The sequence below is a fragment of the Vitis vinifera genome, chromosome 17 (genome assembly GCF_030704535.1).
Source record: "Vitis vinifera cultivar Pinot Noir 40024 chromosome 17, ASM3070453v1".
Lineage (NCBI taxonomy): Eukaryota > Viridiplantae > Streptophyta > Magnoliopsida > Vitales > Vitaceae > Vitis > Vitis vinifera.
In genome coordinates, this window is record NC_081821.1 from 17,357,941 (window position 1) to 17,430,029 (window position 72,089).

Sequence of the window (72,089 nt, forward strand, 5' to 3'; positions counted from 1 at the left end):
TGCTTATGTTGAAGAATGACATAATATGCCCATACTCCAACATGAAGAAAAGCATGTTCGGTAATGCAATTGCATGTATCAACAAGCCATAATCACAAATAAATTTTTTCCAACATATTTTTCCATGAAACAAATGAACCCTATATAGAAATGAAATACCAAATTTTGGGATCAAAACATGAGTTACAAAATTGAGCAACCAAAGAAGAAAAGAGCAATGAGAATGAGTAGGAAATAGACAAGACACTACCCTCACTTCATCACATCTACCACTCAATTCAATAAACAATCTTGGGTCCTCACCACAACTCAATCATTTAGAAACTAGTTGGAAGAATTTGGATTCAGTAAGAAACACATATCAGTTGACAAAAAATTTGAAGGTAGAAAATACTAAATTGTGAATTTTCAAGTTCAACAAGAAACCTAAAGATTTTAACTTAAAATTTTTATAAAGTCAGTTGTTTTAACATATTTTATAAATTTGATTAGAAATTATAACTACCCAACTAGTTGAAATCGAGAGAAATCCCCAAAATACCAAAGGTGAACCACTTGACCACACAAAATAATCACATAATGGCATGCTCTAAGGCTTACGAATGAAGTTTCGAGGCTTTGGATAGGTAGTACCCAACTTTAACTAAGGTAGTACCTAAGGTCGGTTAAGGTAGTACCTAAGGTTGATTAAGGTGGTACCTAAGGGCTATTAAGGTAGTACCTAAGGTACAGTCCCCAAAATACCAAAGGTGAACCAATTGAACACACTAAATAATCACATAATGGCATGCTCTAAGGGTTACAAATGAAGTTTCGAGGCTTCGGATAGGTAGTACCCAACCTTAACTAAGGTAGTACCTAAGGTCGATTGAGGTAGTACCTAAGGTTGATTAAGGTGGTACCTAAGGGCTATTAAGGTAGTACCTAAGGTACAGTCCCCAAAATACTAAAGGTGAACCAATTGAACACACTAAATAATCACATAATGGCATACTCTAAAGGTCACAAATGAAGTTCTGAGGCTTTGATAGGTAGTACCCAACTTTAACTAAGGTAGTACCTAAGGTTAGTTAAGGTAGTAGCTAAGGTTGATTAAGGTGGTACCTAAGGCCTATTAAGGTAGTAGCTAAGATGCAATCCCCAAAATACCAAAGGTGAACCAATTGAACACACTAAATAATTACATAATGGCATGCTCTAAGGGTCACAAATGAAGTTCTGAGGCTTCGAATAGGTAGCACCTAACTTTAACTAAGGTAGTACCTAAGGTCGGTTAAGGTAGTACCTAAGGTCGGTTAAGGTAGTACCAAAGGTTGATTAAGGTGATGCTTAAGGGCTATTAAGGTAGTACCTAAGGTACAGTCCCCAAAATACCAAAGGTGAATCAATTGAACACACTAAATAATCACATAATGGCATGCTCTAAGGGTTACAAATGAAGTTCCGAGGCTTTGGACAAGTAGTACCCAAGTTTAACTAAGGTAGTACCTAAGCTCCGTTAAGGTAGTACCTAATGTACGTTAAGGTGGTACCTAAGGGCAATTAAGGTAGTACTTAAGGTATAGTCCCCAAAATAACAATGCAACTTGCAACTAGATATGGTGTAAGTTCCATCTAGATTCAATGCGACTTGTAGGTCATATGGTTATTTGGGAATAATATGGTTTCTACAACCTAACACAAAAGTTCAAGTCCACCAACGATTCCAAAATCGTTGATGTGCTATATTTCAAATAAAAAAACTAAAGAACAATAAATAAAAATTATGTACCTTCAGATTTTGGTTTGGGGTTAGGGAAAAAAGCGACTCAAGTCAGCAGTTGAGAAGAAGAGGGGAATGTAATGCTTTTGGTGATGAGATGATGAGTTTCGAGCATGCCTAAGTACCAATCCAGAAATTCAATCTTGGAGGACCGTGATGACGATGATCAAAACGAATAGGCACAAAGTAGATTAATTGGGTGAGATTTCTAAGTCCCCAATATTTTCAAATTGGTAAATCAATGAAAATGGAGATGAAGGTAAAGTTTTAATCTTAACGTTTCTTTAGGTTTCAAGAGGGACAAGGAGAAGAACAAATAAGATCTTAAGTTTTCTTTGGTGCTTGGTGGAGAAAAGGAAGAGAGAGAGTTTAATTTTTTATTTATTTTTAACATGTAGACGCTTGCCTGGTAGAAAGGGAGGGTAAATTTAGCATTAAAAACCACATAAGCTCAAAGTGCATGAAATCCAAAATATTTTTAATATTAATATGGTTAATTTTAGAATGGGAAAGTTGGGTTTCTATTTTACCAATATTTCCATATCGACCTTTGGAAACCAAAAAAACCCCTAAATAACACATAATGGGATGCTCTAAGGGTCACAAATGAAGTAAGTAATGCCCACAATTGAAGTTTTAAGGCTTCGGACAGGTAGTACCCAAGTTTAACTAAGGTAGTACCTAAGCTCCATTAAAGTAGTACCTAAGGTAGATTAAGGTGGTAACTAAGGACTATTAAAGTAGTACCTAAGGTACAACCCCCAAAATAAGAAAGGTGAATCAATTGACCACACTAAATAATCACATAATGGCATGCTTTAAGGGTCACAAATGAAGTAATGTCCACAATTGAAGTTTCGAGGATTCGGATAGTTAGTACCCAAGTTTAATTAAGGTAGTACCTAAGCTCCATTAAGGTAGTACCTAAGGTAGATTAAGGTGGTACCTAAGGGCTATTAAGGTAGTACCTAAGGTACAATCCCCAAAATAGGAAAGGTAAACCAATTAAGCACACTAAATAATCACATAATGGCATACTCTAAGGGTCACAAATGAAGTAAGTAATGTCCACAATTGAAGTTTTGAGGCTTCGGACAGGTAGTACCCAAGTTTAACTAAGGTAGTACCTAATCTCCATTAAGGTAGTACTTAAGGTACATTAAGGTGGTATCTAAGGGCTATTAAGGTAGTACCTAAGGTATAGTCCCCAAAATAACAATGCGACTTACAATTGGATATGTTGTAAGTTCCATCTAGATACAATGCGACTTGTAGGTCATATGGTTATTTGGGAATAATATGGTTTCCATAACCCAACACAAAAATTCAAGTCCACCAACGACTCCAAAATCGTTGATGTGCTCCATTTCAAACAAATGAACTAAAGAACAATAAATAAAAATTATATGCCTTCAAATTTCAATTTGGGATTAAGGCAAAATGTGACTCAATGACAGGAAGAGATATCTTATTAACGAAGCTAATATTTTGGATTCCAGCTTTCCGTTCGGGTATGCACTGCTATAGTAAATTCTCAATCACAGATGCACCTCTTGAAGTCGTCTTTTAACCAAACATTCTTAGAATGGAATGCTCCATTTCGTTGCACTTTTATGTGGACGAGAGAGAAACATGCAAGTTGGAGTTCTAGATTAATGGTTTTTTCTCTCAAATGAGACAATTTTTAGGAAATTTTAGATGGGTTTCGGGATTGTGTGGGTGATGAAGCCAAGAGAGAGAGAGAAATGTTCCCAAATCAGAGAGAAGAAAGGTTTCAGATTAGGGAAATAATAGCCAATTGTCAAGTCAGGTGATTTTTCATAGGTTTCAAATTCACATTTTTCTATTTTTAAAATTTTCAATCTCTCTTGTGACATGAAGGGCTTGTTGGTGATATGGAGATAGGGTTGTAGCTAACATGGAGGCATAGAGGGGCAATCTAGGAACATAAAATAGAGTCAGCAAAGAGTGCACGAGAAAGATAATATTTTCCCCTTTGATAGACAAATCTCATATTCTAGCTAATTGGAGTTTGATTATCATATTACTTTCAAATAGCTAGCTGCAAACACAACTTTCCCATATTCTTATCTTTTTGTTTTATTTGTTTGTGTATAATTGATTCTTTGGATACTACACCATTTACTTCACATGTTGCATCTTTTTGACTTGTTTCACCACTTATTTCACCTTCAATTATTTCACTTGATGTTTGTACTTTATTTTTTGTATTTTTCCAATCTCTCCGGGTAGAAGAAAACAAAATTTGATGAAATTTTGTTTCATTTTTTTGCTATAGTTTTGTAATTACAAATAAATTAAAAAATGAATAGTTTTTAGTAAAACATGAATAGTAACATTATAATAAAATCATAAATTATATTTTTATATAAAAAAATACTATTTTAGTATATGTTAGAAACATAAGAATATTAACATCTTAAGCTTTTTGTTAAAAATGAAAATAATTTAAAAGTAATAATTATTAATAATATTTTATTTAAAATAAATTACGAAAAATAACTTTTAAAACTTGTAAATGATTCAAGTTTTTCATTATATACAAATATTTAGTATTCAATTATGAATAGAATATTTTAGAATGTTTTTATTTTATCAGTAATTAATTGGATCAATTTTTTGAATTTCAATATATTTTGAAAAGTAAAAGATTCGCTAAAGAATTTAAATTTTTAATTGTCTTGTTAATTTATGATCTATTTACCAAGTGAAAAACTTTTAAAAATATAGTTATGGGTATAGGAAAAATAGTAAAGTCATAACTCATGATATTTTTTTAGTGATTAGATTTCTTTTTTAAGTATTAAATTATTTTTTTAAATTTTGAAATCCATTAATAGATGTAACAAAAAGTGTCACTTCATCTAAAGTTGATTTTTCTAGTGAGAAAATTTATAAAAATATAATTATATGCAAAATAAATAAATAATAAAGTCATTATGAACCAATTTTTGGGATAAATGGACTTATTGATTGAGTTTTAAATTATTTTTAAAAAATTATTAAACTCGTTAATAAATTCTACTTATTAAGTATTGTTTATTTTAAAGTTCCTTTGCTTAGTGAAAAAAAATTATAAAATAATCATTCTATGTAAAATAAATAAATAATAGTGTCCTTCCACATCAATTTTTGTCCATAAATTTCTTATATTAATTAAATCATTATTTCAGTTTTTAAATTATTTTAAAAATTATTAGACTCATTAATAAATCCAATGCATTAATTCTTGCCTAATTGGGAGTTCATTTGCCTAATGAAAGTAATAATTCTATGTAAAGAGAAACAATATATTTGTTCTACACCAATTTTTGTTCATAAGAAACTAACCACATCATTAAAAATAAATTTTGGTTTATAACTTTATAATGTTATTGAATTTTATGACTATTTGATACTAATTAAAATCAATTTTTTTGGGTTTCAAATTATTTTTTTTAAATGAATAAATTTTATATATCAAGTATAATTTGATTTGAAATTTATTTACATGATAAAAAATTTTAGAAAAATTAAAGAAAATTAAAATAAATAAAAAAACTTATATAATAAATATCATATTTGAAGATTTTCATTATTGGTACATTGTGGAAAGAGAGAAAAAAAAATTGATTTTTTAAAATTTCCCTATTTTTTATTTTTAAAATCCAGTCAAAACAACTTTTACTTTTAAAAAAAAAAATTGTTATTTATTTTGTTTTATTTTAAAAAACTGAAAATAGAGAAGAACGTTATGAATATTTTAAAACAATATTTCATTTTTTTAAATAGAAAATTATTTTTTAATTAATCACATGGTCAATGAAACCCTAAATATTTTTAAAAATAAAATTTTAATTTATTAAATATTAGCTTGAGAAGTTAATTGTCAATCCAGATTTTATATAATCAATCATAGGATCAAACCTTGAGTCAAGGCCCATATTTGGAATTCGAGTCCTCGGCATCCACATTTCTGTTTTTCATAAAATTGGAAATTTTAGCCCCCACCCCTGAAAAAAACACTAGTTTGATAAAATTCGATTTGGTTCGTTCTTTCTAAAAATGCTCTTTAATTACAAGTTTATAACACAAAACATCAGAAGTCAAAAAGACTAAAAAACTAAAACATGAAGATGGCAGCAAGGATTATAGAGCAACTCCACCACCCATCTCTCTCCCAAGCCCTCACTGCTCTCACCGCCACCTCCCACCTCCACCAAGCCCATGCTCACCTCATCGTCTCCGGCCTCGCCTCCCACCCTTTCACCGTCACCCGCCTCCTCGCCTGCGCCGCCCTCTCCCCCTCCGCCTCCGACCTCCCCCACGCCAAAACCATTTTCCTCCACACCCACAATCCGTCCCCCTTCATGTTCAACACCATCATCATGGCCTCCTCCAGAACTCTCGACTCCGTCACTTTCTACGTCTGCATGTTGCATGCAGGCCACTTTCCTGATAATTTCACTTTCCCTTTCCTCATCAAATCTTCTTCCGCCTCACCCACGAGCCTCCTTGGTCACCAACTCCACGCCCATGTCGTGAAGTTCGGGCTAGACCGCGACGTCTTCGTTGTGAACAACATGATCGCCTTGTATTCAAGTTTTCGAGAACTGCGATCTGCTCGGAAGGTGTTTGATGAAAGTTATAGCTTGGTTGATGTTGTTTCGTGGACTACATTGATCACTGGGTTCTCTAATTCGGGCCAGATTGATGAGGCCCGGAAAATTTTTGATCTAATGCCGCTGAAGAATACTGTTTCATGGAATGCAATGATCTCAGGGTATGCTGGGTCCAGTAGAATCAACGAAGCGCGAAAGCTGTTTGATGAAATGCCTGACCGAGACGCAGCATCATGGAGCGCAATGGTTTCGGGGTATTCGCAATTGGGGATGTGCAATGAGGCCTTGGATCTGTTCATGGAGATGGTGACTGGGGATAAGATGATTCCGAATGAAGCAGCATTGGTCAGTGCAGTTTCCGCATGCGCTCAACTGAGGGCGTTGGAGGAAGGGCGGTGGCTGCATAGCTACATCAAAGAGAAGAAGCTGAGGATTAATGTGACATTAGGTACAGTGCTGTTGGACATGTATGGAAAATGTGGGAGCATCCTTGATGCTGCAGGAGTCTTCAATTTGATGTCCGAAAGGAATGTGAATTCATGGAACTCAATGATAGCAGGGTTGGCCTTAAATGGATGTGGGAAGGAAGCATTGGCGTTGTTTTGGAAAATGCAGTTTGTGGGTCCTTCTCCTAACGCCATAACCTTCATTGCGTTGCTGACCGGGTGCAGCCACTCAGGGTTAATCACGGAGGGTCGATGGCTTTTCAGCATGATGACTCAAGTTTATGGCATAAAACCTCAGCTGAAGCACTACGGTTGCATGGTTGATCTGCTCGGCCGTGCGGGACTCGTTAAGGAAGCGCTAGATTTTGTGGAGAAAATGCCAATGAAGCCCCATTCTGAGTTATGGGGCGCCCTTGTTGGGGCGTGTAGAATTCATGGCCAAGTTGAGCTAGGTGAAGAGCTTGGCAAACGTCTCATTGATTTGGAGCCACACCATGGTGGGAGGTATGCTCTTTTGTGTAATATATTTGCAGCTGCTCAGAGATGGGATGATGTTGCCATGGTGAGAGATTTGGAGAAAGGCAGAAAGGTTTTAAAGAATCCAGGAAATAGTATAGTGGAAACATAGAAGTATTAATAGTCATCATAGCAGATCTGAAGATTCTGATGCGCCATAGGTGATTCCCAGGCACGGGTCCATCATGACTTGTGAGGATTGATTTTGCAGCTTCCCATTTGAGGGCTGATAAAAAACAGATGGTCTGGGAGCTGAGGAAGGATCAATAATGGTTATGAATTTTGGTGCAACTGATGAAGATGGTGAACTCAAGGGACTCCAGTGCCTGGTTACTGCAAAGTTTTCCTGATTGATGAGGTAATTTAATGGCGTAAAACTATTTATGTTATTCATTAACCAACTGTAAATTGAAATAGCTTTGATTTTTGGGGTGGTTTTTGTTGTGATTCAGGGTCTTATAGGATAATGGATCTCCAAGCAGCAAGATGTATGACACCTATGAAAGAAGGAGAAGGAAAAAAAAGTTTGACACCAAACATGGTGTGTATGAGCAGTCTGATTTTCGGATCATTTTGGTGAAATTGTGCATGGATCCCCTTATGGATGATAATCACCCAAATCCCATTGGATGGCCTTGGGGCTAAGAGACTTAGAAAGTGGAGTCTAATATAAAACATTAACTATTTTCATTCTTTTCCAAGGTAGAGAAGTGATAACTTTTTTATATACATGTATTCTCTTTTCGTAGATATCGAATTGATAATTTTTTTACACACATATATTCTCTTTTCGTAAGTGGAGATTTGAAATGCCAATGTTCTGATTTATTGATATCAATGGAACTTGAGTAAGTTCATTTTGTTTCTCATCTTATTCCGATGTTGGGTTGCTGGGAGGATTGAGAAAATCTGTAACTTATGAATGCAACCTGGGGTCGGGTTCAAAAGGCATGGGCAACACCACTTTGCTACATATATTATTCATATAAAGAGACACAACAATGAATTATATAATAAAATTCTTCTCAAAATTTTTATCATAATAAAAATGTAAATAATACAAATAAAACAATGTAATATATAAGGAGGAAATTAAATAAATTTCATTAAATATTATATATTATTTAATAAAATGTTAAAATATTAATACATCTTATATGTTAATTTGATAATATTAAATATGAAAATGTGAGAATGTGTATGAGAAAATTTTGGGTGTCTACGTATATCTAGTTTTAAATTAAAACCATCCAATTCTTTTCAATTAACTTCTCTTCACCTAACTTTCCACTAAATTAACTCAACTTCCTATCAATGTACTTATATTTGTGGATTCCAGAAAAAAAAAAAAAAAACAAAACAAAACAAAACTCCTTTCAAATAAAATTATTAATTGAAATATTTTTTCTAATTTTATTAAAACATTTTTATATCACGTTTAAATGCCCAAAAAAATTATTAAAATTTTTAAATACCATTTTCAAACCAGATATTTCTTATTTGAAATTTTTGTTAAAAAATTTTTTGACAATTTTTTACTAGTTTTTTAAAATTAGATGATTGAAAACTTTATTTATAATTTTCATTATCAAACTAATTTTTATTAAATATTTTATTGAAAAATATAAATATTTTGGTTATTTGAAATTTCATCCTTGAATTTGACAATTTTATATATTTTTTCCAAAAAAAAAATAATAAAATTATTTAAATAGCCATCTAATATTTAAAGTGATAAATATTCAGTATATAAAGTAACAAATATGAATTCAATGTTAATGAATTTTCCTTCACTAGATTTGAATAAATCTCTTTACAAGCAAAAGATGCTGTGGTGTAGTGGTTATCACGTTAGTCTTACACACTAAAGGTCCCCAGTTCGATCCTGGGCAGCATCATTTGTTTTTAACTACACAATAGTATTTTTGTACATTTAGTCTTACGTACTGACATTTTAGTATATTTACATACTCTACCGTATACCAAAATATCTGGTATTTCACAAGGATTTTATTTCATGATCCTTATTTAGTATTTGAAGCATAAAATTTTCATCCATTATCACACTATTTGGAATATCAAATTTGAATTCTTCCTTCTTTGAATTTTATTATTTGATATCATTCTCTATATTTTAATTTTTTTTTCTCATATTATTTATATCATGTTTGATTTCATGAAAACATTGCCAAAATAAGTTTGGGAACGTTTTCAAATGTTTTTTTTTCTCAAAAATTATTTTTTAAAATAATTTTTAAAAACAATTCTTCGATGCTTTTAGGATTAAAATCTATTTGAAAACTTAGAATGCTTTGTTTTTTATGTTTTCAAATATTTTTTAAAAATAAATTTTATATGTAATGTCTAATTTTCAATTATTTTTATATTCTTTCTCTTAATTTTTAATATAGTTTTTTTTTTAAATGAAAATAATTCAAATATGTTATCCAACTATGCTCTGTTGTGTTTTTAAAAAACTAAAAACTATTTTCTATTTTTTTTTATTAAATGAAACTAATTAAAAGAAACATGTGAAATAATTTATTAGTTTTAAATTAATTTTTTATTTTCCTTTCACTCTTTAGTGTCTTATATTTTTCCTTTGTTTTTTTTTTTTTTAAATAATTTGTGTATGGTAGTGAATTCATTAATCTCAAGGGTTCAACTCTTCATAATTGCATATCAACTCACTCGAAATAATCCACAAACCGAAAAATTAGCCCTAAGTTTCCATTATATTTAGTGTTTGAAGCTTAAGTTTTGGTATGACAATGAAATTAATAATCTTAAAGGTTAAACTATCAATAATTTTCACATTCAACTCACCTAAAATAGCCCACAAATTGAAATATAAGGTTGCATTTGGTTTGAAAATTATTTTTTAATTTTTATTTTCTATTTTCACTAAAATAGTTTTTATTTTTTTTCTTTTTGAAATTAATGAAAAAAAAAAATTTAAAGGAATTTATAAAATCTTGTTTTGTTTTAAGTTTGCATTAACATAAAAAGTGGTAAAAAGAAATATAATGAAAGTTTTATCTAATACAAATGCTTATAGTATGAAATATTTATTAAAATATGATATTATTATTACTTTTTCATAATGTATATACTATGATACATGCATGCATATATCTCGGTCAAAAATAGTTTTTAATAAAAGGTAGTGTAGTATAACAGCTTTAGGTGCCATCTACTAGGATAACATATTTTTTGTAATTAAGGCTTGAATGAAATGAAAATAAATAAGTATGATTAAGTGAAAATGGATTGACAATTCATTATAAAATGATATTGATGATGAGTTTGAATTATGAAGAACAATTCAATTTAAAACAATCAATTTTTGAAGGAAGATTAATATGAAAAAACTCTTAGAGCTAAAAAAATCTATCTCTACGGTGAATAAGTATTGAGATCTATTTTTCATCAAATTAGATTGAAAATATAATTATTATTTTTTTATCTAAACAAGTTTTTATTTAGCTTTAAATTTAAATATGATTTTTCTTCAAATTAGGGGATTTAATCCAAAAGATCAATTCAAATCATATATTCAATTAATCTAAAATTATCTTCCAATGATTTAAACAATACGACAATTTAATCTAATTTTAAGAATTTAATGAATCTACTTAGTTTACATTGTAGTAGTCATTCAAGACAATTTGAAGAGAAAATTTTTCAAATTTCAATCAAACAATTAATTAATTGGATTAAAATACCTTGTCAAACCAAACTTCATTTTCCTAAATCATTATAAATTTTGCCTCTAGATCTCTCTTCTTTCGAGAAAAAAGAGATATAGCTACTCACATTTGGAGATTTAGTCTTACGAGACATGTTTGGCTAGTAAGAAAATGAAAGAAAATAGAAATTTCTATTAAGAAAGAAAAAAAGTCTCTAAAAATATTCAAAATCTAAAAGTTCTTTTTACAATATTTCAATTACTAACTATAGTTCAAACAAATTAAAGACACTTTGCATCATCTTATTGGGCTTTCAAAATCTTCCAATTTAAAAAATCTTAGATTTGGCACCAAAAATAATAATTTTGTGAGAAAATAAAGACGATTCTTAAATAAGAAAAACACCTAAGAGTGGGGGTGAATTGAGTTTTTAAAAATTCTTTTTAAACACAACAAATTTAAGCACAATATAAGCAAATAAATAGAGATAGAGTTAGAAAAATCAAACTCGGATTTTATAGTGGTTCGACACTTCCTTGCCTACGTCCACTCTCCTCAAGCTCCTAACCGAGTAAGGGTTCCACTAGTTTGAAGCTTCAACCAAGCTTCTAATCTCCTTTACACTCGGATTCCGGCTCCAATGGGCTCTTATACAATCTCTTCAAGATTCAAACTCACTTGAAGGCTTTAACACTCAATTTACAAGAATGAACTTCTCTCAACCTAGCTCAATAATAGCTCAAATACAAATCAAAGCTAGTATGAATCACAAAGGTGCACCAAAGGATATGCAAGTGAAGATTTAATGCACCAAGAAAGAAATGAGAGCTTTTAAGGCAAGAACAAGTGGGTAGACAAATAAATGCAAGTGTTCTCTTACTCATAAATGAAATGGAGCTCTCTATTTATAGGTTTCTAACCCTAGGAGCCAAGAAAAACAAAAGGCAACCTCAACCGATCGAGTTGGGGGTCGATTAGATAGTCATTGGAGCATTTAATGCTTTGATAGGTTACCATTACGTCGACCGAACCTCTACCGGAGGTCAACCAGGAAAGAAAATACCTCAACCGGGAAGGAAAGGATATTGGAAGAGAGAAAGTGTTTTTTGCACTCCCCGATCGGACCTCAACCTGGCAAAGGGAATCGGTCGACCAGTACCTTGGCCAGTTGAGCTGGTTGGCCCAGTGCCTCGACCGGTTCAACATTTTTTGCCTGAAAACCTATCTTTTTCTAGTCTTTTCTCTTCTAACACTTAGACAAGGTCTTTAAGTAAATTAATATGCCAATTTTGAAGTAATTTGTCTATGGTTCATTTGATAAAACTCCGGTTTTAATGGAAAAAAACTTCAAAAAATAAACCAAGTTTTTGAAATATGCATGAAATGATATGTAAAACCTAAGTGCACCCATGCATTCATCTTACATTTGTTTCCTATGATTAAAGGTCTTCCAAACGTCTTGATATTGCATACATTAGGTCCTTTGATGAATTTCCAAATTAATACCTAAGATTCTTAATAATTCAAACTAATTAGTAACTTAACCATGGTTTATTATCATCAAAACCTGATTAGGAGAACCCTTGGACTAACATTTTGCATGAGAACTAGCATTTTCGCATGAACATGCAAAAACTGAAGTTGGCTAGCTGCAACATTTGAACTACTCGTTGGACCAATTGGCATGCCAGTGCAAAATTTTGCACATTCATGTGAAATCACTTTTTTGTTTGCATGCAACTTCTTTCTCTTTTATCCCAATTTGCATAATCATTCCAAATTTCGCATGATGATACAGAATTGCCATATCTTGATTTTTAAGTTCTTTTCACACTCCTCCAAACTCTTTTCTTCCATACCAATTTGACTATCTCTATTCAATTCTAGAATAGGATACAAACCAATTTTTATTGTTGAAAACATGAATCAAATACCTCAAATCTCATGCTCCATGATTTCTAAATTCCCACAAATACAACCACCTATTTTTCATTATAAATTTAGCTAATCATCGTTATTTACCTTCTTTCAATTAGATTTATCTCTCATCACTCAATTTATCAACAATCACACCTTGAAATCAATATAAAGCTTATAAAATTGTTAGTAATTTTTACAAGGCTTTATGTTTTGGTATCTTAGTTTTTCTTTGGTAAATACCTGATGCATTGATCTTTCCTTGAGTTTGATACATAAGAATCATGTTTGCTTTCTTTACTAAATCCACCTATTCCTAACTCTTTGACGATCCATGAAAAAGAGCTAAGTTCATACTCTATTTTTCATGTTTTTTTTATTCTTCTCTGTTTCCTGTTGATGGTGGGATGATATCATCAATGGTCGGGTTATGGTTGGAGAAAATGAGATTTTTTTTTTATTTGCTGAAAACAGAGTTTGATTCTTCCATTTGTGCTTGCTGAAGCTAACCTAAACTTGTTGAATTTTTATTGTTGTTGGTGGATTCTTGGAGAATGAATTTTCGGTGGAGTTCAAGTGGTATTATGGGCTACATATGGAGGTTTTTATGGTGAGAATCTAGTGAGGGAATGTAGCCGAATTTTAGTGCATGTTTCAATAGAGAATGTGGCTGAATTTTCAATGTTAAAAAGATGAATTTAGGTGGCTGCATAAGGTGTATTGGTGGCTGGATTTTCAATAGAGTTAAGGTGATATTGTGGGCCACATATGACGGTTTTTATGGTGAGAATCTGGTGAGGGAATGTAGTCAAACTTCAATGTGTGTTTCAATAGAGAATGTGGCTAACTTTTCAATGTTAAAAAGATGAATTTAAGTGGCTGCATAAGGTGTATTGTCAGCTGAATTTTCAGTAGAGTTAAGAGGAAATTGTGGCTACATAATGAAGATTCTTATGGCTGAACATTAAGGAAGTTGTGGTTTCATAATGGAGAATTCTTGTAATTGTTTAAAGTGGATACAATATGGGAAGTTTAATGATTGAAAGTGGCAGCCATCAAATGGTTTTCTGGTGGCTGAAATAATGTAGAATATATGGTTGCATGAGTGCATGTTTTAGTGGATAATGCTCTTGATTTTTTTTTTTATGCCATTTTGAGTCGTGATGAAAACTTGATTTTAATGGAGATTTTCATCACCTTTTAGCTTTAATGAAAGCTTGGATTTATGAAGAGATTGCAACTACTTGATACTTTGATCTAATGCAGTTTCAGCAGCACACCAGAGTTCTACCCATCCCTACCAGTATCTCTCTACCCCGAGACTCATTCCCAGATGGCTATGCATGGCCACCCTTTAGTGCACTACCCCAAAGGCCAAGTTTCATCCTCTTAATTTTTCATCTTTTGGTGTCAAATAATTTTCAAATTTAATTTTTAAAACTCCAATTTTCAAATTTAATTGTCAAAACTTCCATTTTCAAATAGTTTTCCAAAATTCTAATTTTCAAATTTAATTCTTAAGAAACTTTCATTTTCAAATAATTTTCCAAAATTCCAATTTTCCAATTTAATTTTCAAAACTTCTATTTTCAAGTATTTTTTTCAAAATTCCAATCTTCAAATATAATTTTCAAAACTCTCATTTTCAAATATTTTTTTGAAATTCAAATTTTCAAATTTAATTTTCAAAAACTTACATTTTCAAATGATCTTTCAAAATTCCAATCTTCAAATTTATTTTTCAAAAATTCAATTTTCAAATAATTTTGAAAACTTCATTTTTCAAATAATTTTCAAAACTCCAATTTTCTTCAAATAATTTTAAATTCACTTCAGCTTTCAATAATTTTAATTCATCAATTTTTTATCTTTCCTTAAGGTTTAGGGTCACCAAGAATCCCGTTTTTAATAAACTTGTTACCTTTTTCTTTCAAGCAAGCACCTTTACAAATTTTCTTTGATTTTAAAATAATTTTCATGTTTTTCACTATTTTTAATAAGCATGAATATGATATTCATAATTTCAAAATAATGGAATTTGTGGGATTAATTCATGCAAAATCAATTGGGCTTTAGTGAGGGCCTTACATATGAGTTTCCTCTTTTGATTATCAACTGTCATACTTAATGAATATTATCCGATCTTTGTCTTGCTCTTTGATATGCATGTGATACATTTTGTATTCATTATTGTGCACTAAATCTGTTTCATGATAGCGTTTTATTACCTACTGCCAAGGTACACTCTCACTCTCACTTTGTTTATTTATTCATTATCATGACTTGCTTTTGATCTATGATCATTTTAGTATCCATTGATCTCTTAGTTAATTGTCACACTTGCTTCACCTTACTTAGTAGAGACCCGTTTTTAGGTACTTAGAGGGGTGCTACGGTTTTTTTTTTTTTTTACTCTACCTTCTCAATAAGTAATCTGACCCCCAAACTTGACTTTGGTTTTCCAGAGATTGTCTTTTCCAAATAAGGAGTCACACTTAGGGTTTTCTTTCTTATTTTGTTTTCCCTTAAAAATAAAACAAAAAAATAAGTGGCGACTCTAAGTCTTTTCTAAAAATCATATTTTCATCGAATAAATTAAAATCAAGTTCACCATTGAATGCGAATGCATCGTGCGAAAATGCGGGGTCCACACCAACAAGAGGGTATATAAACTATGAGGAAACCTTCTCTCCGATAATTAGGTTTGCCTCAATTTGCCTCATTCTAGCTATAATAGCTCATATGGATTTAAAGCTACACCAAATGGATGTTAAGACAACTTGCCTTAATGGAGAGTTGAATGAAGAAATTTATATGGAAGAACCAGTAGGTTTCATTATCCAAGGCCAAGAGCGCAAAGTGTGCAGGTTAAATCGATCGATTTATGGCCTTAAGCGATCATTCAGGCAATGATACTTAAGATTCCATTGTGCAATAACTTCATACGATTTCATAATGATTGATGAGGACCATTGTGTTTACATTAAGCAATATAAAGATAAATATGTGTTATTGTCTTTATATGTGGATGATATTGACCGATATTTCTCTATTGTACCAAAATACTTAGCCTTTTTACGTAGTAACTTTGGTCAAGAAAAACTAGAGAAAGAGTCACTACGACTTTTGTAGTATTCCGGGTATTGTTCTCAAGGACTGGCTTATGAAAATTGTCAATACTAGAATAAATGAATTGTTTTTGTTTAAATCCCTAAGTGAAAAACAATATGTGAATAATATGAAACTAAGTAAAAGAAATTAAATTAATAAGAGAAAATGAATATTGATTTTAAATTCAATTGATTCAAGTTTGGGGTTTTCCACAATCCAACCTAGGGAATAGAAATTATAGAAAACAAGGGTATTTTAAGTAATATGATCTTAGGGTTTTGGAATCCTTGGCCACTCGCGATCAAGTTGAGTTCTATAACTCAAAATTGCATCCGAAACCTAATTTTTCCTTTTTAAAACAGATTCCTAAAACCATCAAATGAATGAGATTGATTATCAATTTAAGATTTGGCTTTTTAACTATTCTTACTCCTTATAGCTTTGTTTAGGGGCAAATAACGGTAGGTAAGATGAGGATAACTAATGATCAAGAATTACCAAGAATCACTAGTATCAAGTAATAACCTACCGTATCATTCCCTAAACGAACTCACAAGGATAGGATAAAAAAATTGATAAATTGTCACTCAACCAATAATTAATCTCATTGTTATAATAATTCACCCATTGTCCCTATAGGTTTCCTAGCCCTTAGGTTTTCATGCTTCAAGCCCCAAGTTGGATTTTAGCCTCTCATGGGGGTGATGTCACTTTCACAATCAATAGTAGGGTAAAAATCCATAATTTGAATCAAAAGAAACTAAAAACAATTTATTTAATAAAGAAGAAAAAGAAAACAAACCAAAGTTCTCGTCTTCTTCCTCCTTCAATGTCAAAAACTCCAGAAAAAAATCCAAGATCCCTAACACCTAGAATTGAGAGAGTTTATATAATATCCTCAATTACCTAACATGTGGCACACTCTCATTGGCCACTTATTACAAAATAATTTCCTAAAAATGATTAAAAAATAATAAAATGGTGATTTCTAGTTGTGTGGGGTCCACCTAGGGCGGATGGAGTGCTTTAGATGCAATTCCCAGGGTAGAGGAGGTGGAACATCAAAGTGGCAGTGGGTGAATTCGAAATTAGTGTCATTTCGAAGTGGATTTCGAATTCATAAGTTGAATTTCGAAATCATAAGTTGAATTTCGAAATCATTTCGAAATGACCCTCCAGCTTGGTGCAGTTGTCTTCAAATGGCCATAACTTCTTCATTTCAGCTCCGATTTGCAAACCGTTTGAAGTGTTGGACTTCTGACTTCCTGAGCTTCGAAAAAATATATAGTATGTATATAATGGACTCCAGAAATGCTCCAAATTTGTCCTCAAAGTCAGAGTATATAATGCCATCAGATTTTTGAGTTCTAAATTTCCATGCAGCTAAATCTTGCTTCATGCCTCATTTCCCATGCTTCCTTGCCTTCTTTCTTACTCCATAATGGTCATTTATCATCCTCCAACCTCATGATATCCTTGTTTTGCCTTTCCTTACATTCAATGAGTCTTGATTCACTTATTTCCTCATTTAGCCCTTTCTTGATCTTTCAAAATCTAAAGTCATTCAATTTTCACAATTTTCTTCCCTTGAACCTGAGATAAATCTCCAAAGTATAGATTAAACTCATGGCTAGGGCCTTAGCATTAATTTAGGTCAAGTTGGGTGATTTGAATGTCATTTGGTGCACAAATCATATCGAATATGTGCCATTAGAGCACATATTTTGGCTCCAATCAGATATACTTATAGTTGGAAATAATTTGGAGTTTGTTCAAACCATTAAAAGATTGTTATCATCTACTATGGAGATGAAAGATAGAAGAAACATCTTATATTCTTGGAGTAAAGATCCATATAGATCATTCTAACAGACTAGTGGCTCTTTCAGAAGAACACTATATTAAGAAAATCCTATAACGATTTAATATGCAATATTGCAATCCCATTGACACTCCATTTGTAAGAGGTGAATGTTAGGATAGAGCCCTTAAAAGCATGGCATGATGTGATAAATTTGGAATTAATTATTTATTTAATGATGTTCTAGTTTCACTTTTATCTATTCTTATTCCATGTATTATACTTAATGAGCATTATTGTTTGCATATTTTACATTGTATGTGACTTAGGTGCATTAGGAGTTGCATAGAAGATCTAAGTCATGGGTTCCTTGAAAATAGATGACTTGTTCACAATTGGTTCATGGGTTTAGGCAACCCATTAGAGGTTGTAGTGCACCACCTCCTAATTAGAGGAATGATTGGTCTTGGCTATTGAGATGGGTTTCCCATGGTGAGTGCACTAATGTGTATGCTTACACATTGGACATGACTTATGATGAGTTATGACTTAAAGTTATCAAGTAGTCATGACTCCACTAACTTGTTTCATTATATTGTTTTTCAACCTTGAGAGAATATTGACCTACGAGTGAGATCATAAGCTGATCATATATTCCGTATGGATTGAGTCACTATTGATGGAAGTCGGTAACAATAGGTATTCTCAATAAAGGCACCATGATATCTCTTGGGATTGAAACAGTGTGGCCCTTTGGGTGATCCTAAGGAGGTGGGTTCATGGAAATTGTGGTCATAGTAGTTCCTTAAGTGGAACTTGACATAGACTATTTGAGAGCTAAGATATGTTAATTGAACACATAATAGGAGAATCTGTAACTAAAGGATGGTAAAGGTAGTCTTAAAAGGCTGATAGTTTTCACCTTGTTAGATTAAGGACACTAGTTCATAGAGAGACTGAACATAATGGATAGCAGGTCACAGACTTGAGCACTTAGTGTCTCGTTGTTATTTACATAAGATACTAGAGTTCAGTTAATTCTTTATAGTAGGACATTGAATCAACTTTAGAATTGGATTCTAACAGAGCCAATATTCCTATGGGTCCCAATGGTCCCCTCTTCGAGCTCATATACCTTGTTGGCATGGGTTATGAGAGTCAAATTGGCTCTAGGTTCACTTTTATGCATAAGGGCGTTTTGGTAATTACATAAGGTTTACATAAGGGTAAGTGAACAAGGTCTCTGGATTAGGCTAATTGATTAATTAGTATGCCCTATTGGGTTAATTAATTAATTAGAACTCATTTTGGGCTAGGTTAAGTGGCCCAAGCCTATGTAGGCTCAAGTCACTTAAGCCTGCTTAGGAACTCTATAAATACCCCCTAGGGGTTAGGGTTTCCATATCTTTTGTCTTCCTCCCAACTGAAAGTGTTCCAAGATTAAGGTTCGTGTCATCGGGCGGACGACTTCGGGTTTATGAGATTTTTACAATTTCAATCTTCATCTTCACCATGTGGATTTGATTCGAGAACATCCAAATCTGAGGTATGGTTTTCATTAGCACTTTCTGAATCCTTTTAAAGTATAAAAATGTTATTTTTTCACTATGCATAGGATTTAGAAAAAACCTAGGATAGTTATGCATGTTCCTAACTTGATCCAAACTTAGGAAAATGAGAGATCCGAGTTTTTCCCTTCAATGAAAACCTAAACAAAGAAATGAGTCCAAAGGCTCTAGAAGAAAAGAGGAAAATGAGTAATATTCCCTACTCCAATGTTGTTAGGAGTCTAATGTATGCTACGATGTGCACAAGACTAGACATTTATTATGTTGTTAGGATGGTTAGTCGCTACCAATCAAATCTTGGAATGATGCATTGGAAAGCAATAAAAAGAATTCTTAGGTATCTAAAAGTCATTATGGACTATTCCCTTTGTTATTAAGGCAAAGAATTGTGTTTGGTGGGTTATTAAAATGATGATTGGGCAGGTGATCTAAATGGACACAAATTAATATCTGGATATATATTAGTACTTAACAATGGTGTTATCTCATGGAGAAGCAAGAAATAGACTAATATAGCTCTATCAACCATGGAAATTGAATTTATTGCCTATTCAGCTGCAATACAAGAAGTTGTACGGTTAAGAAGCTTTTTGCAAAGCTTGGGAATAGTCAAGGATGTTTTTGGGCCAACAACAGTCTATAGTGATAGTCAAGTTGTGATCACTTATGTAAATAACCCAAAATATCATGGAAGAACTAAGCATATAGATAAGAGATATTATTATGCAAAATGAGGTGATCCTAAAATATTTACCTACACATGAGATGGTTATTGATCCATTTATAAAATCCATTTTGAGAGACATGATTTCTATACATGTAAAGTCATTAGGACTGCGTAAATTATAATTTATGTTGATTATACGAGATGGATCATTATTGATTGGATATAAGATACTCTATATGTGATCAAATGAGGTGAATATTTGTTATTTATATCATTGAATGTGTAAATGGTACTTATACAAATATACTCTTAAATATATTGCATTAGGTAGAGGTTGACTCTCTTACACAAGTAACCGCCCTAGTTAATGAGTTTATGAGTTAGGATGAGACATGGTATACTATGATTAATGAGTGAAAAGTATACAAAGACAATGTGTGTCGCCTTGATTAAGTATCAAGATGAGGTCTATGATAAGTGATATCTTGATTGAATGTAATAGCCCACAATTACATTTACCTATTTAACCAGACTTGAATTCTAGCATAAAAGATTTGCAGTTATTAGTTAAGGTTCGTATGGTGGTAATTTGGCATACACTCTCCAATTGAAGAAAAACCATTATAGCATGTATTTCATACTACATGCGTTTGAAAGTGACTAATAAGGAAAGTGAGTGATTAATCCCTACATATTCATTGTGTGAAATCCTTAGGGCTTATTACAATTATAATAGTTCACTATTGTACTATTTGTATTTTTTGGTTATGTTTTGAGGTGATAAATTAATGTTGCTACTTTGATATGTTTCCAACGAAAAGAAAATAATTTCTCCTTATGGGACATATTGGGCAAGCAATTAATTTGAATTTAAAAGACACAAGCTTATAAGCTTTTTTTTTTTTTTTTTTTGAGTTACATTGATAAGGATGTATTCATGGTTGGCTGGTTATGTTGCTTTTGTAGTTAATATAATTGTGAATACACTTATAATGTTGTGTAGTATGCAACTTTAAGGGATTAAGTGTATACATTAAAATGTGACCAAATAAATCTAAGGTACAACGAGACATGATTATAATTGTTCACTCATAATTTTGGGGTTAAGCTATTATGTATCCCTAACAAGTACATAACTTTATAAGCTTCCAAATTGTAGATGTGCTTGCATGGTCACACAACCCCATTTGCTTATGTAAATCACCTTCAAAGAATGGACTTGGATGATTATTGATCAGGTTGTATTAGTCCATTTTGTGCAAATGGGAAATGTTAGAGTTGGGTGGGTGCCCAAGTTGGGTTGACCCAACTCGATCCAACTAAATAAGAGATAAGAAGGAGAGTAGTTTCTTGGAGTTGGAATTGCTAGAAATTGTCCAGAAACCACCCTAATAATAAAAAATGAGAAAGATTCCCCTCTCACTCTCACTTTTACTTTTTTCTAAGAAAAGAAAGATCGAGAAAACTCAAGAAGAAAAGTTCTCTAAAAAAGAAAGTGAAAGGCTTTTGTGTTGTGAAATGGAGTGATTTTCAATTTTAGTGTGGTTCCATTCATGACTTGGGGCGCATAATTGAACGGTGAAACAACTATTTTTTGGATCTTGCGCATTTCAAAAAGGTAATCCAAAATTTTTCTATAGTAATAATATGAGAGATTAACTATAACTAGAGTACATTTATTCCATGCCCAAAATTGAATATCTAAGAATCAAACACTAACAAATGAAATGTTCAAGGAAATTGGGAAAAAGTATTTGAAATTGAGGCATAAAAATGAGGTTTCCATAAACTTTTAAGCGACTTTTTTGTTTGAATAAAGCAATAAGAAAAAAAAAATGAAATGAAAAATAGTAATCTTATATTTGGTTTTTACTATGGAAAATAGAAAAGAGAATCAAATATACTTAAAATTAGTTTTAAACAAATTATGTATTTTAAATTATCTAATCTTCTATATAGGACTTAAAATAAGTAAAATGAGTTTTAGATAGCATATAAAAATAATTGATTGACTTAAATTTATTTTTTTCACTTTCTCTTTCCTTTTATTTTTCTTTTTCTCTCTCTTTTCTTTTTCTTTCGAATTTTCAAAAATCAAACATAGTTGCACCAATGAGTCATCAATGGATGATCACCTACAAACACACTCACCAAGATGAAACACTCAATTAAGAAAAAAAAAAGATCAAGAGAAAAATATTAAGAAAATTAACCATATTACAATATTAAAAAAATGAAAAATTTGTAGGAAGTTTGTAAAAAGGAGGCTTGTACCAAATGCACTACCTTGAGTTGGTGAATGTCCTTCATCAATAACATCCAATAAATAAGAATATGCACATCAACAATATCCTTAAATATCCATTTAAGTCATAATATAATGGAAATAAATTGCTTTATACATAGCAATAAATCAAAATATTCTCATTCAATATCAAATAATTATAAATTATAAAAAAATATAAAATCTTGGAGGATTAGTTTGAATATGCCCCATCCACAAAGTTTAAACCAAAGTAAGCTTTATGATAATTGAAAATCAACTTGGTTGAATTGGTTCATTCTATCAATTTTTTGGTTCCCTTCTCTAATTTTAATGAACTTTTATTTTATATCTTCTTATTTTATAAAATAGTTTTTAAATATTTTATATTTAATATTTGAAGTTTTTTTATTACCTTATTTTTTTAAAACACCAGTAAATAGAAGTACCATGCACATATGCTATAATTTTCGTGTTGTTTCCTTAAAGCATTTCTAGTTGGAGGGGGAATTGTTTTGAAATAAGTTCTCTAATTTAATCAATTCAAAAAGAATTTTCTTATAATCCTTCTTATGAATAATATTGACTTGAGAATGACACATTTTAGAATGAGTAGGAGACATAGACAAGATTCTTATTGTTGATAGATAAGAATAGAAATACTTAGAGCAAAATTGAAACTATTTAAATTTGTATTTATTTTTTTAAAATTATAATATAAAACTACTAAAAATTAAATAAATAAAAACACAATATGTAGAAATGGAGTAAAAATAAAATAAAATTACTTATTAAACTTAAAATGATAAAAAAGATAGAACTAGAAACTAACCAAAATAAAAAAAAAAAATTATTAAAGTAAATTATTTAAATTTCTTTATAAAAATGAATAATATATTAAAGAAAATATGGAAATAGAAAAATAAAATTTTGGTTGGAATGCATTCTTATTTAAATAAAAAATAAAAAATGTAAAATATAAGATTTTTTTATTTACCTTAAAAAGATAATAATTTTTAGATAAATTTATATATATTTTTTCTAAGAGTTACTTTATTTTATATAGAAATTATTATTTAAAATAGAAAATAAGATATGTATTCAAATTGATAATAAGTAAATAAATTTTAAAAATTATTAAATAAATAAATCATTAAATTTCTTTTATAAAAATAATATATTGAAGAAATATAAAAAGATAAATATATAAAAGATATTAAAGAAATATATAATGCACGAAAAAATTAGAAAATTTTAAAATTGATTTTATCTAATTAATCAGTTAAAAGAGATGAAATAGTTCTTGTAAATTTAATCCAATTTTTTTTAAATAATAACCTATTTTTGATATAAATATTTTTAATTATTTCAAAGTATTAACATATACATTATATATTTGGTAAAAGGTCATTTTCATGATGAAAAAAAATGAAGATATTTTTGTTAAGGAGAGTGGGATTTCTCAAATTGGTTCCCATTTAATCGAAGAAACCTTTACAATGAAATATTCTTCTTAAATAAAAACCTAGAAATTTTGTATTTTTGTCGAAAGAACTCACCAACTTCAAAAGCTGAAAAGCAAAGGCAAATTCTAAGGAGTGAAAGTTTTAGAGAGAGAAACGAGGCAAAGGAACCTAATGTTGACGAAGATGGCTCGCCGAGCCGCCGCCCAGCAGCTGATCGACTCGATCGCGTCGAAGCTCAGCTCCGCCACCGCTTCTTCGGCTCAGACTCGGGGTTTTGCGGCGGCTGCGCATCCTCCGCCGGCGGTGTTCGTGGACAAGAACACTAGGGTGATTTGCCAAGGCATCACAGGCAAGAACGGCACGTTCCACACTGAGCAAGCCATCGAATATGGCACCAAAATGGTTTGATTCTTCTCCTTCGTGTTCCCGGCAACCCAACGGAGCATTTCTTGCGAATTCTCATGATTTCTGTTCATTGATAGATACATGAATGAATGAGCTTTTCGGTATATTTTTATTTATTTTGATTTTCTCTTGTTTTTTTTTTCCTTTTAATTGTCTTCATTGGACGGTTGGAGCATATTTTGGGGATTGTCGTTTGGGGCAGATGATTTAATAGTCTGATGAGTTATGTTAATTGATGGATGTGGAAATGAGTTTTGGATTCATTTTAAATTTGTTTTGATTATCTCAGGTTGCGTTTTCCCCCCTTCATTTTATTAGAAACCAAACAAGAGAATATGTTGAAAATTCTAATGTGGAGTTAAGTGATTTATGTTCATTGATCATCTCATGCAGTTGCATTTTTTTACCTTTCGTTTTCTTGGCAACCAAACATGAACATATGTTGAGAATTCTAGTTTGAAATCAATGATAAGTCATTATGATGATTTCCGGATAAATGATTTTTGAACAATTTTCATTTATTTTGATTATCCCCTGTTGTTTTGATTTTTTCCCCTTCATTTTCTCTGAGACCAAATTGGAACATATATTGAAAATTCTAGTTTGGAGTGAGTAGTTGCTGTTCACTATCTTATGCTTCTTTGTTTTGTTTTATTTTGGTTTTTCTTTCTTCTTTTTCTTCTGTTTATTCCTTCATTTTTCTTGGCAACCAAACACTAGCAATGTTGAGAATTCCAGTTTGCCTCAATAGTTTGTTAGTTTGATGATTCTGTCTATGTATAGATATATAAATGAGTTTTTCATTTATGTTATTTATTTTGATTATCTCATGCTCTTTTCTTTGTTCATTTTCCTTCATTTTCTCAGTTACTGAGCAGAGAACATGTTGAAAACTGTAGTTTGGAGTCAATTATCGATCAACTTGTTTGAAAACTTATCTTCTATTGATGGATGTGGGAATGAGTTTCTGATTTAATTTGATTGAAAATGATAATCACTTAGTATTGGAAGTACGATCTTGGTGAAAAAGTTAATTAAAAAATGCAAAATCATGCTAACAAATAGTCCAGATTGATTCTTTGAATATGGATGTAATCTTTAGAAAAATCAGGGTTGATTAATGCTCATGTCCTTGATTTTCCCTTGGTTTCACTTAGTATTACTCAAATCAATTTGGTTATGAATCTTATGATCAATCAAATTGAGTTGTTCAGCGAATAGACTGTCTGGTTTGGTTTTCTGAATCCAATGTCAAACCATGTATTTTTATGTAAAATGAAGGGCACATATTCACTCTATGCATTGGAGGAACAAATCATTGGAGAGTCTACTAAAAGTGAATAGGATTACTCTATGATTAATCTATTATAGTTTTTTAGGGTTGGGGGCAATAAGATGCCATGTCAAAACAATTGAAGCAAACAAAAATTTCAATTCTAATTTGAGCAATGCTAGGCTTGCTGGAACTGTTTCTTGGAATCAACTCTTGTTAAGAGTTAGTGAACAATTATTCTTGACTTCAAGAAAATTTAAATTGTTTGCCACACTGAGTTGGTTGGAAAAATTGATAGGAGATGGAATTTGAAAATTTTCCTGATTTTCTTCTAATCTTGTGTTATTCCAACTTCAAGCACTTATAAGCAATGGAAGTGTTCTATAATGAATAATTTCTCTTGTTTGAATGATGTATTCTTGAACTTATTTTTATTTTCTTCTGCTGATTTGAGGCAGGTAGGTGGTGTAACACCAAAGAAGGGTGGGACAGAACACTTGGGACTTCCTGTTTTCAACACTGTTGCAGAGGCAAAGGCTGAAACAAAGGCTAATACATCTGTAATTTACGTGCCCCCACCTTTTGCTGCTGCAGCTATTATGGAGGCAATGGAAGCTGAGTTGGATCTTGTTGTATGCATCACAGAGGGCATCCCTCAGCATGACATGGTAACTAAATTTTTTTCTTGGAGAATCATGCTTTGAAGATGGTTAGGATTTTTTGTCTATCAAAAAAAAAAGATGGTTAGGATTTTGGGTGAAAGCTGTTAAAATGTTTTTTTGTTCCTGAATATGTATTTGATTTTTTGTCACAAAATTTTAAATCACTTGTTTTTTATAGGCAAAAAAAATAATATGATTAATATTGCCTAATCAAAAGAAGGTGCACCAAAGTATATAGAAAGCATACAAAGGTGTCATGAAGGCAATTAGGTTGAGAGATTAGCAAAAAACACCTCTCTATAATCATCAAGATCTCAATCAATCAACAAAATCTCATATGAATACTGATGAACCTTCTAAAGACTCTCTTGCCCAAAGCCAAAGAGGGCGAAAGAAAGATTTCTTGAGAGTTTTGACCAATCGTTCTTTATTGACAAAAGCTTTACGATTTCTCTCCTTCTAGATGGTGCAAAATGAGCATAAGGGAGCTACCCTACCCACCTTCATGCATTTCTTCCCCCCTAGAAGTCCCTTGCCATCTTGGTATCGTTTCTCTAATTGTCATAATTTTCTGAAACCATTAGGTTGAGAGACTAACCAAAAACACCTCTCACCTCTCTATAATCATCAAGATCTCAACCAATAAAAAAAAATCTCATATGAATAGTGATGCACCTTCTAAAGATTCTCTTACCCAAAGCCAGAGAGGGCGAAAGAAAGATTTCTTGAGAGTTTTTACCTATCAATTGTCATTGACAAAAGCTTTATGATTTCTCTCCTTTTAGATGGTCCAAAATGATCACAAGGGAGCTGCCCTACCCACTTTCATGCATTTCTTCCTCCTAGAAGTCCCTTGCCAACTTGACATCGTTTCTCTAATTGCCATAAATTTCTTGTTTCAGCACAGTGAAGAAGAACATGATCTATAGATTTCTCCTCTCCTTTACAAAGATTGCATTTATTTGTTAATTTCCATCCCTTTTTTTAGCTGATCTAGAGTCCAAATTCTCCCCTAGGCTGCTTCCTAAGCAAAAAGCCTACTTTCATTAGCCCCCACAGGTTCCATACTACTTTTACTAGAAATGTTGCTTCTCTTTTTGGCTTCAAGCAAGAATAGAATGCTTTGACTGAAAAACAACCACCCTTTAATTCCTTCCATACCAATCTATCTTCCATACCTCTCTTCATTGAATACTTTTGCAGCTTTGCTAGAAAGGCATTGACACTTTTCAGCTCCCAATCATTAAATTGCCTTGAGAAACATGGATTCCAATGTCCTCCCTCCTGACTTTCTCCCCAAATATCCACAACCCATGCGTTCTTTTTGTTAAGAAGGACAGACAATGAGGGTAAAGAGGTGCTTAGTGTTGCATCACCATCACCACACCAAGTATCTTTCCAAAAGCTTGTTCTCTCTCCATTTCCCTCCTAAAAAAAAGTTGCACTTTTAAAATATCCCCACCCTCTTCTTATTGCTTTCCATAATCCAACTCCATCACCATCTTTTTCCTCTAGCACTACCTACCCTTTGCTTCCCCATACTTCCCACCAATGACTTGCTTCCATAAGGGCACCTTTGTATTTCTTATCTCTAATTCCACTTCCCAAGTAGAGCCTTGTTTAAATTGGCTAAATCTTTCATGCCCAAATTGCCTTTCTTCCTACTCATACATGCAATCGACCACTTCACCTAATGAGGTTTTTTTCTTACGATTTCCCCCTCCCTAAAGGAAGTCCCTTTAAATCTTCTCAAGCCTTGAGCACATTTTTGGAGATGACAAACAAGGACATGTGGTATATTGGCAAACTAGACAAAGCACTTTTAATCAATGTTAACCTTCCACCTTTTAATAGATATTGTCTCTTCCACATAACAGGCCTCCTAGTGAATCTTTCTTCCACTACCTCCCAAAAACTGTTCTTAACTTGAAAAAAGCACCTATCGGAAGACCTAGATATGAAGTAGGGATCTTCCCCCTTTTGCATCCCAATAATGAAGCCAAAGTCTCCCTGTTAGGAACCTCCCTAGGAATGATATCGCTTTTTGACCCTAGGAATGATATCGCTTTTTGACTGATTAATTTTTAATCTGAAGCTGCCTCAAACCACATAAGGTTTCAACTTAAATACAACGTTTGCTCTTCACAAGCATCACAAAAAAATGAGTGTATCACTTGTTGTTTTTGTACTTCATACAAAAAGGCTATCTCTGTTACACTGTTAACTAAATATGGAACCATGTGTTGCAGCTTTGGGTTGCATGTAATTTATGTGCTTGGCATGTATGTGTATCAAATTGATTGGAGATTTAGAGCTATCCATCCCTTCACTCCCCGAAGTTAGAGTTTCGTTCTAGTTAATTAACTGGGAGAAATGTGATGTTGTGGATCAGATGACCCCACACATTCAATGAATGAGATATTTAGAATGCTGAATGCATAACATGAAAGAAAGGGTGTTCAATTCTCTGGTGATCTTTGAAAAACATGCCATATGCACAAAAGTATTAGGTGGTTAAGAGGACACTGTCTTACACCAAATGTAATTTGGTCCTTATACTGCATATGTTCAAGGTGTATGTTGGGTTAAACCAAAATTTATTAATTATCAAATTTATCATTTTATAATTATCAACAACTTATAGCAAATACTTGTTGGCTTTTCAGAGTAGAATTTAGATCAATATCCCATCCATTGTCAGGCCTTTATTACATGTTACTATTGACTTTTGCAATTATAATGAAAGCGAGCATGAAGCTAATATTTGTGAATTTCAGGTAAAGGTGAAGGCTGCTCTGAACAGGCAAACAAAAACTCGGCTGATTGGGCCAAACTGTCCTGGAATTATCAAGCCTGGAGAATGTAAAATTGGGATCATGCCTGGGTACATTCACAAACCAGGCCGTGTAGGAATTGTTTCCCGATCTGGTACCTTGACATATGAAGCGGTAAGTCCTTGTTAGAGTAATAAAGGATGAGGGTAAGACTGAGGCTGTTGTGCTAGTTCCATAAAGTATACTTTTGCTTTGGATATTAATGTGCATTGGTTGGTTTATGTAATTGTCCTGGGATCTCGGACAAAGGCGAAATGACAACATATGGAATGAGAGAAATTGTGTAACTGCAGCAGCAGTACTCTTGCTTTTGTCTTGTTCTTTTTTCCTTTTTCTTTTTCATGTACAAGAAAAAAAAACATGCATTATCAGGGAAAAATTAAGTACAAAGTAGAATGAAATAATCTTTGTACTAATAACAGAAATATATTGGCTGTCCCAGGATCATCCTAGCTAAGATTAAAAGGAAAAGTTGAAAACTGGAAATAGGCCTTCACTTTTAGGGTTTGAACAAAATATCTCACGCTCATCTTGTTTGAGTTTCTGTTAAATGGACAATGTATTTGTAGTGTCTCTCTCATTACATGGGTGTGGAAGTTGATTTCAATCAAGTTGATGTACGATTAAGGTGTTTGATATGCTAAACAATCTGCTGTTTTTATCTTTTTCTCCTTTTACTTCTCCTTTTTACCTTATTAGCATGTCACTCACAAAAACGAGATTCGATATCCTGGATCATCGGTTTGAACTTTTCAATTGGGGTATAGGAGATTTCTGGAGGTTCATTTGTCACATGCACTTAAAAGTGTTTTGATGTCTGGTTTACTTGAGGGCTTTATGTTGGTACAAGTTGTTTAAGGATTTATGGTATTTGTAACTTTGCAGGTTTTCCAAACAACCGCAGTCGGCCTTGGACAGTCCACCAGTGTAGGCATAGGGGGGGATCCTTTTAATGGGACAAACTTCGTTGATTGCATTAAGAAGTTCCTAGTTGATCCTCAGACAGAAGGTAAACTTTTTTTTTTTTTTTTCTTTTTCCTTTTTTGTGCTTTCCAGTTGTGCTTTTGCTGTTTGGGCCACTGTTTGGACCAATATGTCAAAACTTACCATTGATATGTTTGTGTATAGACATTTGGGTAACTGTGACCACCTCCATTTTAGTGGATTGGATCCTAGACGATGTTTGATACAACTAAAATTAAGTGCTCAAAACTTTAGTGGATTAATGGTGGTGAAAACTTTAAGTGCTGAACTTAAAAAGTGAATTTTATTTTCATTATCTGAAATTTAAGTGCTGAGTTCAGTTTAGCGAATGGATAAATAAAAAATTAATGTCTAAAAACTGTTTATTTTACAAACCTGTCCTTCACACTAATTTTATGGTCACCCCCTGCAAAAGCATTTGATTATAAAAAAATACACATGATGTCAATCTAAAATCAACAATGTTTTGATATATGCAAACATATCAGTTTTGGGAAAATATTGAAAATACTATTATTTATCTCACTTTAAGAAAATGTATCATTGTGATAAAAATTTTGCAATTTTCGTATTTGCATGTTTTTTAAATGAAAGATTTGTTAGACCTATGATTTATTTGATGTATTAATAAAATAATTGATATTAAATTAGGTTTGAGATAGTATCTATGTAATAAAGGATTTTGGATATACAAACCTTAATTTTTTGCCATATTAAAATGAAGTATACTAAAATCGCATCAGTTTTAAGACTTTAAAGAAATTAACACGAGATGTAAGTTTTTTATGATATTTTTTTCATCCCTAATGGAAAATGAGAAAAAAAAAAATGAAAGAATTGAAAAATTACTTCTTTTAGAATCAAAAGAGAAAACAAAAGAAGGTGATATGGAGTTTATTTTTCTTAATGAAATCTATTTAAATGAGAATGAGATATTAGAAGGAACCTAATTTGAAAAAGTATGCAAGTAAGAAAGCTAAAAATCATAAATTTTAAAAATCACTTACCGTTGTTTGGTAAAAGTGATTACTTAGGGTCCAATTAACAGATCAAGTGGTTTTTAAATGAAATTTATTGTTATGTGGTACCTTTTTTATGTTAACAAATACATTTGATAAGTGGGCTTGTGTTTTTCCCCCTCTTCCAACATTTTCTAATGCTTAGTTCTTCATCAAGCACCTTAGTCACCTAGGAATTTATACATTTATTTTAAATTTTGATCAGAAGTACACTACCTAGTCTTCCAAATTATTTCATGTCTTTGTTTGTTATCAAGAAAAAGGTGAGTCTAAGACTAGAGCATATCCAAAGAAACTTCCTTTCGGGTAAGTTGAACGTGCAAAAAAAACATCAAATTCATCTCCAACTCGCTGTAGTCTAAGGAAGAAGAGAGTCCTTTCCTGCAATCATAGTTCAGAATTACTAGGTACCTGTGGACGTGGGATTTTTTGCTTAGGAAGCAATGTGGGGAAGCATTTTGATGATAAATCAACTTAAAAGGAGGGGAAAAATTATACCAAAGAGATGCTAAATGTGCCCAAAAAAAAGGAAAGGAAAGAAAGGAAGAATCAATAATTTGCTCCTCCATTGCCCTAAAATGACAACTGATTTTCTATCTATTTGGCGTGGTATGGTTGTTGCACTCAACGATAAGAGGAACTTTGTTGAGCTGATATGGATCTTTCATAGGCAAGAAAATTAAAAAAAGCTTGGAGGGGGGCTGCTTTTTTGTCTGTTTTGGATGTTGTAGAAAGAAAGAATCAAAAGGGCTTTTGAAGACTCAGAACAATCAATACAAGCAATTAAACTCTTTTTTATGAATACCTTTTTGGAATGAGTCAGATTGTACATAGAAGATCATTCTTTGAGTATGATAAACTTTGTAGATTGGATTAGCTCAAAGTAAGGAGAGGGAGTTTGTTTTTTGTTTCCTTCCCTTGTCCTCTTGCTTGCATACTTAAGTGACAAATGTATACACCATGTGTACTTTGTGGCGCCTTTTGCTCAGGTGCTATCTATTTATCTATCTTTATATCTATATATCTATTCTCTTATTGCCTATCAATTTTATTTAATTTTTTTTTTTTTAAATTCTGACCTAAAAGATTATCTCCTTGGTTCTTTTCAAGTATAATTCTGCTCTCTCCATCTCTGTACCTATTTCTCTCTATCTCTCTCAGATTATGGTCATTTCTTTTTGAGTATGATTCTGTTCTCCTCCCTCATAAGAGATACTTATAGTTGTTCTTATTCCTAGTTGTAAAGTCTTTCAGAAGTAGGGAATTGTAACCTAGGGAGGAGTGCTGTGGAATGATGTAGAGAAATGTATAGAAAAGGTAATCCTTCTGGAGTACAAAGGTGCCTGTTTTGGAGTGTTGTGTATGATCTATTTTTGGTATCGGAGTCCCAGATTTGCTTTGCTGCCTCAAGGGACACCTGTCTTACACAAAGGAAAGAAAAAAAAAAAAAAAGAAAAGAAAGCAAGCTTAGTAGCCATGATGCTACAGAGAAGTTTCTGGCCTCCCACTGCTCATAGAAACTGTGGTCACACAGATCTTTTATCATTTGGATATCCCATTTTGCCTTCAATGTTAACCAATCACTTTGCTTGCTCTGTGTACTCTAGGTACTTTGAAACACAGGAATTGACTGCAGTCTCTTTAATTCTAGATTAATCAATAGAGTTTAGGTGTATTACTGCTTTGCACATGGAGTCCATGTCGTTGATAATTGACATATTGGTTTAGAACAATGAGTCAGCTGAACAGTCCTGATGACAAATGAACAATGATGTTTTTGCAACTGAGAGCTGAGCACTGATGAAGAAAAATTGTCATTAAATGCACCATTTCCTTGTTTAATCTGCTTGTACATAGTCTTGTCATGTTAGTATCTGATAAAGTAGGAATAACAGTAAGTTGCCTTTATAGAGGAGTTGATCACAAGAAAAGCCTAACGGTACATCCGATGTATAATCTACTGATTTTGTGGCCTAATTGCCAAATATTTGTTTAACATGAGTTGTGCAGGATGGGTGCATAAAACATCTTTTGCAGCATGGATCAGAGTTACTGCTCTTGTTTTAGCAACATTTTCTTTGCTGCTGTGTTTTTAGCCATTTTCTTGTTATCCTGTGTATTTAAATCCCTTTGGTTGCTTTCTTCTCCATTTCTTTTTCTCTTTAGTTTCTGTTGGGATGTTCTCAAAGTGGTAAAACTGAAGAATAAATATAATGCAGATTATCTCATTATGATGCCATATCCATTACAGGTATTGTTCTTATAGGAGAGATTGGTGGTACTGCTGAAGAGGATGCTGCTCAGTTAATAAAGGTAGTGGAAATATGATTTTTATAATATGAATAATCTAAGATCTATAGATGGCTTGTGTATACCCCCTTTTATCTATGATACATTTTCTTCATCTATCAAAAAAAGATCTATAGATGGCATAACTTGTAAATATACCAATGAATAGTACCTAGGTTGATGGGGTTTGGATCTACATTGCATAAAATCTGTTTAGAAAGTAGTCTTAGATGAGATTCAAATCCTCAGGCAATCAAACTCCTAAGATTATGCTAAGTTCTTATTTTAGTCTATCATGTGTATATATAGGAAAACATACTAGTTTGATGAATGTGCATTGCACAAGTTTGTTTATAATGCTGTCCAAGGCCATGCAATTATGATAAATCTTTTTTAAAATATTAAATGGTTTATTAATGGTGGATTATTTTCAATGAGCGAGAACTTCAGAAAAAAAAGAAAAGAAGTAAATAGAAGGTTAGATTAATGGTATTACTAAAATGGTAAAAAATAAGTAAATTGAAAACCGTGGACCCTAAAGTTATCAAATTAATGGTTCAAATCATTTGATTGTTGTCATTTATAATTGGTTGAGAAGGGGCATCTAAGCCTGTATTATTGAACACATGCCTTGTGTTTTGTTGCCATGCTTAACTATTAAAGTTTTTGTTGTATCTCTTGTTATGATGCTTAAGGACTTCAGCTTCCTTAGCATCAAAGGGAGGATTTTTTGGGGCCAAAGTATCAAGGGTAAAATTGAATACCAAAAGGTTGGGGAGTGCATTCAGTAAGACTGACTATAAATACAATAATTTATTTTATAATTATTATATATATTGCGTCAATAATATCCCATGACTGCTTTGGATCATAAACTCATTTTTAGTAAGCTGTTGTGTTTGTGGGGTTTGGAGGGTTGACGGGTGTGTGCATGTCTTATGCATGTGAGTGATGAGTTGCATGCATCTAGAAGTAGAGTATGACAGTTTTGTCTTGTTTCCTGCATTTTACTTTATTATTAGATGAAGAATATTTCATTTAGTAGGGAAGGTAGTTTCCTTTAAAATTTCATTAGGAAGGCTCACATATATTGATGATGTTCAATTTAACTTTTCATGCACTAACATCAATAATTATGTTGTATCTAGGATATATTTATCTTCATCATGGTTTATCCCCATTTCAGATAATTGGTTGGTAATACACCATAATTTTTAAATCAGTGATATTTTGCGTTGCCCTTATAGTTGCCATTGCAATTTCCTTGATTCATAATATCTGAACTAAACAACCTTTTTTTCAACATTCTTACCTCTTTAATCACTCAAGTCTTAGCAATACAAGAGAACTTAATGTAGAGATAGGGTGTTGCTGATCCTGATTTTTTCTTATGCAAATCCGTCATAATTATTGGGGGTTTGCTCTATTTCATAATGACTTGGATTGATTGCATTTGATTTAGGTTGTGGGACACTGGTTCATGTGGTGACAAGTTAGGCTGTATGCACTTAAGAGTATTCTTTTTATCCAGGCTATGTCTTGAAGTGTTTGGATTGCGGTTAAGTTTTCAATTGAAAGATACTGTTTCCACTTGTCATTGTTAACTATAGAAGACAGTTAAAGTCGATGATTGCGAGCTCATTTGGGTTAATGATTGTTGCTTACAAAAGAGAACAGAACAAAGGAATATTGTATTGGACATATCTAATTGAGTTAACTAAAATCATGTGCAAACTTTGAGGTCTATCAAACTATGTGTCAAGGTTGTCCTGAGGGCAAGCTTACAGATGGCATCTTAAAGGAGCTCTTTCTATGGACTAGTGCTTCTTGGCTGTGACTAATGACTGCAGAACACACCTGATGTCTCTGTTCTTGTTTGTTGTTTCAGTTGTGTGCTTCATGCATGAAACCTTTTAATTGGTAGAAACAAGTGGCTGATAAAATGTTGGGGAGGCAAGTCCAGATAACACATAGTTTTAAAAGGTGCACTTTAAGCACGCCTAGGTTCAAGGCGCTACCACTCCCTAGTTATAGCATCTAGTAGCTTGCCAAGGCATGTACCTAATTGAAGAGGCATGCCTTGTCTACTTTGATCTTCCTTTTTAAACACTTTTATTCCTGAAATTTTTAATTATATATTGAAAGTTATATAATTTCATTACTTTTTTATTGAATGCTTCTTTTAAATGTTTACAGTCTTAAATTTTTAATTGATTAGGTTAGATTTTGTATCATATTTTATAAAATTGATATGCATCCTAAGTCACATTTCACTTCACTTAGGCATGTGCCTTGTTTGGTCCTTGTGCCTAAGCTGTAGGATACTTTTGCACCTTTTAAAACTATGAGATAACAATATACACAAGACAAGGAAGAATAAGGGAAAAAGTCATTCATGATCCATCTCTTGCACAAAATGAAGAAAAAAAATGGTGCACTGTCCTTTGTGCAATATTTAGACAACAAAAGTTTAGGAGAATGTCTTTTGTACTGCGAGATTTACTGCTTGAACCAATGTTTATGTTTTCTTCCTACATTCGTCAAATAAGGTTCTTCCTCCTGTGTTCTTTACCCTTTGAGATCTTCTACAATGGCCTTTTAATATATTCTGAATTGATTGAGACAACAATTAGTTCACCTGAAAGAGAAGACAAGGGAACACAATGGTGTCAGGCTCTGTGACAGTGCACAACTTAAGATCAATGTCTTAGGCTGCCCTTGAAGATGGAGAATTTATTTTCTCCAGAAACAAATCTATGCCTAAGGCTTCATTGAACCAGTTATGAAATAATAAGCTGTTAGGAAGAGGAGAATAGTATTTATTTTCCCTCTATTCTTTTTCAAAAGGGCTATTGCATGGCACAACAACTTCTTCTTGGAGTCAAACACAGAAGTGGCAGTCCTACTTAAGAAAATAAAAGCTAATCTTAATAGAGAAAACACCCAAGATGGGAGGTGAATTAGGTTTTAAAAAATCTTTTTCAAACACCACAAATTCAAGCAAAAGAAGCACAAATATAAAGAGATAGGGTTAGAGGAAGCAAACTCAGAATTTGTAGTGGTTTGGCACCCCTTGCCTACGTTCACTTTCCTCAAACTCCTAACCGAGTGAGAGTTCCACTAAACTTGAAGTTTCAACCAAGCTTCCAACACCTTTACTCTTGGATTCCAGCTCCAATGAACTCTTACACAATCCCTTCAAGTCTCTACTCACTTGAAGCTTCTAACACTCAAATAACAAGTTCAAATCTCTCAACCTAGCTCAACAATGGCTCAAATACAACTCAAAGCTAGGATGAATCACAAAGGTACACTAAAGAATATGCAAATGGAGATCTAATGCACCAAGAAAAGAATGAGAGCTTTTAAGGCAAGAACAAGTAGGTAAACAAATAAATGCAGGCGTTTTCTTGCTTATAAAGGAAGTGGAGCTCTCAATTTATAGGTTTCTAGCCTCGGGAGCCAAAATGCCAAAAAGTAGCCTTGACTAGTTGAGCTGGGGGTTGATCGGTTCACTAGCCATTGGGCATTAAATGCATGGCAGGTGACCGTTAGGCCTCGATAGATCCTCGATCGGGAAGACATATCCCTCAACCAGGAAAGAAAGACTACTGGAGAAGAGAGAAGACCTTGATTGGGAAAGTATAATTGATCGATCGGTACCATAGCCGGTTGAGCTAGTTGGCCACTGCCTCGACCGGTTCACCATTCTTGGCCCGAAAACCTATCTTTTTTTTATTCTTTTCTCTTTTAACATTTAGGCAAAGTCTTTAGGTAAATTAATATGCTAATTTTGAAACAATTTGCCTAGAGTTCATTTGATAAAACTCGGGTTTTGATGAAAATGTAACTTTAATGCATAAATCGAGTTTTTAAAGATGCATGAAAAGATATGAAAATCCTAAGTGCACCCATGCATTCATCTTACATATGTTTCTTATGATTAGAGGTCTTCCAAAAGTCTTGATCTTGCATCCATTGGGTCTTTTGATGAATTTCGAAACTAACACCTGAAATTGTTTATAATTCAAATCAATTAGCCACTTAATCATGGTTTATTATCATCAAAACTCGATTAGGAGAACCCTTGGGCTAACACTACTGCAATGCTTCTGTACATTAAAGAAATGCTAAATGATCAGTTCACTCCTCCTAGGAGCCCATAAAGGGTATCTGCACTTTGTAATGGGATTTTATCTACAATATAAGATCTTTCATATGAGTAGAGACTTGAGCAGAAAACTCCAGATAGGATTAAACTCTTTGGCCTCGACACCCATCCTTTTTGAATAACATGCCAAGCTAATCAGTTATATCCTACTTGATATTCTGAGGAAGTGATAATAACTGTTTGTTTTTATGTTAATTAACTTCATCAATTTATCTTGTAGACTTTCTCTGGATTAATATCTTCATTTTGCTGTATTTCTTTGCTATTTGCTTGTGGGTATTCAAACTCATTATATTACTAATCAAACAGGAAAGCAAGACTGAGAAGCCTATTGTTGCATTTATTGCTGGCCTAACTGCTCCCCCTGGTCGTCGTATGGGTCATGCTGGAGGTACAATATTCTGTTTAAGCTTTAAGTATGGTTTTCTTGATTTGTGATGTCATAGCATTTATGCTAATTATTTTTTTTGTAATATGCATAATCTTGAACACAGTTTATGCTGACTTGTAGATTTGATTTGTGATGAAAAGCAGTTTACTGTTAACAATGCTTTATGTCATCTAGTAAAGAAGCTCCATTTTCTGTCTTTGTTATGTTATGCAATTCTCTTGTTCAGGATGCATGGATTCTTTAGGATTTGTTCAGGATGCATTTTATTGTAAACAATGTAGTTTTAACCATTTTCCTGGTTTTCTAGAACAAATAACCTCTCAGGGAGGCAAGAAAGTCCTTACAAAATCCTCTAGCCTATAGGCACGTCACTTAGCCCAAATATCTGCTAGTTGATTAGCTAAACAAGGAATCTACAAAAAGGAGCAGACTAACTCTGGAAAAAGTAGAGGTCTTGTAAAGTTACTTTTTTAAATAGCATCCTATTGACCTTAGTTGCATACTTAATGTCAACTTTCATTGCCACTTTTGGTTTGTCAGTGGCTAGAGAAACTTCAGCATTATCTATAGGGTTGGGATTGGAGAAAGTTGCAACTGGTTGATTGGATTGTGGCATTATCATTCCAGTGAGAGGGGACCTGGGCTTAGAAAGTTGGATATTTCAAATAAAGTTCATAGCAAATCACTTTGGAGCTTTACTATCAAGAGAGACATCTTTTGACGAAGGGTGATTGACAGCAAGTACGGAACTGAGAGAGGTATTGGTGTCCACATTGGTGAGGGCTTTCTGATGGGGAAGGCTTGTGGAAGGGCATTAGGAGAGGATGGGATTAGTTTTTAAAATTTACATTCTTTTCTCTAAGCAATGAAGATTACGGTTCTAGTTTGATGTATGGTTTGGTGATCTCTCCCTTAAATTGATGTCCCCTGAAATATTTTCTTTAGAAGAGATAGAAAGTCCTTAGTAACCTCCTATCATGGGTGCCGCGGGGGGGTGGGGGAGGGTGGTGTTGGTCCGAAGCAATTAATGGTGTACATTCTAGTTGAGAAGGGACAGGGTAGTTTGAGGTGGAACAATCTAATGCAGAGGCCATTCTTGGTGAAAATTTTCTTAAGCTAGTGCCTTATGGAAGAGCTGTTTTCCCCATCAACTGATTTGGAGATTATTAGACCACTAAAAGTGGGCTTTGTTTTTTGTCCAGACAATAGTGTGGGAGTGACTTTTGACGTTGGATACACTGAAGGTGAGAAGCTGAAGCTTGGTTAACTTGTGTTGTTTGTGCTATAGAATTTTATAGGTAAATTTTGTCCTCATTGAGACTTGAACCTAGAACCTCCCACAAACCCTCCCCATCCCTTTACCATTTGAGCCAGGCCTCAAGGGCACAATGGAAATGACGAATAAATACACCTCTTTATTTGTTGTGTAGTTGTTTGAGAGTTGTGGTCCAAGGTGTGTCCTAGATGAGTTGGGTGGTTCCCAGTTCTTCGGAGAAAGTGCTTATGAGCTGGAATGGTTGCACTGTCAACAAAGTGGGAGAAAGGTGGCAGCTGTTCCTCTTCATTTTCCTCGTATATTTGGAAAAAGAGGAATAAGAAAGGACTTTTGGGAGAATTTAAACCACAATTTCCCAAAACTAAAGGGATTATGCTACTCTCTTTACAGTCTTAGACTGGTTGTGGTTCTGGGGAGAGGCAATCACTTGTGGAGTTTATCAGTAGCTTGAGTAACATTTGTGGTTAAGGAGTTTGGTTTTCTTGTTCCTTGTTGAGTCATAGCCCAAACATGCTTCCCATTTTCAAGGATTAAGAATCCATTTGGTAGTGATTCTAGTAAGTGTTTTTAACAGATATAACATTTGAAATTTTTTATTAAAAGAGTTGTTTTTAAGTGGTAGAAAGACAAAATGTTTCCTAGAATTAACACCAAACAAGCTGTAAGCCTCCTTTGCTACTCTTTTAATCTAATTTCTCTTATCTATAAAAGAATTAAAAAAATTCATAACCAAATAGTAAGAATATTAGCCAAGGCCCACCTGTCAGTGTTATTCTACTATCAAGTAAGCATGAGCATCCAAGCACATGTCAAGATTATGCAGCCCATTTAATTCTCATCTAAGCTTTTTATTCTACATTCTTTCCTTCTGTTTTGCTATGATTTTTTTAGAATAATATTAGGGTCAGAAATGAATATATTATATTGCCTAAGAAGAAAGAAGAATGTTTTTGGGGTCCTATTACTTGATTATTTCTTTTTTCTTTTCCTTTTTTAATAGGAAATGGGAACATTTTTTTAAAGGAGGACAACCATTACAAAGAGGGATCAGATATCCTTCAAGAGGCTCACAGGAACAACAAACCTAAGAAACTTCCTGCCAAAATACAATGAACTACCTTGTGTAAATACCTGACAAAACTCAACAGAATACTCAACACACTGAGATTCTTAGATCTTCACCATTTGCTGATCCTTAAGAAATTCTCATCTAATTCATCAAGATATCACACAAATGATATTTTTGGTAGCTTTACATTTCTTGTTCTCAGCTTCTAACTTTTCCCTGTCGTACTACCAATTTAGAAACGTGTTCAAATGTACATTTACACTAGCTTGACCTAAACCATGCAAAAGCTTTGCTTCTGCACGTATGTTAAAATGATGTAAGTTGTATTCTCTTGGTGTCCGACTCCCTTTTGAAGAAAGAAATGAAACAAATTGTCTGGCATGTTACATTCTGGTTTTATGGTAGATGTTTTTCTATACAAGAAATTAATACTCACCTGGTTTTGAATCTTTGTCTACTTTTGTATGTGCAGCCATTGTATCAGGTGGGAAGGGCACAGCCCAAGACAAAATCAAGACCCTCAGGGAAGCTGGTGTTACAGTGGTAGAATCTCCTGCAAAAATGGGTGTTGCCATGCTTGAAGCCTTCAAGCAAAAGGGTCTCATTCCGGCCTAATAGTCAATTCCCTTTTTGTTCCCTCTTTTGATTGTAATTGCTGTAGATTTTCCGAAGCTCGTGGGTTTTCCTCCAATTTTCTACCCCTAATATGGTGTAGGGGTTTCAAATAAAGCGCTCGATAGTGTTGTTGATTTAAATAGCACACAAGATCATTTGATTATTTGATGTCACGAACTGTTTTGGTGATTTCACTGATGTGTGACATCTCACATGAGGTAGGGAGAAAAGTTCTTCATATTATATATGCAATGAGATTTTCTTGATTATGTGGGCATTGAGTCCAAATCAGACAATGTCTACAAAGAAGGGGAAGTGGGTTTCCGCTATTATGGAAGTTTCTCATTAAGGTGCTACACTTCACTTTAAGTTTCCCTAGTTTGAGAGACTTTACGTTTCATGACATTCCGGTATGTTTTCTTCTCTGCTGTGTGATCCTAATTATCCTCTCGAGTTATGAATAGAAATGGGAATGACGGTGAATCAATGTAAAATATTTTATTTTTATTATTAATTCAACAGCGGGAGATGGGCTCATGTCTGGGTTCACCATTCCCAAATATGCCTAAAGAGTGTTGATTTTGAACATTCAGCTTTTTTATGTGGTATCTGTTTTTTTGGCTTTTTACTGAAAGTAATTTAGTTTTAAAATTTAGGTTGTTTGTTTTTCTACTTTTTCATGACTTATTATAAACTTTTTACTAAATAGAAAAAGCCAAAATATGTAGTTTTTTCTAAATAGAAAAAATAACATATTGGTTTTTTTTTTTTTTTTTTAATACTTAATAGAAATAAAATACTATAATATCAAAAAACTTAGATGGTGTTTGTTTTTTTACTTAATTCTAAATAGAATTTTAATACTTAATAGTGTTAAATATTAGGTTGTTTGTTTTTGTAGTATTTTATTTGTATTAAGTATTAAAATATAAAGAAAAATCAATATGTTATTTTTTCTATTTAGAAAAAGTTACATATTTTGACTTTTTCTATTTAGTAAAAAGTTTATAAAAAGTCATGAAAAATAGAAAAATAAACAACTTAAATTCTGAAAATAAATTGTTTTCAGCAAAAAGTTAAAAAAACAAACATCACCTTTATATTTAACACTATTAAGCATTAAGGTTTTATTTTGAATTAAGTAAAAAAACAAACATCACCTTAGTATCAGAAATCTTGGGGTGCCTGTAAAATGTATTCCAAAAGCTTGAGGGCAAATATTCTTAGGACGGGTAGGGCTTCCTTTTTGCCATTTTGGGTCTCTATGGTGATTTTCTTTTGAACTTATCTTAATTCCATATTTTGATACGATGAAGTCCATCCTCATCCTCCGGATGAATTTTAACTTCAAAAAAGTACAAATAAAAATAACATGTTCTAAAAAGGGTCATAGTGAATAAGTTTTCGATATACATGCTTAGATTAGATGGATCTCTACAAGAATCAATATTATCTTTTTTTTTTTTTTTTAATTTAGGTTAAAAGAAGTTTTTTTTTTTTATAAAAATGTTGAAAACATCGAAGCTTTTACTAATCGGGTGTTTGGTAAAATATAATACTTATTATTTAATTATTTAAGTTGACTTTAAATTAAATTATATTTAAATTATTGATTTAAAATTTATTAATTTATTCTTATTTTAACCATTAAAGTTATTTGATAAAATTAACTTAAAATTTATTATAAATCATTAAATTAATTTATTTATTTTTATAAATTATAATTAGGATAAAGGAAGTGGAGTAACAATGGAGGTCGTAGAGTAATAAAATACATCGTTGAGTTAACTTTAAATTATTTTTATAAATAAGTTAATTTTTTTTCTTATTACTTACAAGTGTTTTTTACTTTAAGTAATACTATTAAGTTATTTTAATAAAGATATTTAATTTATTTAATAATTTAAATTAAATTATTGAGTCACTTTAAATTATTAATATATTAAACACCCACTAAGTTTTTTACTTATTTTCTAAAAAACTTATGACTTCCAAAATCCAATCCAAATTGACATCAAACCTTTAAATCAATTGAATTTTCATTAAAGTTGTTCATTTTTCAGGTATACTTTGTTATTTTTGAATTTTTGAATGAAAGATTTTAATTTTCCCTCCATTTTCTCACACTTTCTCAACTGTCAATCATGGGAATTAAGTCCCTCAAAGATATGACATAATCGATATGATTTCCTTAGATTATATTGCTAATTGGATGTTTTGATTGGAATGTGTAATCTGAATTTGGCAATCATAATTGATTCTCCTTCAGGATCGTTTATACATTTGGATCATCCATACCACCACTAATCCTGAAAGAGAATGAGTTATTATATTAATGCAGACTTCTCAGAATATGTCATTTTTATCATATCCCCACAAGACCTTGCTTGAATTCTTAGAAAATAAAAAAAAATTAATTTCAAATTTTTTGAAGCAAACCATTTATTTTTTAAAAAAAAATTGCTAAGCTTAAAACAAAGGCGGAAGAAGAGCAATGCTAGAATCAATTATGTAAAGACAAATCTACTTAAATCTTATTTATTGTCTCCATCAAAGTGTTGTTAAGAATGAACAACTGTTCTAAATATTCTTATTATTAATCTTCTCAAGTATAAATAATATATAACAAAGATTGCAAACAAACAGAAAGAAAAATAAAAGTAAGGGGTGTTTGATTTTTTTAAACTATAATTGATTTTGGACCATAGTGAGCTCAAAAATTGTCTTATCCAAACTAAGCTTAACCTAAGGGAACTAAGGTTAATATTGAATATGTAATTTCGAAAGGGGAGTGAATCAGTATTCATATGCAACATTCTTCTTGGGACTTACCCTAACCAACAATAACATCTCACTTTCACATCCTTGGGGTCATACTTTTTATTCCTTAGTAAATCATTTCAACATCATGTGGAGGGGATTTGAATCAACAATCTCGTTGTCTTTCAATGGAGTGGACTTTGAAGAGATAAACTTCAAAATTTTGTGAGAGTTTTGTAGTAGGGTAAAGTTGTCACGCCCCAAGACCCACTCCAAGGGCATGATGGTCATTTCACACTTCAAACCCGAAGGCTTACAGTGTAACCTGACCCAAACAATTATCTTGTAATCGGAAGTTATCAATTACCAAATACCTATTCAGAGTAGCAAAACAAAATCTAAAATCCTCAAAATTTGATTTCAAAACTAAAACATCCACTATCCAAAATCCATTGTCCAAATATTTGCAAACTTAAACAATTCAAGTACTAAAACAAATTTCAAAATCTTCATAACTCAACTTTGAACTAACATAAAATTTAAAGGATCAATATCCAAATAACTTCCAAATACCAAAAGATCCAAATGAACACAACTAACAGTTAAACAAAATCCAACATAAAATCCTAAATCAAATCCTAATGATGACCATTCCTCAGCCTAGCCATCACTCCTCACCCGAACTAAGGGTACCTGAAAAGTAGTCAACAAATAGGAATGGGCTCACAGCCCAATAAGGAACATTAATGCAGTCCATGGATTAAATATTTCAAACTCACTTGCAAAATAGGAGATATTGTAACCAATCATTTTCATAAACCTGTGAGTTAATTTTTATTTTATTTTTATTTTTGCTAATACATTCAAAATTTCTAACTGTATGCATTTATTTTTGATTCAAACATTTTCATATCAAATTCAGTCAAAACATGTCAATAATTTATTTACTTTGGTCATCAAACATCAAAGGGTGCCCAGTTAAGTGGGACTGTTCAAATGGGTGGCTAGCCTCAAATTGTTCCTTTAAGGTGGACGGAACCAAACACTACTAGTACTAGTAACCTCTAACTGAAACCCCTAGAGGCTGGGGTTCAAATCAATTACATTCCCCACCAAGAAATGTAAAGGTCAACTATTATATTCCATTGACAAGGGCCAAAAGTCAAAAGTCAACTATTATATCCCGTTAACAAGGGTCAAACAAACCAGAGTCAAATATTTATTTCATGTATTCAAATTTACAACATATAATATCTCCACATTTATTTGTCAAAAACAAAATATAAAATTCTAACATACTTTTCATGCAAAATAGGTTTGATCCATGCATAAAACGGAATATAACTCAAACGTTTTCAAATAATGTATATATATATATATATATATATATATATATATATAAAATTGTTTCAAAAAAATTTAACAACTGCATTAATTTCCCTTACCTCAAATAAGCACTCCAAATCTTGAAAAGTTTGGCCCCAAAATTTACTTCTCACCTAACATAACAAAAAGGTACTATCAACACTACTGACTATTCATTTAAAATAGGTTTGGGAATCCTAGAATTTATTTTTTTATTTTTATTTTTATTTTATTTTTTTATTATTTTTTTAAGTCAATATTATTATTACAAAAATTATTTTCCAACTTTTTAACCAATAACAATTTATCCTCAATAATTTATTTCTCTTTCCTAAACTAAATTGAATTTCCTAAAAATATTTATTTATAATAATCTCTTTCATCACTTTACATAAGAATTTATTTCTTTAATTATTTATTCCAACTTTTATTAGGACCTACTTCATATTTTAATAAGATTATCCTACAATCCTCAATATATCCTTTTTCTTTTCCACCCTCAATATCACAAGTCATTGACTTTTCAACCACATAACCAAACGCACAGACAGATCGTCTCCATGATCTCCATATTTTCTTTTTAATCACTATTTTGCCACATGTTTTTTATTTTTTTATTTTTATTTGTTTTTTTTTATATTTCAAAACCTCACTTTCCACACCTATCCTACCATCTCCAGTATACACCAACCATTAAACATTAAATAAGAAAGCATACACTCCACACCCAACGGATCCACACATTCCCATTGTTGTTTATTTATTTATTTATTTTCCTTTTAATCTAAAGCCTCCACAAACAACTTATTTATTTATTATATAAATCTAAAATTTCTTTTCTTCCTCTGATTTTTTTTTCATTTTAAATTTATTTATTTATTTTTCTATTCCATTGAAATTTTTAATTTTTCCTATCTTCATCAATAAATCAACCTATACTTGCAAATTTTCAAACATTTTGATCTAAAAGTTAAATAAACAAACCTTAACCTAGATTTGGATTTTCTAAAAAAAAAATATCTAATGTGTTTGAAATTAACTAAGAAATTTAAAATATTAATCTAGGGGTTAGAATCTTACCTATAGAGATCTGTTCTTCAAACCCTGAAATCCGACTCCAATCTTACGTTCTCAGGAGCTCTCTACGAACAAGAACGCGATTCAGAAAAGAACAGGAAGAACAAAATTTTAATTTATACCTAGAGTATTATTAGTAAAATTACCTTTTCACCCTTCTTCCATTTTATTAAAATAATTAATTAATTAATTTAATATTATTAATATTTTCCTAAATTGCCCCAAAAAAAAAAAAAACTTGGGCATTACATCCTCCCCTCCTTAACAAAAGTTTAGTCCTCTAGACTTGACATACCTGAGTCTTGAAATAATTGAGGATGCTTTCTCTCATATCTTTTTCTAACTCCCAAGTGGCCTCTCGGATACTATGATTGCTCCAGTGGACCTTTACCAACTTGACAACAGCATGTCGTAGTACCTTATCCATCACATCCACAATTTGAACGGGTACCTCTTCATAGGTCAAGTCCTCAGAAATTTGAATGAACATGATACCTTTACCAAAGAGCTTGTTTTTGTAGAAGCTTGGAAATCAGTTTTGCATGAACATGATACTTTTCGCACAACCATGCCAAATGCACCATAATGATGTTAGAATGTTGCCAATCCATTTACATTTCGCATGACTATGCGAAATGGATCATCCTCATGCGAAATCAACATATTTTCATTAAAGGCTCCCATGACTTAAATTTTATAACTTTTATTGAGAGCCCTTGATTTGGAAAGAAGATTTTACATACTCTCTAAGATCTTACCATGTGTTAACTTAACTTTTAGTCTATAAATAGGGCATTAGAGTTATTTTTCAGAGTTCGGAGAATTATTAGATGTTCTTGGATTTTCTTAGGGACAGAAGACGACATTAAAGACTCTCACTTTGTTTTCTTTATTTTAGTCCATTGTTTCTAATTTCTTTTATTCAAGAATGGTTCTTTATTCTTATTTTATGAATTGTGTGAATGAAATCACCACCATGAGAGGCTAAAAAGCCATCTTAGGGTGTGAAACATGAAAACCTAGTGTTAGAGCTAAGGGAAAACAATGGGTAAAATCGAACTAAAAATGGAATGAATGAAGGGTTTAGGCATAAATAGATGAAAATAGAAATATCCTCTAATATTAGTTTGAATTAAGGGATGGTATAATAGCTCATTATTTGATACTAGGGATTCTTGGTAATTCTTGATCCCTAGTTATATGAGGTTTTGCTATTGTTATTTACCCTAAGACAAATCCACACATAGTGGTAAAAGCTTAACTCCTAGACCTAAACCCAATTTTGATAACTATTCATCTATTTGGTATTTCAATAATGGAATAAAATATTAAAAGTTAGGATACAAATGCAACCTTGAGTTGTGGAACTCAGGTTGATCTCGTTTGACCCCACATTCTGAATACCCTAAGAGTAATTAAAATTATACCCTTATTTTGCTTGAGACCCTATACGCCAAGTTGGATTGTGGAACCTCAAATCTTGAATCATTTGAATTAGAAATCAATTATTCTTTTGAATTTATTTTATTAAATTCAATTTTGTTCAAATCAATTTTTTTTAATTCAAGAATTTAGCAAAAAATAATCTTTTAGACCTAGTTTGACAACTTCCATAGGATAGTCCTTAAGGACGATACTCGGAGTATTACAAAAGTCATAGTAACTTTTTCTCTTGGTCAGAGTTGTTACATAATTTAGGCTTAGTATTTTAGGCAACAATGAACTACGATTAGTCTCATAAGGGGTGTTTGTTTGTTTAACCTCGAAATCCCATAGGATATAACGAGGACATTGTGTTTGCATGGGGAGGCGACAGAGGAGAAAGGGAGAGGGGTATTTGTGACATCCCACATCAGATATGGGGAAAGTTCATTGTGCTATATAAGTATGAGTTCCTTTTAACTATGTAAACGCGTTTTAAAGTCATGAAGACCCTTTGGGCTCAGAACGAATAATATCTACACGATTGCGTGTAGGTCGTTACACCATAACTCAATAATAAGACTTTATTATATATTTAATAATGTAAAATTAATATGCATTTCAAAAGCAATTACTTTATAAATTAAAGCAAATTATCCATTATAGCTATGTAAGAAGACTCTAGGAGAAAAGAAATAACTAATGAACCAATAAATTTGTGACTATTTGATTTGGTTCATTGAAGGACATATATTCTTATGTCATCCTCTCAACTTTACCTTCTCACAAGTTTTATAATCCATTGTCCAAAATCTATACAAACAACAAACCAACATTGTCAATGATTTATATAACATTCATAAATTAATAAAGAAATAATTATACAAATTCCAAATTTCATCCCATTGCAATTAACATTACCCAAACTTCTTAGAAAGATTCCATCTAATGCCATCTCATAGCAAGTTTTAGCCTTAAGGAACCAAATTCTAAAAATCTATACTATATCAAAATCAAGAACTAAACACAAAAATAGTTTTTTAATTAATATAATATTTAAATATTGAAAGAAATCAAATAAGAATGAATTAACTTCAAACAATAAATTAGAGTAAAATTAACAACCATGAATAAAAATAACAAAAATGGATGTGCATCTTAAATATGGGATATTTAACTCAAGTTTTTCAAAATTTTCAATTGTTTTACAAAGGTTAGTGAATATCATAAGGATCAAAGTCAATTTTGTTCACAAATGAGCATTTCAATTGTTTTTGGAAATAATAAACTATAAAATGGATCAAACATCTAACCATCAATACTAAATGTTGGCTCAGATGTAATGATGAAGAACAAAATTGTCAAAACATCTCTAGCAATTTCCAAAAAGACCTTCAATTTAGAGCAAATGACCTTCCATCAGTTTAAAATATTAAAAACATCAACTTGCTCATTGCTTTCTAATGGTACTAGTCTAGCTTTATCTTTCTTTTTATTTTGTCTTTTTGTATGTCTCTTTTAAAACTAGAAATAAAATTAAGATCATTGTATTCCTTTAACCCACTATCCATAGTTTATGAAGATTCACCCAAACCATGCCCTTGATTGTTGGAGTCAAGAATTTTGTACTTATCATACAATTTCCTCACAAAATCAATCACCCTAATTTACATATCTTTGGCAACCTCACTATCATATAATCAACTAAAATAAATTTGCACAAAGTTCAACTTGTCTTGTGGGAAACTTCTTTTCTCCACACCCTTATGATAATTCGGGTATGGTTTTGGTTTCTTCTCTATTAAAATAGAGAAAACTATACCATGTGGAGTAGAGCCATGATTAAGGTCCTCAATGTGAAGAAGAGGGTTAGCTTAATTGATGGGTTTATTTCCAAACCTTTAGCAACAAATTCTTTTCTTGATTCCTACAAACATTGCAATGACATGATGGCTTCATGGATCATAAATGCATTTACATCAAAACTTGTAGTAGATGCCATTTATGTAGAGACATCAAGAGATCTATAAGTTGATTTGCAAGAAAGGCTTTCTTCAATAACTAAATCACTTGTTTTCAAGATCTAATGGAAAATTAGTTCCATGTCACTAAGATTTTGTTACTATTTATTTTATAAAACTAAAAACCTTGTGGGATGATTTAATTTTTATAACGTAATTCTCAATTGTTCTTATGGATCTGTGAAAATTTTGGAGTCATATAGAGATGGAGATTATACCATGCAATTACTATTGGGTTTGAATGAAACTTATTCTATTATTATGGTCAAATCCTCCTCATGGACCCTATCTCGATTGCAAATAAGGCTTTTTTTTTTCTAGCATTTCAAGAAGAACAACAATATAGTATTGTGAGGCCACAACTCATAAATGATTCTACTTTATTATCTATGAAAGGGAATCATGACACAAGTAAAACAAAATTTCAAAAATAATCCTAAATCCATCAATGATTTTCTAGAAATACATGACATATCAAGGGAAAATGTTTCAAACTACATAGTTAGTTTCTTGGTCACAAACCATACAAAGAAAGCAAACAAAGCAAACTTTAGTCACTATAAGTCAAGCCTCTACACTTCTTCTCTTATAAAGGATTAATCCTCAAAGAAGATTATTAGAGTAGTTAAATTACATAGAAGCCTCTATCTTTTCAAGTCACCAACAATAACACTAAAGCTAGTAACTGATGTGGCTTCTTCTTTTTATAGTTTGTGGCATCGATATTTAGGACATCCTAGGCATAGTGGACTCAATTACTTTAGAATTACATTCTAACTTTAAATTTTAATCGCCAACATGAACTTTGTAGGGCTTGTCCACTTTCTAAGTAAATTAACTTATCTTTGAGAAATTAAATTTTTGTTACACCTTTTGATTTAATTCACTATGATACTTGGGGAAATTTCATTATGCAAGTTAAGGGCCCATCGTTTCCTAACCGTTATGGATTATTGTACAAGAGTTACCTCCTATACAACCACAACCTTGATAATGAAGCTACAAAACTCACCCCTCTATCCTAGTTGGGTGAGTACTATTGTAAGATAGCTACAAGTGATCTATTATCTCTAAGATTTTTTTCATCTCTTGTGAGTACATGTCACTCATTAAATAACTATTTATCTTATTATAATTTTTTTTAATCATTCATTTTTAACTTCAATCAATAATAAATGGATATATAAAGTGAAGTATAAACTAGATGGCAACATTGAGCATTCCAAGGCTCAATTGGTGGCTAAAAGGTATGACTGATGAGAATGACTTGATTACTAGAGGACCTTCGCACTAGTTGTTAAGCTCATAACATGTGTTGTTTACTGGCTATTATTGTAATGCAAAATTAGCATCTTCATTAACTAGATATAAGCAATGTATTCCTTCATGGGAAATTAGATGAGGAGGTTTATTGCAATTTTCAAATGAGTTCACGTTGTTAGAAAATAAGAATATGGTTTGCAAACTTAAAAACTCTCTTTATAGTCTTAAACAAGCATCTCCCCAATGGTATGCTAAATTATCTTGAGTTGTTGCATGTGGTATTTAAAAAATCAAAGGAAGATTACTTTTTGGTTAGTAAGCAATTAGGTAGTTTACTTGAAGTTATCCTTATTTATGTTAATAAAAAAATTATTACAAGAAATGATGATCTTGAAGCAATTGAGACCGTAAAGGACTATCTACACAAAAAATTCAAACTTAAAGATCTTGACCATCTCAAATATTTTGTGGACATTGAAGTTATACATTCCAAGGATGAGATTTACTTAGCTCAATTTAAGTATGTTCTTGAAAAGGTTGAAGAATTAGGATTTATCGGAGCACAATCTTCCTAAACCTCTATAGAACAAATACAAATACCAAAGTCAAGCAAATTAAATAGGTAACATCTTTGTGATCTTTTACATTATAGATGCTTGATTAGATGACTAGCTTTTCTTTTAATCACTATGTCTAATTATGATATATTACATCCATATGTATAAAGTAACAATAGTTGGTGCCCACACATGCCTTGAAGCTAAAATGGGTTATGTCATCTAAAATCTTAGGAATCTTGTGTTTTGGGAGGCCCATTTGCAAATAATAGGGTTTTCAAATCCCAAGAATAAGAAATCTGATAATCAGTTGTTAATGTGGAAAATAAAATGGGTTTTGTGCACTCTGTACTGACTCCTTTTTTTGTGCCTAGATTGTTATCACCTACTTCCATGTCAATAGCCACATTAATGGGTTCTTTCCCAAAAAAAAAAAAAAAAAAAAATGTTGTTTGAAATTTTAGGAAAACTCTCTCTTTCACTTCCTCACCACACCTGAGACCCATCTTCCTACCACACCCAAGACCCATTTTCCTAAACTTCTGCCTCTTATTTTGCCCTATACCCAAATCTAAATTTTTTTCCATTTTCCTACCTCATTTGAAACTCGAAAACGTCTATTTCTTAGACATCTCATTCTCTCTCTTTACGTTTTGACCACACGAATTGGATACCCATCTTCCCAAAACCTTCAAGTAAACCAAGCTGGACTCATATTTTCTTTCGTCATCAAAGTTGGAATTTTTTTTTAAGGTTTCGGGTAACCAAACTGGAGCTTTCCTTTGTTTTCAATTAATTAATCGTAGTTGAGTTTTCCATTTAAGGCTTTGTTTGGCTACTGAGAAAATCTTGGGGTTAAAGGTCTTCTATTTTAGTGTTTCTTCTATTTTGCTTCATTTTTGCATGAATAAAATAGAGGATAAATTTGTTTTGGTTAAATATATGATTGTATTTGTAAATAAAGTAGAAAATTTTATTTCCTTTCCACGATTTGTGTTGCCATAAGATTTTTGGGGAAATTGGTTGATCTATATTGCTAATAGTTGATAGAATTTTTCTTTTAATTTTAATGGGATATATGACAATTACTACTAGCAAATAAAAGGACGGGGGAGATTCTGTGCTTGGTTGTTTTTAACTATTATTGCTTTACTAAATTAGTCCATAGTATGTGATGTATTGTTTGATAACTTGTGTCTGTATGTTTTGATTCTTTGATTACATATATGTATTATGTTGGTGTGTAAAAATATTTGGTTATTGTCCTAAACAAAGTATGTTGTATATCACCTTATTTAGTTACATTTATATTCACCTACTAGTATTTTAATATACATGTGTAAAAGAATAAATAAAAATTTAATTATGAATTTACAAAAGTTATATAGAAATGGTGGTTGGAAATGAATTTCTATATTTATATAACTTCTGCCACCATTTTTATATAACTTATATTCATTCATATATAAATTTATATTTATTCTTTTAGACATGTATATTAAAATATCGGTAGGTGAATGCAAACGTAACTAAATAATGTGATATACAACATACTTTGATCAAGACAATAATCAAAGACTTTTACACACCAACATAATACGTATATGCAATCCACAACTACATACCCATTCCCTCAACCAATTTGTGCAAATCCTTTACACTATTTCTTATAGGTAGTTTTTCAAACATTTTTATTCTACCTCCCACAAACCGAAGCAACATTGAACATTTCTTACAAACAATAAATCAAACCATCAAAGAATTAAAACATACAGACACAAGTTATCAAACAATACATCACATAGTATGGAATAATTTAGTAAAGTAATAACAGTTAAAAACGACCAAGCACAAAATCTCCTTTGTCCCTTTATTTGCTAGTAGTAATTGTCATATATCCCATTAATTAAAAGAAAATTTCCATCAACTAGCAATAATAAAGATCAACCAATGTCCTCAAAAATCTGATGACAACACAAATCGTGGAAAGGAGAAAAAAAACTATACTTTATTTACAAATACAAACATATATTAACCAAAACAAATTTATTCTCTATTTCATTCATGCGAAAATGAAGCAAAATATAAGAAACCCCAAAATAGAAGAACTTCGACCACAAGATTTTCTCAGTGGCCAAACAAAGCCTTAAATGGAAAACTCAATTGCAATTGATTAATCAGAAACAAGGAAAAGCTCCAGTTTGGTTACTCGAAACTTTAAAAAAAATCCAACTTTGATGATGAAAAAAGATATGGGTCCAGTTCGGTTTACTTGAAGGTTTTGGAAAGATAGGTATTTGGCTCAGGCGTTCAAGACTTGAAGAGAGAGACTAAGATATCGAAGAATCGGACGTCTTTGAGTTTCAAATGAGGTAGGAAAATGAGAATTTTATGAGATTTGGGGTTATGAGAAAATGAGAGGCAAATTTTAAGGAAAATGAGTCTCGAGCATGGTTGGAAGATGCGTCTTGGGTGTGGTAAGGAAGTGAAAGAGAGAAAGAATTTTCCAAAAGTTTCAGACAACATGTTCTTTTTTGTTTTTGGTTTTTTTTTTTTGGAAAAACCCATTAATGTGGCCGTTGACATGGATGTGGATGAGGGCAATTTGGGCATAGAAAAAGTAGTCAGCACAAAGTGCACAAAACCCATATTAATGGTTGATTCTCAAATTTTCCAATTCTTGGGATTTGAAAACCATATTATTTACAAATAGGTCTCCCAAAACACAAGATTCCCAAGTATTTTTCCTTGTATTTCTACTTACTTTTTAAATTTCCTCTCAAATTTTCTATGCAAGAAAACAAATCTTAATCATTAGACATGTATGGAAAAAAATGCAAAATTTTTAAATAAAATAGAAGATTGAAATTGTTCATAGAAAGAAGTTTTGGGAAGATGAGTATCCGGTTCAGTGGTCAAGACATGAAGAGAGAGACAATGGGTTTAGGGCAAAATGAGACAAAGAAGTGTTGATGATGAAACATTAAAAAAAAAAAATTCAACTTTGATGATGAAAGAAGAAAATATAAATCCAGCTCGGTTTACTTGAAGGTCTTGGAAAAATGGGTATCCAGTTCAAGTGGTCAAGACATGAAGAGAGAGACAGAGATGTTTGAGAATCGGTCATCTTTACATTTCATATGAGATCTAAAAATGGGAAATTTCTGATATTTAGAAAATGAGAGGCGGGAGTTTAGGGAAGATGGGTCTCAAGTGTGGTGGGAAGATAGGTCTTGGGTGTGGTGAGAAAGTGAAAAAGAGAGAGAAAGAGAGTGAGTGAGTGAGTTTTCCCAAAATTTCAAACACCTTTTTTTTTTTGGGAAAAACTCGTTAATGTGGTTGCTGACATGGAAGCCGATGAGGGCAATCTAGGCACAAAAAAATGAGTCAGCACAAAGTGCACAAAACCCATATTATTTTTCCTATTAATGGTTGATTCTCAAATTTTCCAATTCTTGGGATTTGAAAACCATATTATTTACAAATGGGTATCCCAAAACACAAGATTCCCAAGTATTTTTCCTTGTATTTCTACTTACTTTTTTAATTTCCTCTCAAATTTTCTATACAAGAAAATAAATCTTAATCCTTAAACCTGCATGGAAAATGATGTGAAATTTTTAAATAAAATTGAGGATTGAAATTATTGTTAGGAAGAATTTTTGGGAAGATGGGCATCTAGTTCGGGTGATCAAGACATGAAAAGAGAGACAGTGGGCTTAGGGCGAAATCAGAGGAAGAAGTTTCAATGATGAAACCTTAAAAAAAGCATTCAAACTTTGATGATAAAAGAAGTAGATATGGGTCTAGTTCAATTTACTTGAAGATTTTGGGAAAATGGATATATGGTTTGTGCGGTCAAAACATGAAGAGAAAGACAAAGATGTTTTATAATCGGCCGTCTTCGAATTTCAAATGAGGTAGGAAAATGGGAAATTTCTTGGATATAGGGTTATGAAAAAAATGAGAAACAGAAGTTTAGGGAAGATGGGTCTCGATTGTGGTGAGAAAATGGGTTTTAGGTGTAGTGAGGAAGTGAAAGAGAGAGAGAGAAAGAGAGAGAGAGAGAGAGAGTTTTCCCAAAATTTTAGACCTTTTTTTTGTTTTTGTTTTTGTTTTTTTTTTAAGAAAAAAAAACCTCATTAATGTGGTTGCTAACATGGAAACGGGTGAGGACAATCTGGGCATAGGAAAAGGAGTCAACACAAAGTGCACAAAACTTATATTATTTTCCAAATTAACAGTTGATTATTAGATTTCCTATTCTTAGGATTTGAAAACCATATTATTTGCAAATGGGTCTCCCAAAACACAAGATTCCCAAGAATTTTCCCTCATATTTCTTTTTTTTTTTTAAATTTCCTTTGAACTTCTCAATATAAAAAAACAATTCTTAATCCTTAGACCTTGTATGAAAAAGATGTAAAATTCTTAAATAAAATGGAAGATTTAAATTATTGTTAGGAAGAAGTTTTGGGAAGATGGGTATCTGATTCAGGTGGTCAAGACGTGAAGAGAAAGATAGTAGGATTAGGGCAAAATGAGACGAAAAAGTTTAGATGATGAAATAAGAAGATATGGGTCCAATTCTATTTACTTGAAGGTTTGGGAAAATGGGTATCCAATTCGAGTGGTCAGGAAGTGAAGAGAGAGACAAATATGTCTGAGAATCAGTAGTCTTTGGATTTCAAATGAGGTAGAAAAATGAGAAATTTATGAGATATAGGGTTAAGGAAAAATAAGAGGCAGAAGTTCAGTGAAGATAGGTCTCGTGTGTGGTGAGGAAGTGAAAGAGAGATAGAGTTTTCCCAAAATTTCAGACAACATGTTTTTTTTATTTTTTGTTTTTTGTTTTGGAAAAACCTGTTAATGTGGCTGCTGACATGGAAATGGGTGAGGGCAATCTAGGTACAAAAAAAGAATCAACACAGAGTGCACAAAACCCATATTATTTTTCACATTAATAGTTGATTCTCATATTTCCTATTCTTGGGATTTGAAAACCATATTATTTGCAAATGGGCCTCCCAAAATACAAGATTCCCAAGTATTTTCCCTCATTTTTCTACTTATTTTTTTAATTTTTGCTCAAATTTTCTATACAAGAAAACAAATCTTAATCCTTAGATTTGTATGGAAAAAGATGTGAAAATTTTAAATAAAATGGAAAATTAAAATTGTTCTTAGGAAGAAGTTTTGGGAATATGGGTATCTAATTCGGGTGGTCAGAACATAAAGAGAGAGACAGTGGGGTTAGGGCAAAACAAGACAAAGACATTTTGATGATGAAAACTTAAAAAGTTTCCAACTTTGATGATGAAAGAAGAAGAAATGGGTCTAGTAAAGTTTACCTGAAGGTTTTGGGATGATGGGTATTCGATTCGGGTGGTTAGGACATGAAAAGAGAGACAGAGATGTCTGAGAATCAGTTGTCTTCAGATTTCAAATGAGGTAGGAAAATGGGAAATTTATGAGATTTAAGGCTAAGGAAAAATGAGAGGCAGAAGTATAGGGAATATGGGTCTCGAGTGTGATGAGGAAGTGAAAAAAAAATAGAGTTTTCCCAAAATTTCATATAACATAAATTTATTTATTTATTTGAAAAAACTTGTTAATGTGGTTGCTGACATGGAAGTGGATGAGGGCAATCTGGGCACACAAAAAAAGTCAGCATAGAGTGCACAAAACCCATATTATTTTTCACATTAACAGCTAATTCTCAAATTTCTTATTCTTAAGATTTGAAAACCATATTATTTTCAAATCGATCTCCCAAAATACAAGATTCCCAAGTATTTTCCCTTGTATTTCTACTTGTTTTTAGAAAACAAATCTTAATCTTGAGACCTTTATGGAAAAATATTTGAAATTTTTAAATAAAATGGAATATTGAAATTTTTCTTAGGAAGAAGTTTTGGGAAGATGGGTATCCGGTTCGGGTGATAAGGACATGAAGAGAGAGACAATGGGGTCAGGGCAAAATGAGATGAAGAAGTTTTGATGATAAAACCTTTAAAAAAATTGCAACTTTTATGATGAAAGAAGAAGATATAGGTCCAATTTAGTTTACTTGAAGGTTTTGGGAAGATTGGTATCTGGTTCAGATGGTCAAGAAATTAATAGAGTGACAAAGATGTCTAAGAATCAATTGTCTTCATATTTTAAATGATGTAGGAAAATGAGAAATTTATGAGATTTGAGGCTATGACAGAATGTAAGGAAGATGGGTCTCGAGTGTGATGATAATGGGTCTCGAGTGTGGTAAGGAAGTGAAAGAGAGAGAAAAAGAGAGAGAGAGATTTTCAAAAATTTCAAACAACATTTTTTTTCTTTTTTTGGAAAACCTGTTAATGTCACTGTTGATATGGAAATGGGTGAAGGCAATCTATGCACAAAAAAAAGAGTCAACACAGGGTGCACAAAACCCATATCATTTTCCACCTTAACAACTAATTTTTAAATTTCCTATTATTGGGTTTGAAAACCATATTATTTGCAAATGGGCCTCCATAAACACAAAATTCCCAAGTATTTTCCCTCATATTTCTACTAGCTTTTTTAATTTTCCCACAAATTTTTCATACAAGAAAATAAATCTTAATTCTTGGGCCTGTATGGAAAAAGATGTGAAATTTTTAAATAAAATGGAAGAACGAAATTGTTCTTAGGAAGAAGTTTTGAGAAAATGGGTATCCAGTTTGGGTGGTCAGGACGTGAAGAGATAGACAGTGGGGTTAGGCAAAAATGAGATAAAGAAGTTTTGATGATGAAACCTTAAAAAAATTCTAACTTTGATGATGAAAGAAGAAGATATGAGTCTAGTTCGGTTTACTTGAAGGTTTTGGGAATATGGGTATCTGGTTCGGATGGTCAAGATGTGAAGAAAGAGACAAAAATGTTTGAGAATCAGTCTTCTTTGGATTTCAAATAAGGTAGGAAAATGAGAAATTTCTGAGATTTGGGGTTAAGGTAAAATAAGATGCAAATGTTTAGGGAAGATATGTCTCAACTGTGGTACAAAAATGGTTCTTAGGTGTGGTAAGGAAGTGAAAGAGAGAGAGTTTTCCAAAACTTTCAGAAAGCATACTTTAAAAAAAAAAAAAAAAAACCCCATTAATGTGGTTGTTGACATGAAAACAGGTGAGGACAATCTAGGCACATAAAAAAGGAGTCAGCACAGAGTACATAAAGCCCATATTATTTTCCACATTAACAGCTGATTCTTAGATTTCCTATTCTTGGGATTTGAAAACCATATTATTTGCAAACGAACCTCCCAAAACACAAGATTCTCAAGTATTTTCGCTCGTATTTCTACTTATTTTTTTAATTTCCTCTCAAATTTTCTATACAAAAAAAAAAATCTTAATCCTTTGACCTGTATGGAAAAAGATGTGAAATTTTTAAATAAAATGAAAGAATAAAGTTATTCTTAGGAATAAGTTTTAGGAATATAGGTATCCGGTTCGGGTGCTCAAAACGTGAAGAGAGAGACTATAGGGTTAGTGCAAAAGGAGACGAAGAAGTTTCGATGATGAAATCTTAAAAAAAAAAAAAAATTAACTTTGATAATGAAATAAGAAGATATGGGTCCAATTTGATTTACTTGAAGGTATTGGGAAAATTGAAATTTGATTCAGGTGGTTAAGACGTGAAAAGAGAGACATAGATGTTTGATAATCGACCATCTTCAAATTTCAAATGAGGTAGGAAAATGGGAAATTTATGAAAGATTGGGTTAGGACAAAATGAGAGGCTGAAGTTTAGGGAAAATAGGTCTTAGGTGTGGTGAGGAAGTGAAATAGAGATAGAGTTTTCCAAAAATTTTAGACAACTTACGTTTTTTGTCTTTTGTTTTTTTTTTTTTTTTTTTATTTAGAAAAACTCGTTAATGTGGTTGCTGACATGGAAGCGAGTGAGGGTAATCCAGGCATAGAAAAATGAGTCAACACATAGTGCACAAAGCCCATATTATTTTCCACATTAACAATTGATTCTCAGATTTCCTATTCTTCGGATTTGAAAACCATATTATTTGCAAATATGCCTCCTAAAACACAAGATTCCCAAGTATTTTCTCTCATATTTCTACTTGCTTTTTTAATTTTTGCTCAAATTTTCTATACAAGAAAACATATCTTAATCCTTAGCCCTGTATGGAAAATGATGTGAAATTTTTACATAAAATGAAAGATTGAAATTGTTCTTAGGAAGAAGTTTTAGGAAGATGGGTATCCAATTCCAGTGGTCATGACATGAAGAGAGAGATATTGGGGTTAGGGAAAAATAAAACGAAGACGTTTTGATGATGAAACCTTTAAAAACTCCAACTTTGATGATCAAATAAGAAGATATGGGTCCAATTCGATTTACCTAAAAGTTTTGGGATGATGGGTATCCACTTCAGGTGGTTAGGACGTGAAAAGAGTGATAAAGATGTTTGAGAATCAATCGCCTTCGAATTTCAAATGAGGTAGGAAAATTGGAATTTTTTTTAGATTTAAGGCTAGGGCAAAATGAAAGGCAAAACTTTAGGGAAGATGGGTCTCGAGTGTGTTAGGAAGATGGGTCTTGGGTGTGGTGAGGAAGTGAAATAGAGAGAGATTTCTGAAAATTTAAGACAACATTTTTTTTTTTGTTGGGAAAAACCGATTAATGTCGCTACTAATATGGAAGTGGGTGAAGACAATTTGGACACAAAAAGAAAAAGAGTCAATAGAGGGTGCACAAAACCCTATTATTTTCCACATTAACAACTAATTCTCATATTTTCTATTCTTAGGATTTGAAAACCATATTATTAGAAAATGGGTCTCCCAAAACAAAATATTCCCAAATATTTTCCCCCGTATTTCTACATTTTTTTTAAATTTTCCCTCAAATTTTCTATACAAGAAAACAAATCTTAGTCCTTAGACCTATGTAGAAAAAAATATGAAATTTTTAAATAAAATGGAAGAATGAAATTGTTCTTATGAAGAAGTTTTGGAAAGATGGGTATTGGTTTGGGTGGTCAAGACGTGAAGAGAGAGACAGTAGGTTAGGTAAAAGTGATTCGATAAGGTTTTGATGATGAAACCTTAAAAAAATTCCAACTTTGATGATAAAAGAAAAAGATATGGGTCTAGCTCGTTTTACTTGAAGGTTTTAGGAAGATGAGTATTCGATTCGAGTGGTCAAGATATGAAAAGAGAGATAGAGATGTATGAGAGTTGATAGTCTTCAGATTTCAAATGAGGTAGGAAAATGGAAAATTTATGAGATTTAGGGTTAGATCAAAATAAGAGGCAAAAGTTTAGAGAAGATAGGTTCTCGATTATGATGGGAAAATGGGTTTATCTGCTTCTTCCTCTTCCCAGGAATCAACAATTGGAAAAAAAAAATTATTATATATATAATAATATATATATATATATATATATATATATATAATTGTGTATGGTGAGGAAGTGAAAGAGAAAGTTTTTCCAAAATTTCAAATAGCATATTTTTATTTTTATTTTTTGTTTTTAGGAAAAACTTGTTAATGTGGTTATTGACATGGAAGTGGGTGAGGGCAACTTGGGTACAGAAAAATGAGTTAGCATAGAGTGTGCAAAACCATATTATTTCCACATAAACGGTTGATTCTCAGATTTCCTATTATTGGGATTTGAAAACCATATTATTTGCAAATGAGCCTCCAAAAACATAAGATTCCCAAATATTTTCCCTTATATTTCTACTTTCTTTTTTAATTTCTTCTCAAAGTTTCAATGTAAGAAAACAAATCTTAATATTTAGACTTATATGGAAAAAGATGTGAACTTATTAAATAAAACGGAAGATCGTAGTTGTTCTTAGGAAGAAATTTTGGGAAGATGAGTATCTTGTTCGGGTGGTCAAGACGTGAAGAGAGAGAACATGGGGTTAGAACAAAATGAGAAGAAGAAGTTTTGATGATGAAACCTTAAAAAAAATCCAACTTTGATGATGAATGAAGAAAATATGGGTCCAGTTCGGTTTACTTGAAGGTTTTGGGAAGATGGGTATCTGGTTCAAGTTGTCAGGACGTGAAGTGAGAGACAAAGATGTATGAGAATCGATCGTCTTCAGATTTCAAATGAGGTAGAAAAATGGGAAATTTATGGGATTTATGGCTAAGGCAAAATGAGATGCAAAAGTTTATGGAAGATGAGTCTCAGGTATGGTGAAAAGGTGAAAGAGAGAGATTTCTGAAAATTTCAGACAACATATATATATATATATATATATATATATATATATATATATATATATATATATATATATATATATATATATATTTGGAAAAACACGTTAATTTGGCTACTGACATGGAAATGGGTGAGGGCAATCTAGGCACAAAAAAATAAGTTAGCAAAGAGTGCACAAAATCCATATTATTTTCCAGATTAATAGCTGATTCTCAGATTTCCTATTCTTGGGATTTGAAAACCATATTATTTGCGAATTGACCTCCCAAAAAGCAAGATTTCCAAGTATTTTCCCATGTATGTCTACTTGCTTTTTTAATTTCCCCTCAAATTTTCTATAGATGAAAATAAATCTTAATCCTTAGACTTGTACGGAAAAAGATCTAAATTTTTTAAATAAAATGGAAGAATGAAATTGTTCTTTGCAACAAGTTTTGGGAAGATGGTATCCAGTTTGGGTGGTCAGAGTGTGAAGAGAGAGACAATGGAGTTAGGTAAAAGTGAGACGAAGATTTTTGGATGATGAAGCCTTAAAAAAATTTCAACTTTGATGATAAAATAAGAAGATATGGGTCCAGTTCGGTTTTTTTAAAGGTTTTGGGAAGATGGGTATCTGGTTTGGATGGTCATAACATGAAATGAGAGACAATGGAGTTAGCTAAAAGTTAGACAATGAAGTTTTGATGATGAAACCTTAAAAAATTCCAACATTGATGAAGAAAGAATAAGATATGCATCCAGTTCGATTTACTTGAAGGTTTTGGGAATATGGATGTCCAATTTGGGTGGTCAGGACGTGAAGAGAGAGACAAAGATGTCTAAAAATCGGTTGTCTTCATATTTAAAATGAGAAAGGAAAATGAGAAATTTCAAATATTTGGGGTTAGGGCAAAATGAGAGATAGGCGTTTAGGGAAGATAACTCTTGAGTACGGTGGGAAGATGGGTCTTGGGTGTGGTGAGGAACAGAATGACAAAGAGATTTTTCCCAGAATTTCAAACAACATAATTTTTTTGTTTTTTTTTTGTTTTTTTGAAAAACCCGTTAATGTAGTTATTGACATGGAAGTCGGTGAAGACAATCTAGGTACAAAAAAAAATGAGTCAGCACAAAGTGCACAAAACTCATATTATTTTCCACGTTAATGGTATATTCTCAAATTTCCTATTCATGGAATTTGAAAACCATATTATTTGCAAATAGGCTACCTAAAACATAAGATTCTCAAGTATTTTTCCTCATATTTCTACTTTTTTTTTTTTAATTTTCGCTCAAATTTTCTATATAAGAAAAAAAATTTTAATCCTTAAACCTATTTGGAAAAAGATGTGAAAATTTTAAATAAAATGGGAGATTGAAATTGTCCTTAGGAAGAAGTTTTGGGAAGATGGGTATCCGGTTTGAGTGGTCAAAACATAAAGAGAAGACAGTAGGGTTAGAGAAAAATGAGACGAAGAAGTTTCGATAATGAAACCTTAAAAAAATTCTAACTTTGATGATGAAAGAAAAAGATGAGTCTAGTTCGGTTTAATTGAAGGTTTTTGGAAAATGGGTATCCGGTTCGGGTGGTCAAGACGTGAAGAGAGAGACTGAGATGTCTAAGAATTGACCATTTTCGGATTTCAAATGAGGTAGGAAAATATCAAATTTCTAAGATATAGGGATAGGGAAAAATGAAAGGCAAAAGTTTAGGGAAGATGGGTCTCGAGTGTGGTAAGAAAATGGGTCTTTGGTGTGGTAAGGAAGTAAAAGAGAGAAATATTTCCCAAAATTTCAAACAACATACATACATACATATATATATATATATATATATATATATATATATATACTTGTTAATGTGGTTGCTGACATGGAAGCAGGTGAGGGCAATCTAGGTACAAAAAAATGAGTCAACATAGAGTGCACAATGCCCATATTATATTCCACATTGACAATTGATTATCAAATTTCCTATTCTTGGGATTTGAAAATCATATTATTTGCAAATGGACCTCCTAAAACACAAGATTCCCAGTATTTTTTCCTCTTATTTCTACTTATTTTTAAATTTTCCTCTCAAATTTTCTATATAAGAAAACAAATATTAATCCTTAGACCTATATGGAACAAAGTTTTCAAAGGCATATCTTAGGCGAGCCTTAAAGCGCGCTTTAAGGCGAGGCGGGGCAAAAATGCCCTGACGCGTAAATAATAAAACTCAACGTGAGAAAGGCGTACGCCTTTTCAGTGAGGTGTGTCTGAGGCATGCTTTGATCTCACCTTTTACGCTCCGAGAAGAAGACGCACGCGTTGTAGAAGCTGATGTGGCCATGAAGAAATTAAAAAAAAAAAACCCTAACTAATCCCTAAAGCAAAACCCGAGTCCCGATTGAAGGCAAACAGAAATTGGGAGAAAAACTCTAAAAGGAAACCCTACCTGAAGCGGCGATGGAGTGCTCAACCTCAGGCGACGACCAATCGCAGAGCATCTTCTCCGACGACGACCAATCATAAAGCATCTTCTCCGGCGTATCCCTTTTGTTCATCTCCAGGTATGTCACGATCTCCCTTTCTTCGTCTCCGATGCTTCCCCCTCTCGACTTCATCTTTTTCTCCATCTTCCATGGCAGTCGACAAATTGACACAAAGGCTAGCTCTCTCTTGGCAATCGGCTAGTCTCCCACTTCATCAATTTTTTTTATTTTTAATCAAATGCCTTTCATCCAATATATATATATATATATTTATATATATTTAAATCATTTGACCCCTCAACCAATAATTTTGACCAGCTCTCAGTCTCAGCCAGCCATTTCTCCTTCATCCATTTCTATTTTCTAAATATTCCAGTAAATTAGCTACTTAAAATTATTTTTATATTTCTGGTTTAATTTTATTTTTCACCCAAATTTTCTTTATTTCATTATTAAATTCCAATTAAAATTTATGTGTATAATTTTTTAATTCCTCTAAAAAAATATTGGTTTTTTTAAATTAAAACCAATTAAATTTTGAATTTCATTTTTAAATTCCTTTCAATTATGTTTTGTTATTATTTTTTAGTCAATTATATTGTTATATAGAAATTTGAATATTATTATTGGTGTTTTTTTTTTAGAATGAGTTCCTCCGATTCGAAAAATTCAAGAAAAGATTTTGTGTGGAAGTATGTTATTGAAGTTGCCGGGAAGCAATATTTAAGATGTAAATTTTGCAATCAAAGATGCACAGGAGGGGTGAATAGACTCAAGCATCACTTAGCTGGAACTCATCATGGTATGAAACCATGCAACAAAGTTAGTGAAGATGCTAGATTGGAATGCAAAGAGGCATTGGCCAATTTTAAGGATCAAAAAACGAAAAGAAATGAATTGCTCCAAGAAATTGGTATGGGTCCAACTTCAATGCATGAGAGTGCCTTGTCTAAAATAATAGGGACATTAGGAAGTGGGAATGGGAGTGTAAGTGGAAGTGGGAACCTATTCCTAGGGGACCCATGGATAAATTTACCACTTCACAACCTAGACAAACTACTTTGAATTCAAAGTGGAAGCAAGAAGAAAGGAAGAAAGTGTGTAGAAAAATTGGTAGGTTTATGTATTCAAAAGGTCTCCCATTCAACACTGTGAATGATCCTTATTGGTTTCCTATGATAGATGTTGTTGCAAATTTTGGGCCCGGGTTTAAGCCTCCATCTATGCATGAATTGAGGACATGGATTCTTAAATAAGAGGTGAATGACCTAAGTATCATTATGGAAGATCACAAAAAAGCTTGGAAACAATATGGATGTACAATTATGTCAGATGGTTGGACAGATGGAAAGAGTAGGTGTCTTATCAATTTTTTGGTGAATAGTCCTACTGGTACTTGGTTTATGAAATCAATTGATGCTTTTGATATAATAAAAAATGGGAAATGGATGTTCAAATATCTTGATGAGGTGGTTGAAGGAATTGGAGAGGAGATAGTTGTGCAAGTCATCACTGATAATGCCTCTAATTATGTGAATGCTGGAATGAGGCTTATGGAAAAAATGAGAAAATTGTGGACTCCTTATGCTGCTCATTGTATTGATTTGATGTTGGAGGATATTGGAAAGTTAAATGTTCATGCTACTACACTACTTCTAGCTAGGCAAGTAGTAGGTTCATATATGGGCATACTTGAGTTCTTAGCTTGATGAGAACATTTACAAAAAATCATGAACTTCTTCGTCCAGCAATTACACGATTTGCTACTGCATTCTTACTCTCCAAAGTCTTTATAAGCAAACCAAGCTCTTATAGCAATGTTCTCCTCAGAAAAATGGTGTTCAAGCACATGGGCTAAAAAGGTAGAAGGTGCGAAAACTCGAAGTACAGTGTTGTTTGATCCAAATTTTTGGCCTCGTGTTGCTTTTCACATAAAGACCACTGTTCCATTAGTTAGTGTCTTGAGAGAGGTTGATTCAAAGGAAAGACCAACCATGGGTTATATTAATGAGTTGATGGATTCAACTAAGGAGAAGATTGCATTTAATTGTCGAGGTGTGGAGAGAATATATGGCCCAATTTGGAGAAAAATTTATGCAAGATGGACTCCGCAACATCATCGACCTTTACATGCAGCGGGTTATTATCTTAATCCTCAATTGCGGTATGGAGATAAGTTCTCTAATGTTGATGAGGTGAGGAAGGGATTATTTGAATGCATGGATAGGATGTTGGATTATCAAGAACGTTTAAAAGCTGACATTCAGTTGGACTCATATGACCAAGCAATGGGTGAATTTGGGAGTCGTATTGTAATTGATTTTCAAACATTAAGAAGTTCTACACATTGGTGGATGCATTTTGGGGGTTCAACACCGGAGTTGCAAAAGTTTGCTATTCGAGTCCTTAGCCTTACTTGTAGTGCTTCGGGATGTGAAAGAAATTGGAGCACATTTGAGTCGGTAATACTTCTATTTTTGTAAATTTTTATACATATATTTCTATTTCAATGTTAGAGAACCTTATTTCATTTTAACACATAAATTTGTTTCTTTTATTATTTGTAGATCCATACAAAAAAAAAAAAAGACTTGAACATCAAAGGTTGAATGCTCTAGTGTATGTAAGATACAACACTAGATTGAGAGAGTGAAGTCTACAAAGGAAACAAAATGTTGATCCGATTTTGGTAGAGGAGATTGATTTGGATGATGAATGGATTGAGGAGAAAGAAGATCCCCTCCTCCCCCTTGATCTTTGTTGGCTTCAAGATAATGAGTTATTCAGTGTTGATGCCATTAGAGTTGTGTCATCCAACTCCCAAGAGACTGAAACATCATCGGATCATATGGTTTCTTCACATTCCTACAAAAGGAAACATAATGAAGTACCAAGTAAGTACTCAAAAATTGAAGTCATAAATTTGATTAAATTTAATAAAAAAAACTTATAATATTTACACTTAATTAATTCTTTATGCTAGGTACAAGTGGAGGCAAAGGCAAAGAGAAGGAGTTGAATTTGACACCAATTGATGAAGATGAAGATTTACATGAAATGGGGATACATGATAGTGGACATTTTCCTACTATTGATACATTGGATGAGGATGATGATGACCTTGGAGATGAGGATTTAAGTTGAAACAATTGACTCTAGTTGTTATTTCATGACTTAGTTATGGATTTTTTGTAAAAGTTTAGAACTATTATTATGGTTGACTCTATTTTCTATTTCATGACTTAGTTATGGTTTTTTGTTAAAGTTTGAAACTATTAGTATAGTTGAATCTAGAATCTATTTTATGACTTTGTTATGGTTTTTTTTTTTTGTGAAAGTAGGGTACTAGTATGCTTTTTTTATGATTCTAATGAATTATTTTCATGTTTCTATTTATGCTATTTTATTTTATATATTTAAAAATATTAATTAATTATACAATGTGAGGCTCAAAAAGCTTACGCCTAAACGCCTCGAGGCTTACGCCTCGCCTTTAAAAACTTTGGTATGGAAAATGATGTGATTTTTTTCAATAAAATGAAATATTGAAATTATTCTTAGGAAGATAGGTATCTGGTTCGTGTGGTCAAGACGTGAAGAGAGAGACATTGGGGCTAAGGCAAAATGAGATGAAGAAGTTTCGATGATGAAACCTTAAAAAACAATTCCAACTTTGATGTTGAAAGAAGAAGATATGGGTCCAATTCAGTAAACTTGAAGGTTTTAGGAAGATGGGTATCCGATTCGGGTAGTTAGGACTTGAAGAGAGAGATAGAGATGTCTGAGAATTGACCTTCTTTGGATTTCAAATAAGATAGGAAAATGGAAAAAAAATTTAGATTTGGTGCTAGGGCAAAATGAGAGGTAGAAGTTTAGGGAAGATGGATCTCTGGTGTAATGAGGAAGTGAAAGAGAGAGAGAGTTTTCCCAAAATATCAGACAACATATACTTTTTTTTTTTGTGGAAAAAACCCGTTAATGTGGCCACTAACATGAAAGCGAGTGAAGGCAATCTGGGCACAAAAAAAAAAAAAAAAAAAAAAAGTCAAGACAGTGTACATAACCCATGTTATTTCCACATCAACGGATGATTTTCAAATTTCCTATTCTTGGGATTTGAAAACCATATTATTTGCAAATGGACCTCTCAAAATACAAGATTCCCAAGTATTTTTCACAATATTTCTACCTATTTTTTTAATTTTCTCTCAAATTTTCTATACAAGAAAAAAAATCTTAATCCTTCGACATGTATGGAAAAATATGTGAAATTTTTAAATAAAATGGAAGATTGAAATTGTTCTTAGGAAGAAGTTTTGAGAAGATGGGTATCCGGTTCGAGTAGTCAGGACGTGAAGAGAGAGTAGTGGGGTTAGGCCAAAACAAGACGAAAAATGTTGATGATGAAAGAAGAAGATATGGGTTTAGTTTAGTTTACGTTAAGGTGTTGGGAAAATGGATATCCGGTTCTAGTGGTCAAGACATGAAGAGAGAGAAAGAGATGTTTGAGAATCGACTGTTTTTTTAATTTCAAATGAGGTAGGAAAATGGGAAATTTTTTAGATTTGGGGTTAGGTCAAAATGAGGGGCAAAAGTTTAGGGAAGATGGGTATCGGGTGTGGTGGGAAGATGGGTCTCAGGTATGGTAAGGAAGTAAAAGAGAGAAAGTTTTCCTAAAATTTTAGACAACATTTAAAAAAAAAAAATCCCGTTAATGCGGCTGCTGACATGGAAGCGGATGAGGGTTGTTTGGGCATAGAAAAAAGAGTCAACACAAAGTGCATAAAGCCCATATTTTTTTCCACATTAATAGTTGATTCTCAGATTTCATATTCTTGGAATTTGAAAACCATATTATCAGCAAATGGGTCTCCCAAAACACAAGATTCCTAAGTATTTTCCCTCGTATTTTTACTTACTTTTTTAATTACCTCTTAAATTTTCTATACAAGAAAACAAATCTTAATCCTTAGACTTTTATGGAAAAATATGAAATTTTTAAATAAAATGGGTGATTAAAATAATTCTTACGAAGAAGTTTTAGAAAGATGGGTGTTTGATTCAGGTAGTCAAGATGTGAAGAGAGAGACAGTGGGGCTAGGTCAAATTGAGACGAAGTTTTGATGATTAAACCTTAAAAAAAAATTCCAACTTTGATGATGAAAGAAGATGATATGGTTTAGTTTGATTTACTTGAAGGTTTTGGAAACATGGATATCTGGTTCGGGTGGTCAGGACGTGAAGAGAGAGATGGAGATGTCTAAGAATTAGTTGTCTTCGGATTTCAAATGAGGTAGGAAAATGAGAAAATTTTTAGATTTGGGGTTAGGTCAAAATGAGGGGCAAAAGTTTAGGGAAAATGGGTCTCGGGTGTGGTGGCAAGATGGGGCTCGAGTGTGGTGAGGAAGTGAAAGAAAAAGAGTTTTCCCAAAATTTTAGACAACATATATATATATATATATTGGAAAAACTAGTTAATATGGTTGTTGACATGGAAGTGGGTGAGGGCAATCTAAGCATAAAAAAAAAATGTCAGCACAGAGTGCACAAAACTCATATGATTTTCCTCATTAATGGTTGATGCTCAAATTTTATATTCTTAGGATTTGAAAATCATATTATTTGCAAATGGGCCTCCCTAAACATAAGATTCCTAAGTATTTTCCCTCTTATTTCTATTTTTTTTTATAAAAAAAAATTCCTCTCAAATTTTCAATACAAGAAAACAAATCTTAATCCTTAGACCTATATGGGAAAAGATGTGAAATTTTTAAATAAAATGGGATACTAAAATTCTTAGGAAGAAGTTTTGGGAAAATGGTTATCCGGTTTAGGTGGTCAAGACGTGTAGAGAGAGATAGTGGGGTTAGGGCAAAATGAGATGAAGAAGTTTTGATGATGAAACCTTAAAAAAAATTCCAACTTTGATGATGAAAGAAGAAGATATGGGTCCAATTTAGTTTATTTGAAGGTTTTGGGAAGATGGATATTCGATTTGAGTGGTCAAAACGTGAAAAGAGAGACATAGATGTCTAAAAATCGGTCGTCTTCGAATTTCAAATAAGGTAGGAAAATGGAAAATTTTAGAGATTTAGGGCTAGGGCAAAATGAGAGGCAAAAGTTTAGGGAAGATAGGTCTCGAGTTTGGTGGGAAGATAGGTCTAGGGTGTGGTGAGAAAGTGAAAGAGAGAGAGTTTTCCAAAAATCTTAGACAACATATATATTTGGAAAAAAAAAAACCCCCGTTAATGAGGCTATTGACATGGAAGTGGGTGAGGACAATCTGAGCACAAAAAAAAGGTCAACATAGCGTGCACAAAACCCATATTATTTCCACATTAACGGATGATTCTTAGATTTTTTATTCTTGGGATTTGAAAATCATATTATTTGCAAATGGGCCTCTCAAAACACAAGATTCCCAAGTATTTTTCGTCATATTTCTACTTGCTTTTTTAATTTCTTCTCAAATTTTCTATACAAGAAAACAAATCTTAATCCTTAGACCTATATGGAAAAAAATGTGAAATTTTTAATAAAATGGAAGATTGAAATTTTTCTTAAGAAGAAGTTTTGGGAAGATGCCTATCCAATTCGAGTGTTTAGGATGTGATGAGAGAGATGGTGGGGTTAGGGCAAAATGTGACGAACAAGTTTTGATGATGAAACCTTAAAAAAATTCCAACTTTGATGATGAAAGAAGAATATATGGGTCTAGTTTAGTTTACTTGAGGGTTTTGGGAAGATGAGTATTCAGTTTAGGTGGTCAGGATGTGAAGAGAGAGATAGAGATGTTTGAGAATTGGTCATCTTTGGATTTCAAATGAGGTAGGAAAATGAGAAATTTATGAGATTTAGGGTTATGGAACAATGAAAGGCAAAAGTTTAGGAAAGATAGGTCTTGAGTATGGTGAGGAAGTGAAAAAGAGAAAGAGTTTTCCCAAAATTTTAGACAACATATATATATAAATATATATATATATATATATATATATATATATATATATATATATATATATATATATATATATATATATATATATTTTGGAAAAACCCATTAATGTGAATGTTGACATGGAAGCAAATGAAGACAATCTAGGCACTAAAAAAAGAATCAACACAGAGTGCATAAAACTCATATTATTTTCCACATTAATGACTAATTCTCAGATTTCCTATTCTTGGTATTTGAAAACCATATTATTTGCAAATGGGCCTCTTAAAACACAAGATTCCCAAGTATTTTCCTTCATATTTTTACTTACTTTTTTAATTACCTCTCAAATTTTCTATACAAGAAAACAAATCTTAATCCTTAGACTTGTATGGAAAAAGATGTGAAATTTTGAAATAAAATGGAAGATTGAAATTATTGTTAAGAAGATGTTTTGGGAAGATGGGTATCCGGTTCGAGTGATCAGGATGTGAAGAGAGAGACAGAGGGGTTAGGGCAAAGTGTGACGAACAAGTTTTGATGATGAAACCTTAAAAGAAATTCTAACTTTGATGATGAAAGAAGAAGATATGGATCCAATTGGGTTTACTTGAAGGTTTTGGAATGATGGGTATCATGTTTGGGTGGTCAAGACGTGAAGAGAGAGACAAAGATGTTTGAGAATTAGTCATCTTCAGATTTCAAATGAGGTAGGAAAATGAGAAATTTATGAGATTAAAGGTTAGGACAAAACTAAGAGGCAGAAGTTTAGGGAAAATAGGTCTTAGGTGTGGTGGGTTAGTAAAATAGAGAGAGAGTTTTCGAAAAAATTTCAAACAACATATTTTTCTTGTTTTTTTTTTTTTTGGAAAAACCTTTAATGTGGCTTCTGACATGAAAGCAGATAAGGACAATCTAGGCACAAAAAAAAGAGTCAGCACAGAATGCATAGAACCCATTTTATATTTCCACATTAACGGTTGATTCTTAGATTTCCTATTCTTAGGGTTTGAAAACCATATTATTTGCAAATGGGCCTTGTAAAACACAAGATTCCTAAGTATTTTCCCTTGTATTTCTATTTGGTTTTTTAATTACCTCTCAAATTTCCTATACAAGAAAACAAATCTTAATCCTTAGACTTGTATGGAAAAAGATGTGAAATTTTTAAATAAAATGGAAAATAGAAATTATTATTAGGAAA

At 32.2% G+C, this 72,089-nt stretch overlaps 2 protein-coding genes, 1 long non-coding RNA gene and 1 other non-coding gene across 4 annotated transcripts; all 4 read left to right on the forward strand.

Moving 5' to 3' along the window:
* Positions 1–5,848: 5,848 nt before the first annotated feature.
* On the forward strand, positions 5,849–8,212 carry LOC100246088 (pentatricopeptide repeat-containing protein At4g18840). Its single transcript, XM_010665615.3, has 2 exons — positions 5,849–7,704; positions 7,799–8,212. Exon 1 carries the CDS (start codon positions 5,893–5,895, stop codon positions 7,456–7,458), a length of 1,566 nt encoding a protein of 521 aa, XP_010663917.1. The 5' UTR covers positions 5,849–5,892; the 3' UTR covers positions 7,459–7,704; positions 7,799–8,212.
* A 959-nt stretch (positions 8,213–9,171) lies between these two features.
* On the forward strand, positions 9,172–9,244 carry TRNAV-UAC (transfer RNA valine (anticodon UAC)). The gene has a single exon. It is a non-coding gene; the product is annotated as a tRNA-Val (tRNA).
* Positions 9,245–23,779: 14,535 nt separating this feature from the next.
* On the forward strand, positions 23,780–41,239 carry LOC100261494 (succinate--CoA ligase [ADP-forming] subunit alpha, mitochondrial). Its single transcript, XM_002268443.5, has 7 exons — positions 23,780–24,230; positions 25,965–26,174; positions 28,946–29,116; positions 29,888–30,011; positions 33,257–33,318; positions 37,775–37,856; positions 40,674–41,239. Exons 1-7 carry the CDS (start codon positions 24,000–24,002, stop codon positions 40,814–40,816), a joined length of 1,023 nt encoding a protein of 340 aa, XP_002268479.1. The 5' UTR covers positions 23,780–23,999; the 3' UTR covers positions 40,817–41,239.
* A 25,456-nt stretch (positions 41,240–66,695) lies between these two features.
* LOC104882429 (uncharacterized) lies at positions 66,696–67,273 on the forward strand. The gene is made up of 2 exons (XR_788133.3): positions 66,696–66,845; positions 66,935–67,273. It is a non-coding gene; the product is annotated as an uncharacterized LOC104882429 (long non-coding RNA).
* Positions 67,274–72,089: the final 4,816 nt, after the last annotated feature.

Bases quoted from the DNA above. Each gene is read 5' to 3' on its own strand.
- LOC100246088 (XM_010665615.3), top strand. From the start codon at position 5,893: ATGAAGATGGCAGCAAGGATTATAGAGCAACTCCACCACCCATCTCTC.
- LOC100261494 (XM_002268443.5), top strand. From the start codon at position 24,000: ATGTTGACGAAGATGGCTCGCCGAGCCGCCGCCCAGCAGCTGATCGAC. The intron at 24,231-25,964 runs GTTTGATTCTTC...GATTTGAGGCAG, and splicing joins TCGAATATGGCACCAAAATG to GTAGGTGGTGTAACACCAAA. The intron at 37,857-40,673 runs GTACAATATTCT...TTGTATGTGCAG, and splicing joins TCGTATGGGTCATGCTGGAG to CCATTGTATCAGGTGGGAAG.